This window comes from Carcharodon carcharias, chromosome 14 (assembly GCF_017639515.1).
Source record: "Carcharodon carcharias isolate sCarCar2 chromosome 14, sCarCar2.pri, whole genome shotgun sequence".
Lineage (NCBI taxonomy): Eukaryota > Metazoa > Chordata > Chondrichthyes > Lamniformes > Lamnidae > Carcharodon > Carcharodon carcharias.
This window is the reverse complement of record NC_054480.1, coordinates 43,280,727-43,352,815: the sequence shown is the minus strand read 5'-3', so window position 1 is coordinate 43,352,815 and position 72,089 is coordinate 43,280,727. Positions and strand designations below refer to the sequence as shown.

Below are 72,089 nucleotides of genomic sequence, written 5' to 3'. Positions count from 1 at the left end.
TCATCTTTAGGCTTCATAGCCAATTAAGTGTAGTCTCTGTTATTACACAGCAGCCAATTTGTGCACAGCACGATTGACAAAGAGAAATCAGATAAATGGCCACATGATCTGCTATTGGTGGTGTTAGTTGAAGGACAAACAGTTGGCAGGACACTGGCAGCACTTCCCTGCTCTTGCCAAACAGAGTCATGGGATATTTTGCATTCACTTGATTAGGTACACTGGGGTTTAGTTTATTACCACACTCCAACAGCTCATCACTGCGCTCCATTCAACACTTAAGTGTCAGCCTGGATAATGTGCTAAAATCCCTCGACTGGGGGTTGAACTCACAATCTTCTGACTCAGGAAAGAGTCCTAACACTGAGACAAGCTGTAACAGAGGAGTGAGATAACCAGCCACTGGCTCAGACTAACACATTTCAGTAGGAGGATTGGGTCCAAATGGAAGTAGGACTAGAAAAATGGCACCCGGAAATCCATTTCTGCTCTTAGCCATTTTCACAGAGGGGGAGGGAAGGGCCCTGGAACCTGCCTGCTCCTATTAAGGACACAATTAACAGCATTAATGGGCTCATTAATGTAAGTTTTTTTAATTTTCAGGGATGTGGCCAGATTTTAGCAGCAATCGGATTTTACACCAGCTGCATGGAGGCAAGACCCATGGATTGGAGATGGGAAGAGGTAAGTAACATGGCTTTGCCTCCTTTATAGTTCATCATGAAATGCTGTGGCATGAGTTGTATCTGTATTCATTAAGATGAGCTATGCCAGTACTGTGATGGGAAAATGTAACCACCCTTTAAACAATATGTTTGCCAGATTGTTACTTATGCCAACAGGCAACCTGTCAAGTAAAGATCAACATTGTAAATGTGGAAAAGTCTGCAGATGGAATAAAAAAATCATGAAATGGATAAGATGGCAGACATTCAATATACAATATTGAAAGTGCAGACTAGTATGATAACAGATGTCTAATTGTTTGGGCTATTCCCATTGCTTTTATGTATTCAGTCCTGACATCCGATCAGATAGCAGTTCTGAAGTCAATTTGTGTGCTTGGGGAGTTTTATGGGCTCTTGGCTGCAATCCAACTGCTGAATCATTTTACAAATGCTTGACTTTGTTTACACAGCTGGTTTGAAGAGTCAGTTTTTTTACTTGGAACATTCATTGGCTATTTAATGGCTTCAAACTGTAATATTGGGGTTGTGAGTACTGTTCATAAAATAGATAATGGGTGAGGGTTTGAGGGTGATGACGTTGGGTGAAAGAATGTTTAAAGTGATCAGAAGTTTTCAACTATATGTTGATGAGCCACTGATTGCATCAGACGAACCTGGCTGAGGATTTTGGGAACAGAACCTGGCCTTTTAACTTGTATTATAATACAGTAGGGGTTATTTGCCAGGCTGACCAAATCCACAAGGGAAACTTGACCATGCTATCACAACGGTTTTGAAATTTGATTTATTACAAGAAGGTTTGTGCACTGAATTAAGAAGTAATGAGTCCACTAACACCGTTGGAGATTTAAAAACATTAATTAAAATGTTTATTAACAAAAAAGGAGAATTAAACACATGCACAAGATTACAGTTACACAGTTACTTAACATTATAACAATTTCAAAAATTCCTAATTAACCTGATTCCCAACTACCCACCCCCTTTAGGGCAATAATCCAAAAATAGATTTTAAATTTATAAATAAATTCCAACAAGGTTACCACAAGCACCCACTCAACAGTGTAGTTCCAAGGGCTTTTGACACAACTTTGGTTACTGGAACAGCAGACTTCTGCAATGTGGCTAGAGGCTTTTCCCTAAGTCTGTTTCACATGGTGCACCTTTCAGATCTCACACGGCCACACACCACACAGTGTTCCATCCTACTTTAAATATATTTCTCCTTCTTTGATTTGTAAATTGCATTGTTCCCCCATGTATTTTGAATTTACTTTTCCCATAATATAAAAATCTTTTATGTTATCATTATGGTCAGCACTTTTAGGAAAAAATAAATGTAATAACCTTGCCCTATTTATATTGTCAGTTATGAAAACCTTATCAGGTCTCTTTAAAAATCCAATGACTTTTCCCCTTATCTAAAAATGCAAATTTCCCTTTGCTTAGCATTTCAAATGTCGTTTTACACGGAACTGTTTTGATCATTTAAACCTGCAGCCAATCCGTCCCTAATTCAATTAAAGCAGCCACACACACACACACACACACACACACACACACACACACACACACACACACACACACATATAGAAGCCTACTTTACAAAATTCCACAATATGATAGTTTCGTGACACCTGCCCACTCTGGACACACCCCATCTCTATTTCTGGCTCCAAGTGTCAATTTTAACCATCAGAGGTCAGTCAGTTCTTTCTGCATATAACATCAGAAATATTAACCACCATGTCTCATTATCAGACCACATGGGCAACCTCCTGCCTAGAATAGGCTGGAAGAGGGCCGAAAGCAGTTGGGAGCCTCAAAGTATAAAAAGGCGCTGGCCATCTGATGGCTCTCAAAAAACTGTGTAAAGAGGTTTCTGAGAGGGTCTCAGAGGAGGGAAGGGGTGGCTGAGAAAAACGATTCCTAAACCTTTCTTGTGGGGCCCTGAGGTTCACTCCTGCCTCTTAAAGCTCCACATAGGTGCCTGAATTTAACATGTGATGGGTGTGCCCAATCGGCGGGCCTGGGAGTGATCAGGAAACGAACCATCAACTGTGATAAGCCCCGACCGTGATTTCATGCTGGCTGGCCAATTAATGGCCAGCCAGCGTGAAACACGTGCAGAAATGTTCAGCGCTCCCAGGGTGGGGCAGAAAGAGGGCGGGTGATGACATCACTGTGAGTGTGGATGAGCGCTGCAAGAAAACTCCCTGAAGGCAGACAGCTGCCTCAGGGAACTGCAGACCTGAAAATCATCAAATAAAGGTTTTAACAGCTGAAAAAAAACGTCCATACATCATAATCAATCACCTGAAATTGTAGCTGATAAAAATGCTGCCCACTGATATTTATTTTAATTTTATTTCATAATGGAAATTTCATCCCACCCTTGGATGAGGTTTAAGGAAAATGCAAAGTCCACCTGGCTGATTTGCCTGTCTGCCAGCTGCAAGGTTGGATGGGCCATGAAGTATTTGAGACAGATGCACCATTATGGGCTTAATTGCCCTCTTGATTGTCGGTGGGTGCACTTTGGACTTTTGTGCATGCCCGCCAAGCGAAATATCGCGCAAGTGCGCGCTAGCATCAGGACGCTCGCCCGACATCTTCTTGTGTGATCAGGTCGGGCGCGTGTCAACCCACGGGACGTAAAATTCAGCCCAGGACAATAAAAAATCCCTACCTTACAGCCTTCTTAGTGACCTAATCCGATTCTGACTTGGAAGCCCAGTGAGAAAGGCTTAACGTCACCAGGTTCTAATCTGAATACTAAAGGATAGACTCCACCAGAATTAGGCAGATGCTTCGCCCATTGGTTCAGGATAGCAAGTTAAAATGAGCACTGTTGACATCCAGTTGGGAAATTGGCAGTTAAGTCACCTGTGTCATTTTAGCTTTCTAGTGGGTAGTGTTAAAATTTCCCCGTCCATCACCCCTCCCACCAACCAGGCAATTCATTCAGCACTAATATTAATTGACAGCATGAGTCCTCTCCCGAGAGGGTGGTTAGTGATTTAAATATATCAATTGGTCCATTGCAACAATGGATGGATTTTTCTGGTCTCACCTGCAGCAAGTGGGACAGAAAATTTGATGGACCAGCCAGAGGTCCATTGACTTCACATGGAAAATTCCAGTCCCATGGCAGGTGGGACCAGAAAATCTCGGCTGATATTTTAATTTGGCTCTTTCAAAGGATGTGGTTGTTGCTGGCAAGGTCAGCATTTGTTTTCCATTTCTAATTGCCCTGGAGAACGTAGTGGTGAGCTGCCTTTTTGAAATGCTTCTGTCCATGAGGTGCAGATGCACCCACAGTGCTGAAGGAGCTTCCATGATTTTGACACAGCAACAGTGAAGGAACGACAATATAGTCCCAAGCCAGGAGGGTGTGTGACTTGGAAGCCAACTTGCGACTGGTGCTGTTCCCATGCATCTGCTGCCATTGTCCTTCTAGGTTGTAGAGGTCACAAGTTAGGAAAGTGTTGTCAAAGGAGCCTTGGTGAGTTGTTGCAGTGCATCTTGTAGATGGTACACACTGCTGCCACTGTGCCTCGGTGTTGGAGGGAGTGAATGTTTAAGATGATGGATGGAATGCCAATCAAGCAGGCAGCTTTGCCTGGATGGTGTTGAGCTTCTTGCATATTGTTGGGCCTGTATTTTGTCACCCTCCTGATGTGCCTTGCAGATGGTCGGAAGATTTTGGGGAATCAGGAGGTGAGTTACCCACCAGAGAATTCTGAGCCCTTGACCTACACTTGTAGCCACAGTATGGCTGGTCCAGTTCAGTTTCTGGTTAATGGTAACTCCAGCATGTTGATAGTGGGAGATTCAGTGATGGTAATGCCCTTCAATGTCAAGGGGAGATGATTAGATTCTCTGTTATTGGAGATTGTCACTGTCTGGCACTTGTGTTGCGTAAATGTTACTTGCTGCTTATCAGCCCAAGACTGAATGTTGTCTAACTCTTGCTGTACGTGGACATGGACTGCTTCAGTATCTGAGGAGTCACAATTGGTATTGAATATTTGCAATCATCAACGAACATTCCCATTTCTGACCTTATGATGGAAGGAAGGTCGTTGACGAAGCAACTGAAGACGGTTAGGCCTACGACACTACCCTGAGGAACTCCTGCAGCGAGGTCCTGAGACTGAGATGATTGACCTCCAACAATCACAATCATCTTCCTCTGTGCTAGTTATGACTCCAACCAGTGGAGCGTTTTCCCCCTGATTCCCATTGACTGCAGTTTTGCAAGGGGTCCTTGATGCCACACTTGGTCAAATGCTGCCTTGATGTCAAGAGCACTCACTCTCACCTCATATGTTCAGCTCATTTGTCAGTGTCTGGACCAACACTGTAATAAGACTAGGAGCTGAGTGACCCTGGCAGAATCCAAGCTGACCATCAATGATGAGGTTATGGCTATTTGACAGCACTGTCGACAACACTTTCCATCATTTTACTAATGATCGAGAGTAGACTGATTGGGGTGGTAGTTGGTCAGGTTGGAGTTGTCCTGCTTTTTGTGGACAAGATGTACCTGGGCAATTTTCCACATTGTTGTGCAGATGCCAGTGTTGTAGCTGTACTGGAACAGCTTGGCTAGGAGCAGGACTAGTTCTGAAGCACAAGTCTTCCATACTACTGCTGGAATATTGTTAGGGCCCATAGCTTTGCAGCATCCAGTGCCTTCAGCCATCTTCACATGGAGTGAATCGAGTTGGCTGGACACTGGCATCTATGATACTGGGAACCTCAGGAGGAGGCTGAGATGGACCATCCACTCGGCACTTCTGCCTGAAGGTGGGTGCAAATGCTTCAACCTTGTCTTTTGCACTGATGTGCTGGGCTCACCCATCATTGAGGATGGGTATATTTGTGGAGCCTCCTCCTCTAGTTATTTGTTTAACTATTCACCACCATTTATGACCAGGAAATGGCAGGAATGCAGAGCTTAGATCTGATCCACAATCACCGCAAATGGCTGTGGAATCACTTAACTCTATCTATTGCATCTGCTTCTGCTGTTTGGCATGCAACTAATCATAGCTTCACGAGGTTGACACCTCATTTTTAAGTATGCCTGGGGCTGGCCTTGGCATGCCCTCCTGCACTTTTCATTAATCCTACATTTATATTAAAGGTACATTCATGGATTTCCTGGGCTCTCTGAAACATGCCATTATCAGCAAAGTGAGAACATACCGCAATGTGTAAACTCATTAAGAGTTAGGCACACACTGCAATAAATACTCAGTGACCTCTGCTGCTTTCTTATCTATCATGAGGAACAAACTGACCATCAGCAGCAGAAACAGTCTGCTGTGCAGAGAGCTGCAGTGATGAGCAGAGAGGGGCCCACAGTGAGGAGAGCAGCAGAAGCAGCAACTGCTTCTGTTGAGAGACCTGCAGCTGGTTAGCACAAAGTAGAGCAGCAGAAAGGTGAACAGCAGAGAAATCAAGCTTGCAGGGTGCACGACCCCTGTAACAGGGTGCACAGGCAGAGACTAGCTCCCTAAGAAGAGCAGTGTTTTAGGAGCTTGGGATCGTTGTGCAAGCTGGTGGCAGACATCTGCAGCCTCCTAGAAGAATACCTACTGCCTAGGGTGTGATCGAGTGTCCTGGGGGTTGTTCAAGCAGAGTCAGCCTTTGTATTGGTCAAGGGGGTCCCCCAAGGGGCACAGAGTGCCCGATCAGGAGCAACCACCCCACAGCCTGCAGCCAGGCTGACTGAGCATACCTAGCAGCTTTACCAAAAATGTCAATGGGAAGAAGCCCTTATGTGGCCAATAATTGGCCAATTAAAGACGTCAATTGGCCCAAGGGTGGGCAGGTGGCCCAACATCTACCCTTCCACTGGTAAAGTACCAATGAAAGGGAGTGCCAACAGGCACGATGCCCCCCCCCCCCCGCAACATCCTACCTGATTTTATGCCTTTCCTGCTACTCAGCCCACTCCCAGGGGCAGTGGGGGGTGCAGGGGGTGGGGGGAGCGTAAAATATTGGCCAAGGGGCATCTGCGAGGATACAAAGGATACTCACTATAAAATTAGTTGATGACACAAGTGAGAAACCCAAACAATGAAGCCTAAGAATGGTACAATGAAAGTCATGTGGCCACTAGATATGTACTCAAGCAAGTGAGTGACATACTCAAATGTTCTCATGGTGCCTGGACAGACCTGGAGGTACGCTTTAGTTTGTACCAGCCGGAATTTCCAGAATGATCATGGCACTCTGCCCTCTGCACAACATTGCTCAGCAGTGAGGAGGTGTAGGAGGAGCAAGGTGCTGGGCACACATGGTCTGTTCCCATCAATTCATGTCTTCCCATTCATTAACAAGCATTCATTCCCTCTCTGTAAAGTTCTGCTCTCTTTCTGGGGGAAATAATAAATCTATGTATGACAGTAATGGCTCGTGTTCAACAGATGTGTGCAGCGCATTTGGTGAGGATGATTATCAGGAGCAGGCAGCAAAGGGATTGCAGAGGGATTAAGGTGAGTAATAGTGCTGATAGGACAGATGTGGATGTGAGGAAATTCATGGAATGAGAAGAATAGATGTGTTTTCAAGGCAAGTGGGTATGAGGAGTGTTGGTATGGAGAAGGCTTGACAAGGCAGGCAGAGTGAGCAAGGTTGTTGTACACAGCAGGCTACTGGCAATTGAGCAACTGTACTCACCTTTCCTAACCTGATTAGGTCATTAAAGCACCTCCTGCACTGAATCAAGGAGTGTGACATGATGCTCCTGCTGACCATCTCTGCCACATGCAGCCATAGCTTCTCTGTGGCGGCAGCAGTTTTCTTCATCTCTTCCGCTCCTCACTGTGCCAAGAGTTAATCAAATGAGGCCTCATTAAAACAGGACACAGGTGAGAGTTACTGCCCTTGACATCAAGGCAGCATTTGATGGAGTTTGGCATCGAGGAGCCTTTGAAAAGTTGAAATCAATGGGAATCAGGGGAAACTTTTGACTTACCAGAGTCATACTTAGCACAAAGGAAGATGGTTGTGATTATTGGAGGTCCCAGGACATCTCAGTCCCAGGACATCACTGCAGGAGTTCCTCAGGGTAATGTCTAGGCCCAACCAACTTCAGCTGGTTTTCAAAGACATTCCCTCCACTATAAGTTTAAGAATACAGATGTTCACTGATGATTGCACAATGTTCAGTTCCATTCGCAACTCCTCAGATACTGAAGCAGTCCATGCCTGCTTGTGGCAAATTCTGGACAACATTCAGGCTTGGGCTGATAAGTGACAAGCAACAGTCATGCCACACAAGTGCCAGGCAATGGCCATCTCCAATAAGAGAAAGTCTAACCACACCTTGACATCCAACAACATTACCACTGCATGCAGGTGCAGCAAGCAGTTAAGAAGACAAATGGTATGTTGGCCTTCATTGCGAGAGAACTTGAGTACAGGAGCAAGGATGTCTTACTGCAGCTGTACAGGGCCTTGGTGAGACCACACCTGGAGTATTGTGTGCAATTTTGGCCTCTTTACCTAAGAAAGGATATACTTGCCATAGAGGGAGTGCAGCAAAAGTTCACCAGACTGATTCCTGAGATGGCAGGATTGTTGTATGAGGAGAGATTGGGCCGACTAGGCCTGTATACACTGGAGTTTAGGAGAATGAGAGGGGATCTCATTAAACCTATAAGATTCTGACAGAGATGGACAGACTGTGTGCAGGGATGATGTTTCTTCTGGCTGGGGGGCCTTGACCTCGCAGTGCTCTCTCTATGGCAAGGAAATCTAGAACAAGGGGCCACAGTCTCAGGATACAGGCTAGGTCATTTAGGATTGAGCTGAGCAGAAACCTCTTCACATGGAGGGTGGTGAACCTGTGGAATTCTCTACCACAGAAGGCTGTGGAGGCCAAGTCACTGAATATATTTAAGAAAATAGATAGATTTCTGCACTCTAAAAGTATCAATGGATATGTGGAGAGAGTGGGAGTATGGCGCTGAGATAGAGGATCAGCCATGATCATATTGAATGGTGGAGAAGGCTCAAAGAGCCGAATGACCTACCCCAGCTCCTATTTTCTATGTTTTCTATGAATCCCCAGCATCATCATCCTAGGGATCATCATTCACCAGAAACTGAACCGGACCAGCTACACAAATGCTGTGGCTACAAGAGCAGGTCAGAGACTGGATATTCTGTGTTGAGTAACTCAGCTCCTGACTCCCCAAAGCCTTGTCACCATCTACAAGGCATGAGGCAGGATGGAATACCTTCCACTTGCTTGGATGAATGCTGTTCCAACAACACTCAAAAAGCTCGATACCATCCAGGACAAAGTAGCCTGCTTGACTGGCACCCCAACCACCACTTTAAACATCCACTTCCTCCATCTCCAGTGCACCGTGGCTACAGTGTGTAAAATCTACAAGACACACTGCAGCAATTTACCAAGGCTTCTTCGACAGCACCTCTCAAACTCATGACCACCAGCAGAATAAGGGGAGCAAGTGCATGGAAATCTGCAACTCCACTCCAATCACACAAGGTCCTCATTTGGAAATATATACCATTCCCTCATCATCGCTGCATCCTAATCCTGGAACTCTGTCCCTAACTGCACTGTATGAATACCAACATCATGTGGATGTAGTAATTCAAGAAGGCAGTTCACCACCAACTTTTCAAGGGCAATTAGGGATGGGCAATAAATGCTGGCCCAACCAGCAATGCCCACATTCCATGAACAAATAAAAAAAAGCCTTTCAGTGTCCTCAATCTATGATGCGATTTCTTCCTCTTTTTGAATTGGTTCTTTAAATACTCCGAGTTAAGATTGAGTCATCCTGGTCCACACCATGCCACTGCTGCATAATCAATGCCAAACCCAGAAGTAAAACTGTAATAGAATGATTGTGTTAAAATACTACAAGCAGACGTTCTGAAATTCTTTTCAGGTTTTCCACACAACATCAAACTCAGCCCACTCGTCTCGCACCTCTAAGTTAATAGTGGGACCAAAACATTTCTGATTTTGATGGCATGGTTGGAGGAAAAGTAAAAATCAGACATTAAACGATTCACGCAATCACTACCAACACAGAGAAGGAATGTCAAGAGTCCCAGAATATGTAGGTTGCTTGTCTCCTTGGCTAGGGCATGATGCATAATTTCAGGGCACTTAAAGAAAGGAGAATAAATAACTTTGAAATTGTTAGGGCAGAAAGAAAGACTAGAGACTTAACTGTTTGGTCTACTTGATGTTCCACCTATTAGTAGAAGAAAGAAAGAAAATGTATCGATATGAAACAGAAGTTTCAGGAATTAGCTAAAGTTTAGCAGAGTTTATGGGGATCACCTTAAGAACTTTTTAACTTGTTCAAAACATTGTTTTAAAATAGGGAGATGAGTATACCGCACTTAGAAAAGAAACACTTTGAAATGAAGATGTATTAAAAAAATAAATTCTCAAGTGAAGTCACTATCTATAGCCTGCTGAATGTGAAGAGAAATGGAGATGCACATTTTCCAAGTCTTCAGATTTGTCAAACTCACATTGCATGTCGTTTTGTCAGTAACAACAACAATCACCAGTCATGACTCATATGATACAAATTAAGTTTCTTCCAGGCAAAAAAATAATTACCGGCAAATAATCAAGGGCAGGATTTTCCTGTTGGCGAGCGGAGGACAGGGCCTGCTCGCCAACGCATAAAATGACGTGTGGTGACGTCGGGCGGAATTCCCGATATCACTGCGCCCCATTTAAATTTTCCGGTAGACAAGGGCGCAGCAAAATCAGCTGTGCACCCGCCGACCTGCCAATGGCCAATTGAGGCCATTGACAGAGTAACTTAACTAATTAATTGACCTGCCCGTCCAACCTTAAGGTTGGCGGGCAGGCCAGGAGCCCCGGTGGGAATTGGAAAAAGCATGAAACCTCATCCACGTGCGGGATGAAGTTTCGTGTAGGTTTTAAAAATTTTTATTAATGTTTTTAAAAAATGATAGACATGTCCCAACTCGTGACAGTATCACATGAGGGGACATGTCAGGAATTTTTTTTTCTATTTTTAATATTTGTGACAGAACAGCCGATCTCCGTGAGGCAGCACTTAGCCTCAGGGAGATGAGTGTGTTCTTTCATGCGCATACACGAAACAGCGTACTCTCAGGTTTAGGGATTACCCCCCCTCCCACACAGGGAGCGCATAGCGGTTCCTTGCGGACGTCACGCTGGGTGGGCCTTAATTGGCCCACCCACGTAAAATGGCGGCGCGCCTCCAATTGGGGGGTGTCGATCGGAGGGGTGCCTGTGTGTGCCTGCAATTCAACTTCACCCCCAACGGGGGGAGATCCTGCCCCAAGTGTATTCAGACAATTCTGCAAATAATGAACCAGAACATCCCACTCTCAGTTACCTTTGTTGTGCATTTGTACTTGATTTACAGTAACCTGCCTTGTAAAGAATTAAGCATTTTGCTTTTAATCCAAATAAACCCTCCCACACGCCTCACAGCTCCATAACCACGCAATATTTCATGCTGCATGCTATCAAATTCAAGGATTTCACATTAATATTTTTGGCTGATATGTGGTCAGAATTTTAATTAGAAAGCCAGAAAATGGGTCAGTACAACATATGCCTAGTGTTGCTATTAGAAATGTTAACAGTTATCATACCTCTACCTGACGCATTTATGGGCTACTGTGCATATGGAGCTTGTCTGTGGCAAAGAACACTCCAAGGAGTGTGCTATTCTGGTAATTTATTATCAACTGGTGCATGAACTGATTCTTATCCTGATCCAAATTCTCATACAATACAAATGCACATGTGAACGCCAGCATGAAGTGCTGTAGAGATTATAATAAGCCTGAGATTCCATTGTAATATGAAGTTTGGTTAAAAAATGGATTTTAAAGTGAATCACCCTAAATTAACAAGTGAAGAAATCATTCAGCAGAACACATATCTTCAGCATGCTGTGTTAACTTGACATTATTACAATTATGCAGCACTTCCTTGAGGCTTTTTACTGCTTGGTTGATGCTCTGTAATTACAAACATGCAAAAAAAATTTTTTTTAAGAGCTCCCATCTCATTGAGGAGGCTTTAGGCCAATCCAGACCCTACAACCTGCTCTGAAAACTCTGCTCACATCTGACAGCTGTGAAAAATTACACAACAATCAGCTGAAATAATCCACAACATTTTAAGACAATCAGCACATTATTCTAAAAAATAGTAAATTCCCCTTATGCCCCAATGTTAACATATCCTTCAAAAAGTTCCAGAATCTGGACCTGGATCCGCATCTTCATCAAAATCTAATCAGTTCTTCCTTGGACCATAACGTAATGTGTACTAAGTTTAAATCCATTAGATTTTGAGATATATTGTTTAAAAACAGCCAAACGGAATAACAAACAGGGGCAAAAACACTGGGCAGAGTTGACCCAGATTTGCACTAAGTGCAGTAGCTGGTGGGTAAAATGACACTTTACCTTCCGGCTGCGATAGCGGGTTTTCACGTTGTATTGTCCCAAACATGCTGAGTTACTTATGCATTCCATGAAACCACGCCATTTCCATTTACACACCACACCATCACCTCACACCAGTTGCCTTGTTTAAAGTCCAGCCGTGCACATATATCTCAGTGCTTCCAGCTTATGCTACTGAAGGGAAGATGTCCACGAAAGGCAAAAGGACTGCAGTCCCCAGGTTTAATGATGAGTCACTGGAATGTCATTTGGATGCTGTGGAGGACTGCCATGATGTCCTCTACCCCCACTCTGGTCGCAGGATGGACAGCGGCATCACCAATCCAGCATTGCAGGCGGTGGCAGCAGTGGTCAGTGCCAATGCTGCACAGAGAGGTTGGCCATCCAATGCAGATAGAGGATGAATGATCTTATCCATGTAGCCAGGCTTAGACAAACATCTCATCACTCTAAGCTCACACACTCAAGCCCATCACTCATTCACTGGCTCTCACTCACTGCCGGCTCAAGGTATATCACCACCCATTCTCACACTCATGTCCATCTGGCCTCATCTCCTCTGGAGACTGCTTCCTCAGCTCTAACCATCTTGAGGCCACTTTCACAGATCAACATGTGCCCCACACACACCCTGGGTTACCCTCCTTCCCCAGTACAGCCCTCGTCCTGCAGCCTCTTCCCTTGCCTGAGGTCACTTCTTCCCTTCCCCAAACAAGACCTTGCCCTGCAGCCGTTGAAAGGTCACCCACATATGGCTGATCTGGTAGATAGAGACCTACTTGTGATCCCCCTTAAAAGTGATGTGGTGCTGTCTGTGAAGCCTGGTGCTGATGACTGTGAGTGCTGACCAAAGCAAGGTAGGCAAAAAAACCTTGAAATCCCAAGCGAAGTGCAGCCCACCAGGTCCAAGGCGCTTAAGTGCACTTGTGAAACACATCGACATGCTTTCCTGCTGACATGGGTGGATGATCCAGCTGGGGGGAGGATTCTGGCAGGCTGGCTTTATAATGATATGCTGAAGTATTACAATGAGGTTCCCGACATCCGATGATGGGAAATGCAGCCCGCCATCAGCAGGCTGAACAAATGATCACGCCATCGTGAAACCGATTATGCTATATTGCCTGCTCGTGCCACCAAACACACCCAATGCCAGCGAGCACAGAAAATCCCGGTTATTACCTCTGTCCACCTTCAGGGGTGGAGGTAATAATCATGCATAGTAAAATATTACTGCTGAGATGTCCAGATATTTGTTACCGATTATATAAATTCTTTTCTTTTATTTTATGATTAGCTTTGAAAATGTAAGTCATTAGCCACAAAAAGTGTTTTGCGATGTAAACTATTTCAGAAAATGATGATATTTTACCTTATGTGAGGAGAGAGACTTGTTTTCATTCTTGACTGAGATAAACATAATTCAAAATGTAATAAATGTAAGGAAATTTGAAAGAAAATATATGGAAATAGCCTTCTTATTGTCAAGCACAGATAGAAATACAATCATTAGCCCAGATGTTGTGGTCAGCGACAAAGCAACAGCGCTCACTGCAGACCTCAAAGAAATTGCCCACAAAGACCTAACAATCTCTGTGGTGCAGATTTGCCTTTTCTTGACAGAAGTTTGAACCTGGTGCCAAGTCAAGGGCACTGCCAGTTGTCCAGCAGGAGTGATGTCAGCAAGCAGCCATTCAGATTAAAGTATTCTCATAGACAGCAAATCTGGAAGTTTCAATATAAAAGCAAAATACTGCAGGTGCTGGAAATCTGAAATGAAAACAGAAAATGCTGGAAAACCTCAGCAGGTCTGGCAGAGAGTCATATGGACTCGAAGCGTTAACTCTGGTTCTCTCTCCACAAATGCTGCCAGGCATGCTGAGTTTTTCCAGCATTTTCTGTTTTTATTTCAGAAAGTTTCAATCAGTGATTGTCCTTCACTTTTTATTTGAAATTTCATGTCTCAATTCAATAATAATGATTAGACTAAGAGACGTGCTAAATCTTGTAAACAAACTTTGAAGCAAAATTATTATTTTAAAAATATGTGGATTTTTTATCATAATAATTTAAGCATAATCAGAAGATTGCAACACTTGGGAGTCAACTGGGGATCTGAAAGAAGGACCAAATTGATTACATTCATGTTGAGCAGAGATATCAAAACAGCATAAAGAATTCATGTGCTTACTTGGGTGCAGGCATAGATCATAATCTAGTTGCCATGAAAGTAAAAATTCAACTGAAAAGAATCAAGGAGGGAAATCAAAAGTCTAGGTGGAATAGAGAGAAGATGTAGGGCTCTGAGGGGGGCCAAGTTTTGTGAAGCAGTAAAAAACAATCAGACAAAAAGTTAGAGGCTAGCAATAGTTCAGAAAGAAATTGCCAAGGTCACTGGGATAGATTGAAAAGCCTCAGCTTGGAAAATGCTAAAGAAAACATTGGTATGGTTAAAGGGAAAAGAGTTAGAAAGCCATGGGTTTCAGAAGAAACGCTGAAGAAAATGCCAGAGAAGGGAGAACAAAAAGACTAATAACGATGGTAAACAAATGTTGAGAAAACCAAACAATGAGCTAAGGAGAGAGAGAAGGAGAGACCAGGCAAGAGACAGTTGGTGGAGAGCGAAGAACAGAGAATTGGAAGGACTACAAAAAAGGAAGAATGGACACATTCTATGAGAAAATAAAGGAAGGAAGGAGAGATAATCAAGAGCAAAGAGGACTTGATAGTAGAGATGGTATGTTGTTTATAGAATCTGAGGAAGTAAAGGAGAGATGGAAAGAGTACTTCGAACACCTACATGACAAAGATGGCAAGCCAACAGAGCTAGAACCAGGGAAAGAAGACATTTCCCAGGACCTGATCTTCTTGATTGTAAAATATTTAGAGATTTAATGGATCTGAATCCAGAAAAATCAGAAATGTATGATGGAATCCCTGCAGAAATGAAGGTAACAAGAGAATTGACTAACTTGCGTAAGATGTACACCATGGGAGAATGGTCAGAAGACTTTTTGAGGAGCACAATGGTCCCATTGGAGAAGAAGACAAATACCACAAAATGTGAAAAGCATTGAACCAGAACTTTGATTACACATGCATCCAAAATAATGTTAAAGATATTAACAAATCAATTGAAAGCTAAAGCAAGCCAGTACAACAGCTGCAATCAGGTTTTGGAGAAGATAGACATTAACATATCGCTGCCTAGGGAATGTGTTTTAAAAGAGACATGGCTTAGATTTGAAAATGTTGCTTCTTTTTCACACTTTTTGATTTTCATATAGCTTTATCCCTTTTCCGCCCTCTCCTGAGAGCTTTGACTGCTTGCTTGGGTACACTTATACAGGTGCTGAGCATCCTCAGAAACTTGGTCAAGTGGCTCAAACAGTGAATAATGCCATGGTATTCAGCTACAGACAGAACGGCTGCTAGGTTTAATCCTGTCCTCACCTCTTGTCTATAAATGAGCCATTTGGCTAGCAATCGGGTGTTATTAACCATAGCCAATCTGCCCTTCCCTTCTCGGGGACACTGAGATCAACAACAGTGTTCTACTGCCACACTAGCCATGATGAAATAATCCAGCATAAATCAAACATGAAACTTTTCTCTTCTGCACTACTCAGCTACTTACAACATTAACCAGCTGTGATGTTGTGGAATATTAAGGTATATGTTGCATTCAGATTTATGTACAAAAGTGCACAAAAGCAATGTAAACCTGTAACATAAAATAAAATGTAACTGGAGTCAAGATGTTTTGCATTATGTATTTCATATCTGCATATATTTATTGTAATTTATTATATTTGAAATTAGCAGAACCATAGGATTAGTTTGATTGGTTTTATCATTGCTTAGAAAGTGGAAAACATGTCCTTCCATTCATTAGTATTTGTGTCTTTCTTCCCCTCAGTTTGTTGTGGGCCACCTAGCATCTCACCATCATTTCAAGGTCATTCAGGCTCTTGCAATCCTCTGTATTCCTGACAACACTCAACTACTTTGAAGTGTTTTGATGTCCTAAAGACATGAGAAATTTGCTTGCAGGATTTAGAAACCTCTGGAAATTAAGCTACATCTATTAGGAGAACATTGTCAAGAATAAAATTATTTGTCACTTGGAGAAGCATGAGCTAATAAGGGACATCCAGCACATATTTGCTAAAGGCACATCATATCTGACTCACCTGATTCAGTTTCTTTGATGAAGTAACAGAGCAGGTTGATGAATGTAGTGCAGTTGATATATATATATGGATTTTATAAGGTATTTGATAAAGCACAACACAACAGGTTTGTTTGAAAAATAGAAGCACATAGTATTCAAGGGATGGTGGTAATTTATGTAATTGGTTAAAGGATAGGAGACAGAGAGAAATGGTGAACACATGTTTTTCTGACTGGAGATAACAAATGGACTGGATTTACAGCGCTGACAGGGATCTTGCCCATTGGCTCGCTCGCTGGGTGCCGAGTGAACTCGCTTGTCTAGCATAACTGATGAATGGAGGAGGAGGCCTGATGGAATCAAGTGCCCTTCAGGAATTTAGGTTACCACTGTCAACCCTCCCCATGATTGAGACCCCTGAGAGAGGAGGTCCCACCTGCCGAGAGTTGCTGGCCAATCAGGGGCAGGACTTGCACCTGAAGGGGGGCAATGTATGCCCTGAGACCCCAGAACAAAGGTGAATGAGTGCAGGATGGGGTTTGCGGGGTAAGGGTTGTGGGATGGAGGGGCAGAGGAGTCAGAGGCAAAGATAGGGGGTTGGCTTTCAGTGGCCCCTCCCCTTCCCGATGCCAGGTCCCTCGGTTGAGTGCCTGACAATGAGGCATCCCTAGCAGGCTGCTGGAAAACTCGACAGTTTGCTGAGCGAGCTTCCCAGGGCGTGGGAAAGTTGTGCAGCTCTTGTTAAATCCCTGAGGCATCACCCAGGGATAATGAGTCTCAACTGGCTCACTAATGGGCGTTATTGACATCCTGCCACCACCAGCTGAGAATTCTGCTTCAGTCCCTTCTGCCCTCCACCTTAACTGGGGAGGTTTTGCTACTGCCTCTGGGCCAGAAGCTCAAGTCCCACTTCAGGACATGAAGGTCAAAGAAGGTGCATTGATAACAGGGCCAAACAAGTTGAGTATCAATCTGCAAATTCTTCCAATATATGTCAGTGGCAGGTGGTAAGAGTCGGAGAGATCCCTGGTCAGCATGTGATAGAAAGACAATTGGAACCCCATCATCACTATTCATAGCTCCAGACTACAACATGCATGTAAAAGTGTATGTTGCCACAGCAACTGGGACTCCTTGGGTTGGCCAGTTGGCTCAGTTGACTGAGTGGCCAGATTGGTGCCAACAGCACACGATTCAACCTGGGATGGATTCAGGACCTGCCCCCTTGCCCTACCTGTGGTGGAGATCAGAGTGCTGTGCGACAGACTTGCCTTTTGGAAGACAACTGAGAAAGAAGCAGCTTAGATACAATGCCTAAATGTTGTCTGGTGAATCTTTAACTGATATACAATGAAACTGAATAGATTCATAGTTGTGGGAGAGCTATAGCTCTATTCCTGACTAATGATAAATTTCATCATTTTCAATGATTGTACAGCAAACAGAGGTAAGTGTCTGACTTGTTTACAGTGTCGCTGCATGAATAGCAATTGATTTCTGGCTTATGGACATAACCATAATTAAATAGTTGGAGATGTATGTCTTATCTAGTATTGTATGGTAACAGTGCTGAATGCATAACTTATCTAGGTTAGGAGGGGTAAAGAATTTAACAAGCCTAAGTAGATTATTTTTAAAGAGTTAATTAAATGTAATTATCCCACAATGTTAAATGCTCAACAAAGGAGAAACAGATCTGAGGAAAATAGCATTCCTTGCACAATAGCATGAGTGTGATTCTTCTCATGATTGGATCAGATCTAACAGTCATCTACAAACTTATTAAGTAAAAATTACTACATTTTCTGGTGAGTTATTTGCGGGGGAGGACACATGCTTGGAAGATTACACTGCAGGACTGCATCTATTTCATTAACAGACCATTGAAAAAGTTCTGCTCACCAAGACTTACATGAACTGCAGCAATTTTCATTCTTTTTGTTCTCATTCTTTTGATTGTACCTACTTTTAAAATAGTCCTCATAAGATTTCCATACCTTACACTGTTTTTTTGAAATATTCCAGGCTCAGGGTTACATCAGCTACAGAGAGCATTATTAGTTATCATCTACTATTATAAACATGACATAGGTGTGAAGCCGTTTTACCTTTGCGCCAATGCTAAATTGTGGGCCTGAGTTTTCTGTTGCTCTTCCATAGATGTAGCAGAATCATCTCCATGGACAGGCATATAAATCCACAAGAGAATGTACTATATAATTCCAAGCTCTTTTTGTGTTCTTCATGACTTCAGCCAAGATTATGCCTGCCCACTTATCCTGTGAGAACATACAAATCAGGCAGTGTGGCAGTTTGACACCAGAAGTTGGATTTTTAATAAGGGGTCAGGGTTTGGAAATAGGGGCTAGTTCCAGGTCCTGATTTTGCACATCATGCTTTAGACACACTCACCACAATCTTCAATCATCCAGCCAATTAAAGGCCAGATTGGGCTCACTGCCCAATCAGGGATGGTAGGCAAAGTCCCAATGTTGAAGTGCAACTGGGAGGCCCTCCAGTAAGCTAGATTGGTCCCTTTGGCTGAGGTGGGGCTTCTGATTGTTCTGAGATGGTCTTTCTATCTTAGACTCTAGGCGTGGTACTTGACAAGTTGACAGACTGTAGACATAGTCTGGTATCCACTTAACACTTGTTTATTACTACTACTTCTAAACAGGGTACAGATAAGACATGTTGCTCCAGGGCATGGTGTTCTAACCTCTTTCTCAAGAGTCTAACACATGACTGACTGATATCAGTGTTATCTACATCATACATTAGTATATCCCATATATTAACCTTTTATGCTACACCTCCCCGAAAGTATACTATCCCATTTTCAACAACAACATGAACTATATCTTTAACTATTTACAAAGTGACATAGCGCTGTATTTCCTGGTTGGCTGGGGGGAGGGGGTGGGGGTGCAGAGCAGGAGCAGGTGCGGACCCGATCACCACCCACGATCGGGTCCGCACCTCCATTTTACACAGGCAGGCCAGTTAATGCCCACCCAGTTTAATGCCCGATTCCCGTGGATAGTGAGAGTGGGCGGGCAACGGAGGGAGTGCATTGTCCACCGGGTCCAATGGCGACCCAGCGGCCTGTTTATCAGAAGCGCTGGCATCTTTTGCAAGGCTACTCATAATGTCAAGTGGAAGGGCTCACCAGAGGGCATCAGGTGAGCAGGCCAGTCCGGAGGGTAGGCCAACAGAGTAGGCCAGGCTAAAGGGTAGGGCAGCGGGACAAGCTGCCTACAAGGGTAGGGTGGGGGGGGGGGTGCAGTTTGCCCCTCGTTTCTCGGATGACTGCCTTGCTGCCCTCCTCGAGGAGGTGGCAGCATGGTGGGAGGTGCTGGTTCCCCAGGATGGGAGGAGGAGACCCCCCACATGACAAAATGTGCCTGGGAGGAGGTGGGGGAGGTGGTGAGCTCCTGCGATGTGGTGCGGGGAACGTGGATTCAGTGTCAAAAGCTCTTCAATGACTTGTTGCGCTCTGGCAGGGTGAGTACCATATTGGCATTGGTCATTTAACCCAGCAGGTCAGCCTACTCCACTGCTGCCCCTGCCCCCCCTCCCCACCCCCAGCCAAGTCTGAGTGTAGTGACTGCATTGAATCATTGACGGCAAAGGACGGCATTTGTCCTTTGCTGGATGGGCCAGCAGATGTTGCCCATGCTGAGGTCAGCCTGAGAAGGTGATGAAGAGATGTATTTTGCCCCCACAGCATGTGTTACACTGAGTCCCACATGGCTGGTTTGGAGGCAGACTGGAGGAGCTGCACTTAGGCGCTGTGTTTGAACTCCAGGATATGCCCAAGTCTGGGTGATGACATGTTGGGAGGGGAGGGAAGCTCCAAGGTGGTGTGACAACGAATCACCTGCTGTGCTCCACGTGCTTGCGCTTCCTTCCTATGGAAGGATATACCGTGTGGTGCCTAATGTGATGTAGGCAGCATGTGTCCAAGTGGGGAGGAGTGGGAGGTAGGGAGCAGGCCGAGCATTTTTGTGTGAGTGTTTGGCAGCAGCGGGGTGAGGAGGCACTGGGGCCCTGATATGTCCCACTCTGGTTGGGGTGGGCCGTGCATGAAGAGAGTCCATGTGCAAATTGCACTAATCAATGACCGTCTCTCATTTTCAGGAGAAGAATGCTCATAACTTGGCAGAGCGTGTGAGGATTGGCAGCGGCCAGATGCAGATCACCATTCTTGGTTGCTTCAAGCAGGAAGCCCTGGATTTGGAGAGGCACCATGCACCCAGGTCCACTGGTGTCGGTGAGGCTGGGGTGCCACTGCCAGGTATGTATGCCCAGCAGTGAGGTCAGCATTGTCCTCCCAACAACCATAGCAGTGCTGAATGTTAATTGATTTAATTTTGCAACATGGCTTGACCATTGGTTTTGGAAGAATGAGCGCATAATGATCCGGGGGACAGGGATGCACTTTGTCATTGTCTTCATGTTAACTGATCCAATGTACTTGTTCTTCCTTTCAGCATCATCGGAGCAGGGCTAGGAGGAGGAGCAGCAGAGGCCCCCTCTCACACCTGAGGGGCCTGAAGTTTCACCAACGTCACACCATTTCTGCAAGGCAGGCACCAGCGCAGATAGTAGTACATCGATGGGAATTGGAACATTGGCTAGTGTCCTGGGGCACACTGGTGAGGGCACTTCACAGTTGCAGGAGCAGCTGGCAGAGACAGAGAGGTGCCCATAGTACCAGCAGTCGGAGAACTGTAGGGGACCAGGCACATGCTCAGTTGGTGCCTGATGATGTGCCTCTGGAGTCGTCCACAATGCAGCAAATGCAGGAAGAGTGGCCGAGTGTGCGGGAGCATCTGGGGGTCCGCGGTGGCTTGGTCTCCGCGGTGGAGGAGTCCAAGCGGACTATCGCGGAAGCAATGTGCCATATGTCCAAGCACCATGCTCCCTCCATGGAGAGAGTGGCGACTCTCGTGGAGAAGGCTACTCTAGAAGACCTGTCTGGGCTTCATGGGAATGCGTTCTGACCAGCAAGCCCTCACATCGGAATTGACCTCAACTAGTCAGTGCCAGTGTGGGAGATGGTCTGGGCATCAACTTTCCCACCTCGGTGCCCATCCATCCACGGTGAGCAGGGAGGTCCGAAGCAACCTCATGTCGGTGCAGCAGCTGCCTGGCGTCTCTGCAGGCACCTCTCAGGGTGCTCTGGATGAGGGTAGCAGCTCCTCCATCCTTCTCACAGTGACTATAGCATCTGGTGAGGCTGCGACGACTGGGGAGGTGCCCACTGTGGAACTGGCAGCTCCCTCCCGGGCGGGCCCAGCACAGGCTCCACAGGCCAGAGGACGACCATCAAGGTCATCAAGGCCAACAGGACAGCAGAGTCAGCAGGCTGACTCCAGTGCCACTCCGAGCGATGGGGCAGCACCAACACGTAGCACCTGGCAACGAAAACATAAGGCACCTTAAACACACCATGGGTTTTTCACTGGTGTTGGCCCGAAATGAGGTTCTTACAATTTGTTTTGATTTGTAACACTATTGTCTTTTTTTTGGAATAAATTGGTTTGCTTGACATGTTAAATTCAGATATGTCACCATGGTTGAGGGTGCCTCTTTCCTTCTGCATGTGTATGGTTTCCAAAACTGTAATGAATGCTTTGTTGGACATTCAGCTTTATTAACAAGGCCCTTAGTGACCGTTCTTAACCTGGCAGATTTTGCACTTAGGTGTCGAGTATGGAGCCTACAGCCCAGGCTTGTCCTGGTGGTCCACAGTGGTGTGCTAGCTGAAGGTTCATTAGAATAAAGCCTCTTGGGTGTCCCTGCCTCCCTGGAGTATGCCCAGGTCAGCGTCTACTCCCTCAGCATTTCCCTATGCACGGTCATCCTTGGACTCACTGCTGGACTCAGTGTGCAGCCGCAGCCACGGTATCGATGTCTTCATCGTCCCCTGTGTCCCCTCTTTCCAGTGCAAGATTGTGGAGAGTGCAGCACTATCAGTGACGCACAATCTGAGGGGCACTGGAGTGCGCTCCCTGAGCGATCCAGGCATCGGAAGCGCATCTTGTGAAGACCGATAGTTCTCTCCACCACAGCCCTTGTGGAGGCCTGGCTCCTATTGTACCACTGCTCAGCTTCTGTTCTTGGATGGCGGACAGGCATCATGAGAAACTTTCTGAGGGAATAGCCCTTATCACCCAGCAGCCATCCATCAAGTCAGGCTGGAGAACTGAAGACCCCCGGCACCTGGGAGTGTCAGAGGATGTAGGCGTCATGGGAGCTGTCTGGGTACCTTGCACAGACTTGTAGAATCAGCATCATGTGGTCACACACTATCTGCACGTTCATGGAGTGGAAGCCCTTCCTGTTGACGAAGGCACTGGGCTCACCTGCTGGTGCCTTGATGGCCACATGTGTGCAGCCTATTGCATCCTGGACGCGGGACAAGCCAGCAATGGCCGCAAAGCCTCTGGCTCGCTGTGTCTGGCTTGCCTGGCCCCAAATGTAGTTGATGAAGGTCAATGCACACCTGAACAGAGCGTCTGTGACCTGCTTGACACAAGTGTGGACAGCTGATTGGGAGACACCACTAAGATCACCCACCGACCCCTGGAAGGAGCCAGAGGCATAGAGGTTGAGGGCAGCTGTGACCTTTAGAGCCACTGGCATGGGGTGCCCACCCACACAGTTAGCGGAGATCTCAGGGCCTATCATCTGACAGATATAGTTGACTGTCTCCCTTGAGAGACAGAGCCTCCTTCAGCACTGCACCTCAGACATATTGAGGTTCTGCTGCCTGTACACCCTGGCAGCAGGATAGTGGTGTCTTCTGTGGCCCCTTCTGCCTTGGACTACCTCTCAGCCCTGCGCCCCTTGTGCCTGCGCATGTCCTCCCAAAGTTGGCTCCCCTGGAGGCTGAATATGCACTCCTGGCCTCCTCCCCCTTCTAGCCCTCCCTTCCTCCTCAGAGGAGCTGTCTCCAGTGGACAGTTCAGCTCCCATTCCCAGGCTAAGTGAAGGCTTCCTGAAACCTGCAGGCCCAGAAAAGATTATTCACTGCAGAGTGCTGACCTGAAGGTTAAGAGTCCAGAAAAAATAGCTGGTATATGTTTTGAAGTACTGCAGGTCACACAGGCAAGTTTCAAAAACTTTCAGAAATAAATGCTTGACTGTGCACACTCGCGACCCCCTTTTATCCCGCCTGTGGATGAGGTTAACATAAATGTGCCCTACCTGCCTGCCCTACACCCCTACACCGACCCGAAGATTGCACGCACCGATAAAGTGGGGTAGATTTGTGAGTCAACGGCTTTAAGTGACTCGTTAATTAATGGCAGCGTGCATTGGGCATCATCGCATGCCCGCCCAGCGAAATATCGCGATGGCACGCAGTGTCGTTGGGATGCTCACCTGACGTCACTGTGCATCATGTTATGCGTGGATGTGCAGGGCCTGTCCCCGCACACCAACGGGAACATTCTGCCCATAGATAGGTGAAGTGAGTGGCCAAAGATCTGGCAAATGGAGCATAATGTGGGCAAATGTGAAATTGTTCATTTTGGCAGGAAGAACAAAAAAGAAGTTTATTATCTAAATGGTGGGAGATTGAGGAGCTCTGAGATTCAGAGGGATCTGGTTGTCCTAGTGCATGAATCACAAAAGATTAGTATGCAGGTACAGCAGGTAATTTGGAAAGCAAATAGAATATTATTATTTATTGTGAGAGAAATTGATTATAAAAGTAGGGAGGTTATGCTTCAGTTGTACAGTGCATTGGTGAGACCACATCTGGACTATTGTGCACAGTATCAGGCTCCTTTTTTAAAGAACGATATAAATGTGTTAGAAGCAGTTCAGAGAAGGTTTACTAGACTAATACCATGGATGGGCAGGTAGTATTTTGAGGTAAATCTGGAAAGGTTAGGCTTGTAGCCACAGGAATTTAGAAGAGTAAGAGGTGACTTAATTGAAACTTTCAAGATCCTGAGAGGTATTGACAAGGTGGATGTGGAGCAGATGTTTCCTCTTTTGGGAGAATCTAGAACTAGGGGTCACTGTTTAAAAATAAGAGGTTGCTCATTTAAGGCAGACATGAGGAGAATTTTTTTTCTCTTAGAGGGTTGCGAGTCTTTGGAACTCTTCCTCAAAATGCGGTGGAACAGAGTCTTTGAATATTTTTAAGGCAGAACTAGATAGATTAATGATTAACAGGGGGTAAAAGGTTATCAGGGTCAGGCAGGAATGTGGGGTTGAGGTTACATTCAGACCAGCCATGATCTTATTGAATGGCAGAGCCGGCTTGAGGGACCGAGCGGCCTACTCCTGCTCCTAATTCTATATGCTCATATGTTCATATCACATTTCTGTAATTCCCTTTTCACAACTACAGATTCTATGCTACTCCAACTCCTACTCTTCCACTCCCCAAGTTACAGTCCTGGAGGACTCAGTTTCCCACAGAATACATCTTTGAGGAATACATCTTGGAGGAAAACATTTTGGAAACATATGGGGTTTTTTCCACATCTGATTGGACAATATCATCTGTGGAATAGAACAGCACTTTAATAGCATTGCTGGGAAGCAAAGTGCAAATTGCAGGATGACTGAACTGCAAAGACAATGGAGCATTTTCAATGAAAGACTTACCCAAGAGAGAAGACTGGAGAGAAACAAAAACAAAAATTGCTGGAAACACTCAACAGGCCTGACAGCATCTGTGGAGAGGAAGACAGAGTTAATGTTTCGAGTCCGTATGACTCTTCATCAGAGAGAAGACTGAAGAGGATTGATCTTTGGACTTCCTGTGACTAGAAGAGAAAAACTCAGGACACTCTGAGGATTTTGTTGCTCCCTCAAAGCATACAGGGAAAAAACTTATGAAGGCGAACGATTTTCAGCTCCATGAAAGACTGTTACAGTTGTATCATCTATTGCTTTGTCGAAGACTGAAAAGGCATTGAAGATCCAAGATTTCAATGAACTTAAATGACCAAAGGAGAAAACAACCAAATTCATGCACTGTCAGGAAAATAAGAAGGGATGATTTACCAATGATATTTTGGGAGGACTGTTTACTTTTATGTAGGTAGTGGTAATACAGCCACACTTCTCTCTGTGTGAGGTTGCTCTACCCTGGGAAGAATTGTTAAAGATATAGAGACAATAACAGCTTCATCTCCTGTAATGTGACAAATTTCCTGTAGGCAGTTAACTCGAGGACAAGATTGCTGTATAGGATTCTGGCGCTTCTGAAGTGCTAAAGGTTCTGCCACAGTTTCTGTGCTGACCTCCAGCTCTGGAGGGAAGAAGACTTTCAGCTGGGACTGAAATATGCGTGACTATTGACCTCTGGAAGGTACCAGTTCTTAAGCAGCATGTGTAATCCTCTATGGACTCTAACATGGACTCAGGTAAGGCAGCCCCTTTGGAAGATTCTTCATGGACAACAAGGTAAGTGAACAACAATCTGAATGCCACTAGAAACACAACTCCTCTTCTAAAAAGACAACAGAGACTTCATAAGATGCATCCATTCAACTGGAAAAACAAATCATCCTATAGGACCTTTACCTCCACTCAGTGCTGCAAGGGTTTCTTCCTCATCACTTTCTTCTAGGAAGAGCCAAGTCAGGTCCAGCAGGTCTTCATGCAGATGGGTCTACATCTGCTTCAATGCCCTCTGTATCCGCCACCTCTGACCTTACTTTGTGAAGCACTGAGAGATTCATAACTTCAATCTCCACTGGCATCTCGTGGATGGGTCTCTGTGAAAGAAAGAAACTTACTGCTATTGTATAAACTTCCTCAGCTTCTGAGCCGTTCAAATGGTGGGCATCATCTGATTTTCCTAGGATTGCTAGAAGTATGCAGCATCACCACTCAACAAAGATGTGCATTGATTGTGAAGGACATAGAGCGAATCAATGATCTGTTGCCCCTTGTTGTGAAGGTGAGCAATAATTCTGCCTTTAATTAGCCGCACGGATTATGCCGCCTGGACTTTGTAATTTGATGTCTGAAGGATGAAGGGTCATTGGCTGAAGCCAGTTGAGATCATCTACTAAAATGTTAACAGCAACTCCAGTGTCAATTTTAAAGGTGGTATCGAAGCCTTGAACTTGCACTCCAACTGACCAATAGTCTGGACTAAGATTATCAACTTCTCTGAGGAATTCTGTTATTTCGTCTTTATCTTGATTCTCCATTTCTTGAGTAGAGTGTGTTTCATAAGTACTTTCTTCTCTTCTACTTTGATTAAAATTGTTGGATTTTTAAGAATGTTTGAAATGTCCAGTTTTACCATACTGGAAGCATTCCGTGCCCCCTGCTCGACAGTCCTGGCATCTGTGCTAGGTTTTCACGCCACAATGCAAGCATCTCAAAATGGCTGCCGGCGTGGAGTTTCTCACCCTTTCACACAGATTGGCGGGCTTTATTGTGGGTGAGGCCACTGCCTGTGGGCCTACCCAATCAACAGAGTCACGTGAAGCCTTGGAGTCACACCGAAATATAGCCTGAATCAAATTCTCTAAGCTCAGCCTGCCTCTCATATTGGACCACTTGATCCAATGTAAGATCATCCTGGGCACCCATGACTATGTGATCAAGGATGAGCTCGCCCTTCAGTGTCCTGTAGCTGCAAGAACTGGTGATATAGGCCAGTTAGAAATAATTCAATTGATTTCCCAGATCATTACAACCACTGTTTAAAACATGCTCATTCAATTTCTAAATTTTGCTTTGGCCTAAAATAAGTGATAAAGGCTTTAAGAATGGTCTCAAAAGTCCACAGTCGGCTTCTGCACCTCCTACCTTAGGAGAACGTCGTCTGTTACTGGGCCGACAGCATAAAGGAAAGAACTGACTTGAAGCTTTTGTTCCTTTTCATGAAGGCCCGATGCTGCTCAATACCAAAGAAAATGACACTTCCATAACTCTTACTACTGGCCTCTGTACGTGTTTTTTACATCGAGGTCTCCAGAGCTGCTATTATGTTCTGAGATGGCCCTTCTATCTGTGGACTTGAGGCATGGTATTTGGTTAGTAAATAGACTGTAGGTATACTCCGATATCTAAGCATCTGTTTATTAGTACCATTTCTAAACAGGTTGCAGAGTAGGCATGTTGCTCTTACGTATGATGTTCCCAAACTCTCTCTCTCTCTCTCGTCTAATACATGACTGACTAATGTCATTGGTACATCATCATCGATGACATACATTAGCACACCCTATCTGTTAACCCTTTATACTACATTGATCTGAACATGGAGACAGTGAGGGACAAGGGAAGGTGAGTAGGTTTTTACTTTTTTTTATTTGTTCATGGGATGTATGCATTGCTGGCTAGGCCAGAATTTATTGTCTATCCCTAATTGCCCTTGAGAAGGTGGAGGTGTGTTGCCTTCTTGAATCACTGCTGTCCATGCATTGTATGAACATGCATAGTGCTGTTAGAAAGGGAGTTCCAGGTTTTTGTACAGCGACAGTGAAAGAACAATGATATAGTTCCAAGTCAGAATGGGTGTGTGACTTGGAGGGGAACTTACAGATAGTGATGTTCCCACGCATCTGCTGATCTTGTCCTCCTAAGTGTTAGAGGTCACGGCTTTGGAAGGTGCTATTGAAGGAGGCTTGGTGAGATGCTGCAGTACATTTTGTAGATGGTACACACTGCTGCCACTGTGCGTGGATGGTGGGGATGGGGGGAGGTGGGAGTAAATGTTGAAGGTGGTGGATGAGGTTCCAGTCAAGTGGGCTACTTTTTCCTGGATGGAGTTGAGCTTCTTGAGTGTTCTTAGAGCTGCACTCATTCAGGCATTTGGGGAGTATTCCATCACACTCCTGACTTGTGCCTTGTAGATGGTGGAAAGACTTTGGGGAGATAGGAGGTGAGTTACTCTCCACAGAATTTCCATGCCCTTACCTGCTCTTGTAGCCACAGTATTTATATGGCTGGTCCAGTTCAGTTTCTGGTCAATGGTAACCCCCAGGATGTTGATAGTGGGGATCCCATGATGGTAATGCCATTGAATGTCAAGGAGAGAGGGTTAGGGTTTCTCCAGTTGGTGATGGTCATTGTCTGGTAATGTGTGGCACAAATGTTACTTACCATATATCAGTCCAAGCCTAAATATTGTCTAAGCCTTGCAGTTTATGAACATGGATTGCTTCAGTACCCGAGGAGTCACAAATAGTGTTGAACATTGTGCAATCATCGTGAACATCCCCACTTCTGGTCATTGATGAAACAGCTGAAGATGGTTTGGCCTAGGACACTACCCTGAAGAATTCCTGTAGTGATGTCCTGAGACTGTGATGATTGACCTCCAACAGCCATAATAACTTCTTTTGTGCCAGGTATGACTCTAACCAGAGGAGAGCTTTCCTCCTGATTCCCATTGGCTTCAGTTTTGCTAAAGTTCCTTGATGCCACACTTGGTCAAATGCTGCCTTGATGTCAAGGAAAGTCACTTTCACCTCTGTTTGGACCAAGGCTGTAATGAGATCAGGAGCTGATTGGTCCTGGCGGAACCCAAACTGAGCATCAGTGAGCAGCTTATTGCTGAGAAAGTGCCACTTGATAGCACTGTCGATGACACTTCCCATCACTTTGCTGATGATCGAGAGTAGACTGATGGGACAGTAATTGGCTTGTTTGGATTTTTTATGCTTTTTGTGGACAGAACATACCTGGTCAATTTCCCACATTGCTGGGTAAATTCCAGTGTTGTAGCTGCACTGGAACAGCTTTGCTAGAGGCATGGATAGTTCTGGAGCACAAGTCTTCTGTACTATTGCTGGAATGTTATCAGGACTATAGCCTTTGTAGTATCCAGTGGCTTCAGCCATTTCTTGATATGACATGGAGTGAATCAAATTGCCTGAAGACTGGCATATGGGTCTGGGGTGGGGAGGTCCCTCACTTGACCAATTGTGCACCTCCCTACCCTTAGTCCGCCATGTTTGCTTGGACACAGTCCAGATCAACGTGGGTGTTCGTATTGCCGGCTGAAAATTTCAGTGAGGGAACAGAGCTTTAATAGGCCCCAACTTTAACAATAATTGGCCTTAATTGGCTACCTGCTAATTCCCGGTGGACAATCGATCCATTCCCTAGCTGTCCTCATTGAATCTCAACCCCAACCCATTTAAAAATCCCAGCCCTCATGTATCAATTACCGACCTACACCCCCTCACATGTCTTTTGGATCGGCTATGAAATGATGTTCCCATTGTGCTTGTGCTCTGAATAAAGAGGCAAATGGTGTTACAGTTAACACAATCTGCAACAACAGAATGTTGGCACGCATATTGTCACAACTGTTTATGGTGAGCTTCAAATGCCTGGTGCAAAATTGCTCATCCTTGTCAGGTCATTAAATTGTTTGCAGACCTGAGCTGCTAAGGGACCCTGGAGTTCACACATTGGAGTCAGTTCACAAATGTGGAAGCAAGTGGAATTGTGCCAGTGCATCAGCCTAGGCGAAATTCTAGGTCAGAAAGTGTCTATCTTTAAAGTGAAGCAGAGTGAGACTACTTACTCATAGAGTCACGTTCCTCTTCATTCTAGTGTCAGGTTGGGCCCTGACTGTAGATCCAGATTGCATTCAGATTATAACCCCAGAATTTGTATAAAGGAAAATGCCTTCACATTGTGGCTAGTTATATTATGAATACACATTCAGAATACTGGAGATTGGAATGTAATTGACTGATGGGTCTGAGCATGATATTATTCATACATATTTTCAAAAGCTAGTCTAAATAGTGAAAAATGGCAGAAGTAGACTTACATAGTGGTGTGTGGAGGCTACATGGGACCTAGACTCCTGGTATGATAAAGTTTAAAATTCACGGAATGATGCATTGAAGGGTTTAAGGCAAAGAAGATTCATTAGGAGAAAGAAAGATGACTAGAAATAGGAAAAAAAGACCAGTGAAAGAGAAAGAGAAAGAAGCAAAATAAAGAAAAAAGATCAATTGATTAAGTGACAGTGGAACTGTATGTTTTCTGTAACCTATTTATTATTAGTCACCTGGTTTCCTTCCAATGTTCTAGTACCACACATTTCGTGTTAATATTGCTACATAGCCAGCTGGTAGGCATATTGCAGGCTTGGTCTAGATTGACTAGTGTTATGATTTCTTTGCTTCCTGTCAGTGAGTTTCTTACTGCTGGCTATGGCTTCCAATGACAGCATGGTTGAAACTGAGGACTCAACTGAGGACTCAAGAGTGGTTCAAGAACTTGGAGTGCTCATTATTATTCATGACACCTTTTTGACAGGTATTCTTCCGCCAATCACTCTGGCATGGCTGTGTATTGGAAATAAGTGTGTTACTTCAGACAAGGCTTTGTCCTGCTGCCTTTCAGTGAAAAGTGTTTCTGTCATGTCATAACATCTGAATCTGGACTTCTCCCTCATATCCTCAGGAATTTAACTCACAGTTAAGAGAATGATCCCAGTCTATTCTAACAACGATAAACCTGTTAGATCCTTAGTTTTTGTGATCCTTTCATGGCACAATAAGGCCATTGTCTCAGCAGCTCCTCTTATTTCCCATATTTCCAGATGTCTATTGCAAGTCAGTTTATGGGATCATATGAACAATTTTCATAAAATGAGGAACAAAAGAAAAATTGAATAAACTGTTTCTGGCATTCAGGAAACAAATTAGCTACTGAAAATGAATGTAAATGAAGTTGTCATATTAGACTACAATCATGGATCAATCTTTTCTAAATAAAAAATATTGTACCATCAATGTAAATCTTGTCATCAAGTAGCTGTTGTATGACTATGTATTATGTCACAAACATAAGTAAGTCATATGTTTTTTAATTTAATTTGTATTAAAAGGATTAGTTTTAACAGTTCCGAATTCACCTTTATGATCAATTTGGACCATAAGAATGCATGGAAGGTATTTTTGAGATTAAAGAAGCTCTTTCATTAGAAATTTCAATATTTTAAGCTAACATTGCATTGTTAGAGACAGCAGGCAGTTCAAATGGACCCGATTTTAACTCTGTGAGAGTGAATGGGTTTTGAGTGGGTTAAAATGAGGCTATATTGGCAACTAATCAAGTAGTACATTTTAGCCTGACCTTAGCAAGTTAATTTAGTTTGTGTTTCAAATTTGGGATAAAATTCTGAACATAACAGTACACTTAAGTATGAAATTTTACTATGAATAGTGAGTTTCAAAAGCAGATTCAGGAGCAATCATCAGGACTATACATCAGAAATTTGCTTTTCTGATTGGCAGTGAGATTTCATCTTTAGCTTTGCATAAACTGTGTTTAATACTCTTGTTCAAGTGTTCTGGGGTTGCAGGGCAACAGAGGCATAATCAATGCTGGTGTCTCTTAATCTGGCAGCACTACACCTTTCATTGAGGTGCTTATGTTCTCTCTGATAGTCAGAGTGACAATTTGATTTATCTGTAGTTTTATTCAACAATGATATGCTTGCACATTTGCAGTGGCATTATTAAATTAGGAGTAAGCCAGAGTGTCCAATGTCTGCATGGAAAGTTTCGCCGACCACACATTTTAAACTTGTCCATTGAACTTACCAGCCCCAGGTATACATAAGTAGTTCAATCTATGCCTCATAATATGTGCTTCTTGCTTGTATGAACTTAATAGCAACCCTGTCACTTCTCTATCCAAGTAATCAAATTATGCTACAACCTGGATTTAGTGAACCTTGGACCATTTCAGCAAGTCCTTGGGATCACCAGAATCTGGATAACAGCTGGGTGGCAATATTTTTGTTTATAAAGTCTTAGTAACTTCAGGAAAAAGGTACTGAGCTGAAATTGATTCTTTATTATGCATTTATATCCCAATATGTAAACCTGCATATTCTCCTCCCTGCACCCCATCATTAACAGCTATGCCTTTTGGTATTGAAGCCCCAGGCTCTAGAATTCTCTTCACAAAACTTTCCACTTCCCTTGCCTATTTCTCTCTTTAAAACCCATCAATTTGACCAAGCTTTTTGGTCATCCCTCTTAACTCTTCTACAGAGCAGTCTGCTGAACATTGTCTAATCATCGCAAATAACCTTACTTCTGACCTTATGATGGAAGAAGGTCATTGATGAAGCAGTTGAGGATGGTTGGGCCAAGGTCACTACCCTGAGGAACTCCTGCAGTAATGTCCTGGAGCTGAGTTAATTGATCTCCAACAATGACAACCTTCTTCCTTTGTGCTAGGTATGGCTCCAACCAGCAGAGAGCTTTCCCCCTGATTCCCATTGACTCCAGTTTTGCTAGGGCTCCTTGATGACACACTCGGTTAAATGCAGCCTTGATGTTAAGGACAGTCACTCTCACCCCACCTCAGGAGTTCAACTCTTTTGTCAATGTTTGAACCAAGGTTGTAATGAGGTCAGGAGCTGACTGGCCCTGGTGGAACCCAAACTGGGAGTCAATGAACAGGTTATTGTTAAGCGAGAGCCACTTGATAGCATTGTTAATGACTCCTTCCATTACTTTACTGATGATCGAGAGTAGACTGATGGGGCAGTAATTGGCTGGGTTGGATTTGTCCTGCTTTTTGTGTACAGATCATACCTGGGCAATTTTCCACAAAGCCAGGTAGATGTCAATGTTGTAGCTGTACTGGAACAGCTTGGCTAGGAGTGTAGCAAGTTCGGGAGCACAAGTCTTCAGTACTACTGCCGGAATATTGGCCTGAATTTTTCCGCATTGGGCGAGCTTGCCGAGAGCGAGCGGGGATGGCCGTGGAGCTGACTGCCGCCCGCGATTGGCTCTGCATCGCCTTTTAATGCTGGCGGGCCAATTAAGGTCCGCCCAGCGTACTATGCGAGCAGTAGAGCTCTTACCTATGCAGGTGGGGGGAGGAGGGAGAGTCAGGGCCAGTGTCCTTTTGCGCATGTGCGCGAAAGAGCACTTCAATCTCCCTGAGGTAGCTCCATGACTCAGGGAGAATGAAGCGATTGTTAAAAAAATAAATAAAACCAATGAAAATTTAATAAAACATGTGCCCTCATGTGACTGTGTCACATGAGATGGGACATGTTTTTATTTTTCAGAAAAACTTTTAATTTAAATTTTAAAAGCTTTAGGAAATCTCATCCCACTCGTGGATGAGATTTCCTAAAAAACATAAAGGCCGCTTGGCCTTTTCGCTTACCCACCAACCATAAAATTGGACGAGCAGCGTAAAGTTAAACTTAATTACTTCCTTAATGGCCTTAATAGGCCGTTTAAATATCGGCGGGCGTGCAGCTGACTCTGGCGTGCGCCCGCCAAACGAAACATCGCAATGATGTCAGGACACACACCCAATATCATCGCGCATCATTTTACATGCCAGCATGTCCCATAGTCTTTGAACTACCCAGTGCCTTCAGCTGTTTCTTGATATCATGTGGAGTGAATCTAATTGGCTGAAGACTGGCATCTGTGATGCGGGGGACCTCCAGAGGAGGCTGAGATGGATCATCCACTCACCACTTCTGGCTAAAGATTGTAGTAAATGCTTCAGCCTTATCTTTTGCACTGATGTGCTGGGCTCCTCCATCGTTGAGGATGAGGATATTTGTGGAGCCTCCTACTCCAGTCAGTTGTTTAATTGTCCACCAACATTCACTACTAATGTGGCTGGACAGCAGAGCTTCGATCTGATCTATTGGCTGTGGGATCGCTTAGCTCTGTCTACCACTTGCTGCTTGTGCTGTTTGGCACTGAAGTAATCCTGTGCTATAGCTTCACCAGGTTGACATCTCATTTTTAGGTATGCCTGATGCTGCTTCTGGTATGCCCTCCTGCACTCTTCATTGAACCAAGGTTGATCCCCAGGCTTGATGGTAATGTTAGAGTGGGGGATCTGCCGGGCCATGAGATTACAGATTGTGTTCGAGTACAATTCTGCTGCTGCTGATGGCCCACAGCACCTCATTGTCTTAAGTTGCTAGATCTGTTCGAAATCTATCCCATTTAGCGCAGTGGTAGTGTCACACAACATGATGGAGGGTATCCTTAATGTGAAGGCAGGACTTCGCCTCCACAATGACTGTGCAGTGGTTACTCCTACTGATGTCGTCCTGGACAGATCCATCTGCAACAGGCAGGTTGGTGAGGATGAGGTCAAGTATGTTTTTCCCTCTTGTTGATTCCCTCACCACCTGCCACAGACCCAGTCTAGCAGCTATGTCATTTAGGCCTCAGCCAGCTTGGTCAGTAGTGCTGCTCCCGAGCCACTCTTGGTGATGGACATTGAAGTCCCCCACCTAGAGTACATTCTGCACCCTTGCCACCCTCAGTGCTTCTTCCAAGTAATGTTCAATGTGGAGGAGTAATGATTCATCAGCTGAGGGAGGGCGCTACGTGGTAATCAGCAGGAGGTTTCCTTGCCCAAGTTTGACCTGATGCCGTGAGACTTCAGGACTCCAAGGGCAAATCCCTCCTGACTGTATACCACAGTGCCGCCACCTCTGCTGGGTGGGACAGGATGGTGATGATGGATATGATTCCATGAGGATGACTATGTCAGGCTGTTGCTTGACTAGTCTGTGAGACAGTCTCCCAATTTTGGTTCTAGCCCCCAGGTGTTCATGAGGAGGACTTTGTGGGGTTGACAGGGCTGAGTTAGCCGTTGTCGTTTCCAGTGCCTAGGTCAATGCCGGATGATTTGTCCAGTTTTATTCCTTTTTTGTGACTTTGTAGAAACATAGAAGCAAGGCCTTCGAGCCTGCTCTACCATTCATTATGTTCATGGCTGATCACCCAACTCAATAGCCTGCTCCCACTTTCTCCCCACATTCTTTGATCCCTTTTGCCCCAAGAGCTATATCTAACTCCTTCTTGAAAACATACAATGTTTCAGCCTCAATTACTTTCTGTCGTAGCAAATTCCATAGGCTCATCACTCTCTGGGTGAAGAAATTTCTCCTCATCTCAGTCCTAAATGGTCTACCCCACATCCTCTGACTGTGACCCCTGGTCCTGGACTGAGTGGCTTGCTAGGGCATTTAAGAGTCAATCACATTGCTGTGGGTCGGGAGTCACATGTGGTCAGACCAGGTGGGGATGGCAGATTTCCTTCCCTAAAGGCCAATAGTGAACTAGGTGGGTTTTTACAATTGACAATGATTCCATGGTCATCATTAGATTTTTAATTCCAGGTTTTTATTGAATTCAAATTCAACCATCTGCCGTGGTGGGATTTGAACACAGGTCCCCAGAGCATTACCCTGGGTTTCTGGATTACTTGTCCAGCAACAATGCTACTACGCTATCGCCTTCCCATTAGTTAGTTTTGATCAGCTACCCAACATGTGCCCTGCCACCCACCCATTCCACTCCGGGGAAAGTGGCCCAGGTGTGAGATGGAGCTGGGGAACTGTCACACAGGCAGGCAGGACTATTTCTAGCACCGACTCATCTCCATTCTCAGCTTCAACAGGGCCTAAAGTTCAGGCCCTTTGTTGTTGTATGGGTTACTTCAATTGGAAAGAATTCTAAGTGATGTACATTTACTGGAAAATGTTTAAAAGGTTGAAAATGCCTTTCTCATAATTGAAACTAAATGCCTGACAAACCAAATCAATAAGTACATTACCTCAGCATGCTCTGATTTATGAGGGTGTGAGCGATAGCATTGGCAAACAGTTTTTATTGCAGCTCCTGGATTATGTTGTCACGCAAAGCTTTAATTTATTGTTGCCAATTCGGTTCAGCACTGAAGGTAAGGAAATTGACCCAGAAAATTTAATCATTTTTAAAATAAAAAAGTTGTCTAATTATTATTTCAAGGAAAAGAAAAAACTCGTACACCTCTCAAAGGTACATCAGGAAAACAGCAAATATATTTATTTCATATCCTGCCATTATGAAAGTGTTAAAATGTCACAGCAGCAGAGATTTACAAAGTATAATGAATGCTTGAGGGCAGATTATTCATTTTAAACACAACAGATGCAGTATTAGTGTGTTGGTTAAAAATAAAGATAAAGGCCAAGAGTTTCTGCTTTGGGCACAATTGGAGATTTGGGTGCAAATTGCGTTCAAAATCGCATTAGATTTGAAAAGTGTTTCTTTTTCCTCATGTTGTTGCTCAAATTTAGTTGCATATTGCTGAGCATAAAATCCGCCACAAACCAGCACAATTCGGATGCAACATTTACAAATAAAAGAATTGCCTTAAAAATATTCTTTGGTTACCTGTTGCAACTTTATTAACACAGCTGAAATGGTTTTATCACAGAAAATAAGCATTTTATTCACAATGTCTAGTCCAGCACCTGTGAATAACCTGATCTTAAATAACTAAAAATAACCTTAAAAGCTGTACAGAACTATTTACTAGTTGCATTGGATACAGTTGCCAGTTAGACAACCTGCCTAGCAGTGTCCTTGTGCCTAAAAAAGGATAATTTGTTGAGCCTTCTTGAAGACCGCAAGCAAGCACAATTAGTGGAAGCTCACCATGATGATTAATTCAATCTGAGGACTTAGGACGGAATTGTCCCAGATTTGCACTATGTACAGTAGTGCACTGGAGAAAGAACATTTTACCTGCCGGCCGCAATGGCGGCTTTTCACACAGTATCATCCCAATCCTGCTTCATTAATCATGCATTCCCAAGAAACACACCATTTCGATGGTGGGCAGGCCTGCATTTGCCCACCATGCCATCACCTCGTCACTTCCTTACACCGAGTGCCAGATTTAAAGTGCAGCCGTGCACATACTTCTCAGTCTTTCCAGCCCAGAACTGCAGCACAGAAGTCATGGCCCCGAAAGGCAAGAGGACAGTAGCCCCCCGATTTAGTGATGCATTCCTGGGACATGTTCTGGATACCTTGGAGGCCCGCTGTGATGTCCTCCAACCCCGCTCTGGCTACAGGAGGTCCAACTATTTCACCACTCTGGCTTGGTAGGCGATGGCAGTGGTGATCAGTGTCAATGCTGCACAGAAGAGGTTGGCCATCCAATGCAGATAGAGGATGAATGATCTTATCCGTGCCACCAGGGTAAGGGAACCATCTCATCACTCTAAACTCACACACTCACAAGACCATCACACACCCACTGGCATCTCACTCACTGCCAGCACAAGGGACATCATCACTTACTCTTTCACACATACCCTCACATCTCCATCTGGCCTCATCTCCTCTGGAGACTGACTCCTCAGCCCTCACCATCTTGAGGCCACTTGCACAGGTCAACATGTGCCCCCACACACACCCTGGGTTACCCTCCATCCCCAGTATGGCCCTTGTCCTGCAGCCTCTTCCCTTGCCTGAGGACACTTCTTTCCCTTCCCCAAGCAAGCCCTAGCCCTGCAGCAGTTTAAAAGCTACCCCCGCCTTATGGTTGGCCTGGTAAGTAGAGACCTGCCCATAAGTCCCCCTAAAGGAGATGTGATGCTGCCTGCGAAGCCTAGTGCTGATGACAGCGAGTGCTGCCCAAAGCAATGTAGGCAAACTAACATTGAAGTCCTGAGTGAAGTGCAACTTGCCAAGTGAATGTCGCTTATGTTCAATTGTGGAACATGCTGGTGTGTAATTACACCAATATGCTCAGATGATTCAGTATGGGGGGATGATTCTGGTGAGCTGGGATTATAATGATATGCCGATGTATTACAATAAAGTTCCCGAAGTCCGACGGTGGGAAATGCAGCCCCCATTGATGGCCGAGTGGATGATCGCAAACTGGTTTCGTGACGTCATGAAACTGATTTTTGGCCTTCTTGCCATATTGTCCGCTCACGCCACCAAATACACCCACTGCCAAAGGCCATGGAAATTTCTGTCGCTTGTCTGTTTTGTTGACAGTGCCAACTTCTGGTTTTAAACTAGCACGGAGGAACTCAATATTTGCTGAATGTAATTTGTGCATAATCTTTTCTGCCAGCTTGGCTAATTTTGAGCAAAGCTGAGTTGAAAGACCAGTATAACTCAATGGAAACTCATGCCCAAAGTATTTCATAAAATAACTGAAGAAAATATTAGACCCAGAACATTTTTCCACCCAAAAATGACAGAGGTAAGGCCCCAGGAATTTGATTGCTCCTTGCCCGAATTTCAGACACTAACCAGGATCTTAACCTGCCAATACAGTGAGCAGGAAGCCTGCACTCATTTCAAGCTGGAAATGTGCCAGCTGCCATATTTTTAAAAATAGTTCATGGGATATGGACGTCACTGGCTAGGCCAGCATTTATTGCCCATCCCTAATTGCACTTGTTCAGAGGGTATTTAAGAGTCAACCACATTGCTGTGCATCTGGAGTCACATGTAGACCAGATCAAGTAAGGACAGCAGATTTCCTTCCCTAAAGGACATTAGTGAACCAGGTGGGTTTTTATGACAATCAGCAATGGTTTTGTGGTCATTATCAGACTTTTAATTCCAGGTTTTTATTGAATTCAAATTTCACCAACATGGTGGGATTTGAACCCAGGTCCCTGGAACATTACTCTGGGTCTCTAGAACACTAGTCCAGTGACAATACCACAAGTGGATCAGGCTTCTCCATAGGTGTCCAGAGCTCATGCCAGCACTATTTAAAGCAATGGCTAACCTACCTAAATGAGGGTCTTATGCTTGTTGGAGGATACTTTTTGGATTTTTGTATGCTCCAATGTCTGACTTGTCACATGCTAAGCCTGTCCAGCAGCTCATAGCATTAGCCAGCTGGAAGGCCCCTTCACCTATATAAGTTAAAGGTATTTACAGTACTTCCAAGTTTGTTGCTGGTTTGTCATTTTAGGCTGCTGGTTAACCTTGCAGCATATTTCGACTTATTACCTGACAGTGGAAAGTGACATTTGACTGTGAGAATGAAATTTCAATAATATTACATTGCTTTTGGCTACCTTATAATTGGCTAGACCATCAAAATCATCCTCTGCATCTAGTGTAGCGAGTTTATATGCAATTGTGTTTTTTGGAAAGCTGACATCTATTGTGTCCTATCTCCTGCAGACTTGTGCCCAGTTCTTCACCATGTGAAGACCCCTACTCAAGCCTAGCCTCTAAAATATACATCGTGCTTTAATATCTGAGCTGTTGCTTGCAAGGATGAGATCAAATGACAGCATAATTAGGCAAGATGACTTCCTCTTACTCGAGTGCTAGAAGTGTGTTCCCATCTGAAATGAAAAAGAGAGAATCGAGTTGGCGTTTAGTCCAAAAGGAGAGTAAAGCAAGAGAAATGTCTGGTACAAGCATCAGCAGGTTGTAATGTGAACTATTTAGGGCAACATAAAAATAATAAATGAAAATAAAGTTAAGGATAATGAAGAAATTCTGCACAACGTCATCTCCAGTTATGTTAGTTGCTCTTGTCATGACTCTCCACCTGTTCATGATAGCCAACATGTTTTCTTTGAGCTATGAGAGGGGAGTGGGTTATGAGGGCTGGTTCAGGTTCATCTGCTGCCAACTCCCTGCCTAAAGTTATGTGCAACTTTCTCCTGCAAGAGTGAAAGAAGTGTGTTAGTGACAGTCTTGTGAAATGTTTAGAGAGTGTGCTTATCATGGTTAAGTATCAGTAACAGTGCATCAGTTATGAGGTATGTTGCGTTCTTTTGTTTATCGCAAATGTACCAATCATACAAAGATTGGTAAAACAATAATCCGGGTTCTTAATTTGAAGATAAGACTATATACGATATACAATGGTAACTGGGAGGCTATGCAGACACGTGAACTGCAGGACTGCTGCTGTGTTCTGTCTTGTGGTAGATAGTGACGGACAACAGTTTAAGACATGTTCCCTTAAAGATACATATACATCACGACAAGGTGTGGGGAAGTGAGAAATGCAATAATGGTGAATATGTGAGTCTGGGGAGAAGGAAGTAGAGTGAAGTGTGGTGCAGTGCTTGTAGGACACAAGTGAAATTTGAGAGGGGAATGGTGTGAATAGTGAAGTTGGAGATAGTGAAGGTGTGACTAGGGAGTAAGAGAGTAATATTCTTACGTTAACAACTCTGGTGAGCTCGTTGAACTTCTTATGGCATTGCAGCTATGTACTTGCAGCTAAGCTCCTGGCATTGACCTCCTTAGCAATCTTGTTCTCACGCCTCAGCAATCTATTCCCAATGGTAGCAGAGTTGTTGCCTGGATGGCCTTTTTCATGGGAGAAGAGCATCATCCTCTCCAGAACACTGCCTGCACCTTGGCCCAAGGCAGCATTCAAAAACTGGTAACCATATATGCAATCTTGCAATCATTCCTCTCCTTACAAGCTTTCTCGGTTATCTGCAACCAAAGTGCACTAAAGAAGTTCTAACTGCCTTTAAGTGGCAATAGAAGTATTTGATAGCTAGCTTCCCAAACATGAATGCAGCAATGAATAGCATGGCCACAGCTGGCTGCACGTCTAGCTCATGGATATTGTCCATTTTCTGGAACAACACTGACAGGTGCAGTGCTCCAAAAGGATGCAATCGAATTTCTAGTCCAATATATTGCTGACCACAGAAAAAAATCAAATTGCACAATATTTTTCAATTATCTGAGAAAGGCATACATTTGTTTTACTGGTCAGCCATCAATTACTATTTTGGACTTTATCTCAGACATAAATCATACATTGATGGAGGAATGCTGTCATGTTTTAAAGCTGTTCCTCAATACCTGGATGGGAAAATAAAACCACTTGAAGGTTCATTTCGTTATAAGTTAAAGTTGTTTGGTGTTTTGTGCATTATACTGTAACCAGATAAGTGAAGGATAATTCTCTAATATTTTTCATAGAATTTGCATCATAAAAGTGACTATATTCGTGCTGTTTGACTACTAGATAAATTAAACAAAGAATGCTAACCAACTGTTAGAGACAGAAATTTAATGTGAAGTAAATTCACAATTTTATGAAAGATTTTAATCACTAATAGGAAGTGTATTGTTTAGCATATTGCTAATGATGCTTTGAGGATGTTCTATGATGGTTCCAATATTCCTACCTGTTAAAGCAGTAATCTAACTAAATTACATCATCCAGGAGGAAAGGATCAAATCAGGTTGTGGAGTACATGCAAAGAATCATACAATGCAAGTACCTTATTTTTTTCTATTCTATCTCTATAAATGATAAACATAGATATTATGAGCACTAGAACAGAACAGCTGTATTGGTCAAGACCGTGGTTACTTGCTTTGCATTTCTATTCTTGCTCTCAAGAACAATCATATTTTAACTACCAGCAAACTCTCCCCCACAGTCTTTCTTTCTCTCTCCTTTTTGATTCTACAAGAAGGCCACAAGATCTGATAGTGGAGTACTGTTGGAAGATGAGATTGTCAGGCCATGGAAGAAACAGAGGAATAATCATGTATTTCAGGTCATTTGTCCCCTTTCCTAGTGCCCATATAAATGGTGGATTTGGCGACAGCTTACCTGCTAAAATCCTGTTAATTAAAGAATAAGACATAACACCGGGAAAAAGGTTGAGCAAAAACTGAGAAGAAAATAACACAATTAATTTAGGGATATAAAAAACCCACAAGCACAGCAGATACTCATAATTTATTTTTGTTTTTGTAATGGAAGCAATTATAAAAGCAAAGGATTGTGAGCTATCGTTAGATATGCTCTCTACATAAATTGCATGTATGATTTACGGTCACACATTTGAAGCAAACAATGTTGACATTTTATAACAAATGGGATACCCCAACTTCTACTGCTCCTGGAAGAAAAGCATTCCTATAATTCACTGCATCAACAGCACCACTCATTAGGTCCGTGAAATGCACACTTTAAGGGCAGTTGGCAGGGTTGGTGCTGCCAGTTAATATATAGAGATATATAGATATAAAAATAACATTATCCAATTTACAAGAGACAGGCTTTGCTAGATTGTTGCACACACTTTACTAAGAACATTGTCCACAAAGTTTCTATTAAATATTTAAGTGCACACATTCAATGTATAAAGTAATTTACAGGTACTTTATATATGTATAATCCATGACTACAGATCATCAACATGAAATCAATGTCGACGCTTTCATAGTTGAAATTTTTTAACTGCACAGTATATGTAACCAGACATTTATTTGGCCAAACATGCAGCTGATTTGCATGACAAATTATGGTACACTGTCAATTCAAATCCAAATGCTGAAATTTCAACCACCATAAATGATTTTTAAATTTGTTGCAAAATTATGTGAATTGCTGTTCTCACATGTGAGCAAGTTGAAAGACTTTGAAGCGCTTCACGTACAACTAGCCTCTGAATAAATGAGTTAGAATGTAATTATCTGTCATGATTTAATAGTCAATATGTTTTTATTAATAATTGCAAATATAAAATCTAATTTATATACTGCAGTGCTGACCAAGATATGCTGCAATAATACTAATATATCTTTGATTTTAAATGCACAGATATTTATAGATTTTCTTTAAAATGGTAAAATGAATGAGGGGTACTACAAAAAGCAACTAAGCTTACTTAATTGGATATATCAGGCAATTGAATACCAGCTGATATGTTTTTGGCAACATATTTCTTCATTACCAGTGATGTTGAAATCATCAGTGTCGTCGCTGTATTAAATGTGCTATTTTGACAATGCTGATGGAGTTGCAGTTGCCTGAACAGAACCCGAAATGACTATAGTGTAATCGTCATCATACTAACTGAACAAGCAATATTTGCAGCTTTATTTTCCTTTTAAACCCTGATTGTTCCCATGTATTCCTGCCCATTCCCTTTTGTTCTTACTTGTTTCCATTCATTCCAGTGGGAAAAAGGCTGTCACTAGCCATCACTTGTAACCCCCTGCCTGGTATTTTATCCTTATTTCCTTTCTTTGGCATACCCTGGTCATGTACAATATTCAAAAAAATACGCCGAGAAGGTGACTACTCTCAGTCCTCTGCCAATTCTGCAGTAACCTTACTAAAGATGTGCAAGGACATCACAGGATAATTATCACACTTATTTCCTTGGCTTCCTTGTGGGGAAGCACCTTACTTTTATTCAATATTTACCCACAATGACCCAACCAAGATTATATTTTTCAATGGCAGAACTGGTTTCTCTTAAAGATAAAAGACCAAAAGATAAAAGGACAGGTTTCCTTTTCCTTCCTTAATTTTCAACCCTTACTTCTCTTCCTCTTCCCTTTGCTATCTTTCATATGTGGCTAAATGTCATGTGTTAAAAAGGATAAAAGGCTTGCATTTATATAGCACCTTTCATGACCACTGGACATCTCAGAGTGCTTTACAACCAACAAAATATTATTTGAATTGTAGTCATCATTAGAATGCAGTCATGGACAGTGAGCACTCATAGGCCAATCTGCCATCAGGGAGTCCTCGACAAATGCTCCCAATCTTTTCACGTGTTTGTACCGATTTGCGGTCAGCACCACTAGATATCGATGAGAAGTGGAAGCCCGAGCAAGTGTTTTCCAGTCTAATTATACTGAAGTCACTTTTAGTGACCAGTTGAAATTGGTTAATTGCTTACAAGGGGGATTGAACCTCAGACCACTCTTGCCTGCATGGTACAGTATCACACCATTGAGTGGATTCATTCATTGAATTATCAAGGAAGCCCTGACAGATTGCCTTGTGATCGGTTTTGTGATTCGCATCTGTTAAATTCTTGATGTTTTTCAGTGTTTTTTTATACATTTGTAATTTTGTAGTGAGCCCTGCTACCACCATAAGGAGAGCTGCCTAATGAAACTTGCTATGCAGACCTAGAATAACATGCTGCATATGTGTAACCAACCAAAATCACAAAACCTTGGCTTCCAAATGGTTCCAAAAACGTTGCTCCAATCTGCCTGTAAGCAAAACCTATTACCACTAGGTGGCTCAGAAAACAAGCATCAAGTAAAATAGAAACTGCTGGATACATGTTTAGAGAGAGCAAAGATAATTATTGATGTGGGTATGGACCCTTTATCACAACTGAACCCTGAAAGTAAATGAACCTCATAATGGAAGTAAACAGAACAGGAGGTACCATTCATTATGCTGAATATTATGGGGGAGGTTTGAACAGCTCACCCTTCGGAAGCAAGGTTGACGTGGGGTTGACTTGCTCCCCATCGACCCGCCCCACAGCCATAAAACACTGCTGGCGGGCTTAACAGGGCCAGCGTGGGACTTCTGTCCCTCACAGGGGAGGAAGTCCTACCCCTGGGAGGTGCCGATCAATTGGCCAGCAGCTCCATCAGTCCCAGAAACGCCAAGAGCATGTCAGTAGGCGCTGCCAGGACTGCAAGATCAGGAAGAAGATCCCCGGAGCTTGGACAGGGAGGGTCTGGGCAGGTCAGGGAGGGGGACTGGGGTTTAGGTTTAAGGCTATAGGCAGGTAGGAAGGTGGGAGGGGGTGGGGATCTATCTCAGGGGGGCTGTCCCCTGATTGGCAAAGGGCAGCCCCTGAAGATAAAACACCCCTTCCTTCCTGACCTTTGAAGAATTTATTTTAAAAATCAGGCTGTCCACTCCCACCTGACTGCCCACGCCAAACATTTTCTGGCATTGGCAGTGTAAAATCAGTAATTATTCATTTGAATATGGCAGGCAGGCTGCCGATTTCTGCGCCTGCCCACACCCCCTATTATGGGGGTAGGTTTGGGGGTGGGCAGCTGCCCTAATTTACATGCCCTCCACCTCCCTCCCCCACCCCACAGGGGTACATGAAGTGCAGCCCGTTATCTCATTTTCTCCCATTGCTGCCTCTCCATTTTATTTTGTTCAATTCCATTGAGTGTTTCACTTAGATCATATCATTAGAAATAGGAGCAGAAGCAGGCCATTCAGCCCATCAAATCTGTTCAGCCATTCAGCAAGACCTAACCTTCTAGTCTCCTTTTCTGATGAGGGGTTTAGAATGGAAATATTATGTTGAGTCATTTGCTTACAGATATGGGTAGACCTATTGGGCTGAATTTTTTGCCTGTCGGGCGGGTGGGCCCGACCCAATCTCCGGTGGGCAGGGAGCCGATCCCCGCCAGAGAAGCAGGCCTTGCCGCCATTTTAGGTGGGTGGGCCAATTAAGGCCTGCCCAATGTGACATCTGCCAGGAAGCGCTGTATGCTTCCTGTGTGGGCGGGGGGAGGGATTCCCCAAATGCGAGAGTGCGCTCTTTCACGCATACGCACGAAAAAGCGCACATCTCCCTGAGGCTAAGTGCTGCCTCAGGGAGATCGCTGAAAGGTTTTCAAACTTTAAAAATAGAAAAATAAAAAAATCATTAACATGTCCCCCTCATGTGACAATGTCACATGAGATGGGACATGTTAATAAATTGCACAAAAACTTTAATAAACTTTTTAAAAACCGACATGAAACCTCATCCCGCCGGTGGATGAGGTTTCATGCTCTTTCTAATTCCAGCCAGGGCTCCTGGCCTGCCCGCCAACCTTAAGGTTGGATGGGCAGGTCCTTTAATTGTTTTAGTTATCCTGTCAATGGCCTCAGTTGACCACTGACAGGCCGGCGGATGGACAGCTGATTTTGCTGTGCCCCCGCCTTCCTGAAGATTTAAATGGGGCGGGATGACAGTGGAGGTTCCCTCCAACATCATCCCGTGTCATTTTCACATTGGCGAGCAGGCCCTGCCCTCTGCTCGCTGATGGCAAAATTCAGCCCTATGTGTTTTTTCAATTTTTTTTGTTTTTATTTTATCTTTCTACTATTCGTAGTTTCTCTTTTCATTGCCAAGGATTTTTGGCTTGCAAGCCAGAAATTCCTGTATAGTGGCATTTCAGGATATGATAGTGGTAACACTTTCCACAGCACATTGCATTTAAGCACAAATACAGATGTGTAATAATGGCATAAAAATTTTCTTTTGAGATTTGACATTAGGGATTATTTGGAAACATCATTGTGCTGGATTTTCCATTGAACGGATGGGCTTCTTGTGACGGCAATACGTTTTGGTGACACATTGGCTGGAATTTTCCCATCCCACTCGCAGCGGGTTTTGTGGTGGGCAGAAACAGAGAATCCAATGGCAGGCAAAGTGCCGCAAACCATCCGTCGTAAAAACACGTTGTAATTCTCCCGACGGTGTTATCAAGGAGGGTTGGTTATCCCGTCGACTAGTGGCGTGAACACCGTTTGCATTCATTAGCGTGTCAAGAATGTTCATTAAATCAGCTGCTTGCCGGATCTTGCCATGCCTTCCAATCTTCCGTCACGCCAGCGGGAAACCACGTCAGCCTCAAACCCGTTTGAAGAAGGGCATGCACAAGTCAGACAAGTTCGCTGATAACTTTGAGGTGAGTGGAACATATCTACCATAGCGCTGCGCTGGCACTGTTGTGATGAATGCCGCTCTGTTGAGGCTGCAGGGTTGGATTGCTCCTTCTCTTGGCTTTCATTGTCCCGAGGTACACTACTGTGCTGTGGTACTCATGCAGGCCTCCACTTTCAGAGACTAGCATTTCAACTGGGGGTGTGCTGTGAGGCAAGGGTCAGGTTGACGAACATGATGGGGGCAATGGGGAGGGAAGGCTGTGGAATGGCAGTGAGAGCGAAGGGTGAACACAATGGGGGCAACAGGGAGGGAAGACTGTGGAATGACAGTGAGGTGGAAGGGCAAATGCTATGGGGGCAGCAGTGAGGGAAGACTGTGGGATGGCAGTGAGAGGGAAGGGCAGACACGATGGGGCCTTTCTGGGATTGCCCTCTAACCTCTTGTTGCCACAGGAGTGAGCAGGAGTCTGCTTAAAAAGAAAGGAGGAAGACCTCCTTGCGACTGAAAGCCAAAGGCTTTAGTAGCACTGTTAAAGGGCTACTCAGAACTCAGTGGCTTCACACTGCAGTCGCTGCATCTCAAGAGTAACACATGGGAATGTAGAATTTAGGAATGGAAAATTTGGAAATAGTGAAGGAGGCACAGCTGTGTCATATATGGCATTCCATCAATGAAGGCCTGTCATGTGTTCACCAGATGTGACACTCCTGATGGGCCAAAGGGCATCCACTCATTGACTATGAGCAACTGGTTGGTCATTAATATGCCATACCAGAGAATGGAGCACAGAGCTAGGTTGGGTCATTCATCTCACTTAAGCTTTATCATCCCATGCAGGGCTCAAGATATTGTACCTGCAATGCCACCTTGGTCACCTCAAGGTGTGTGTTAGTGTCTCAGGGACAAGGCGGCATCAGCCACCATGCAAGTAGGGCAGGAAAACCTATGGCCCTTACAGTCTCATCTTCTGAGCTTCACTTACTTGTCCCTTAAATCATTAATGTCTTCAATATTTCCTTGCAGAGAGAAGGCAAAAACACATATAGATCCAGGGCTCAATGCTGCCTTTGTCCGGGTCCTAATGCAATAGAGTAGGCAAAGGAGGGAGAGGCAACTCCTCGCATCTCCAGCAGGAGGAATATTGTCAAGCGGAGCCACAGCATGAACAGGAGGGTCAGAAGAAGAGACCCAGAAAAGAGGAGTGTATCACTAGACTTAGGGTTTATTGTCCAAGAGTCTCCTATTTATAAATGAGCAAGAGGCAATGCCATGCATGTATGTGCTTGTCCCGAAATCTGGTACATCACATATGCCATGATGACCTGACGCCATGTGGGGTTGGAGGGTATCCCCTACCACTGGCTTTGAAGGTGACCGCTGCACTCAATTTCTTGGCCTTTGGTTCTTTCCAAGGATCAACAGGGGACCTGTGTGGCATCTCTCAGTCCACAACACATCGATGCATTAAGGAGGTCACAGATGCCCTTTACAGGAAAGCCCATCATTATGTCAGGTTTGCTCTGGATGAAGATAGGCAGCGTGTGAGATTCACCAGCTTTGCCACCATCTCAGGCTTACCAAGAGTGCAGGGTGCAATAGACTGCACTCATATGGCTATAGGGGAATGCCCTAATGTTTATAAACTGCAAGGGCTATCATTCCATCAATATACAACTGGTATGTGATCACGGTGTGCACATACTGCACATTTGTGCATGGTACCCTGGGAGTTGCCATGAACTCTACATCCTGAGTCACTCCCAGGTGCCTGAGATTTTCGAGGGGCCATTACATCTGCGGGGATGGCTGCTTGGGAATAATAGGGACCCACTGAAATGCTGTCCACACACTCCCTTATAGAGCAGACCATAGGGCTTCTGAAGATGTGCTTCAGATACTTGGACTGCTCAGATGGCTCACTGCGTTACACTCCCAACAGGGTTTCCTGCATCATCGCAGTGTGTTGCGCCCTTCAAAATCTGGCAATGCAAAGAGGTGAACCCCTGCCCCAGGATGAACTGGAAGAGGATGAGAGCTCATCGGAGGATGAAGATCCGGAGGCCCAAGAATCTCAGGAGGCAGCTGAGGGTCAATATCAGCGTGATCGCACCATGGAGAAAGGAAGATGTGGGAGATGTGCCCGTGATACGTTAATCACTGACAGGTTCCAGGAGAAGTAAAGCCAAGTGAGGGAATATGGCCACATCTTCTGAGCTTGCATTGCTATTTACTTTCAACTCAGGGAATGTCCACCCACTTGAGTTGAGAATGAGTCCGCATTCACACTTGCGTGTTCTTCTCATGAAACACCAGGCTATGATCTTTGCTTTGGTTCGCGGTGCCCTGTGAGTTAGCTCACCCTGGGAACTGAGAGTCCACTTAGGAACAAGACCAATGCAGGAGAAGACTTGAAGCCTTTGCCGCCATCTAATAATGCAGACACAGCTGCAACTGAGATGTGGACATGCCTAGGGATCTCCCCCTCCTGTGCATGTCTTATCTTCTGCCACTCCCACTGAGGAGACACAAATGCTGCTAGAATATCAATGCTGGTGAGCTGGCCACGCTCAATGGTGTTCCTTGAGGAAGAAGGGTTAGAAACTCTTACATCACACCTTTATTTAAATATTTAAACACATCTCCCTGACATCACACAAGGGGTGCAGATGCTAGTTCAACTGAGGTTGACATCACAGGAATGTGAATTTCACAGTGGGACAATATCACTAAGTGGGAGCAAGGCCAAAACTCAAAATAAGAGGACTCCAAAGTACAAAATCACAACACCTTCAGTTGACAGGGACATTCACATAACCATCAAATGCATTAACAAAAATGCAATTCATTTACATATCCAGCACACCCATGACCCAAAAGCGACATCAATTTTTCTTAACTTTCCCAACTCTAGCTGTATGCCTATGTGCAGTCCCGACATCCATATTGGAGGTGGCTAATGTAACCCCACTATTTAAAAAGGGAGGCAAAGAGAAAACAGAGAAAATAGACAAGTCAGCCTGATGTCGGTAGTGGGGAAAATTCTAGAGTCCATTATAAAAAATTTAATAGCTGAGCATGTGGAAAACAGTGGCAGACTCGGATAGAGTCAGTGTGGATTTATGAAAGAGAAATCATGCTTGACAAATCTACTGGAATTTTTCGAGGATGTAACTAGTAGAGTTGATGAGGGGGAGCCAGTGGATGTGGTTTATTTGGACTTTCAGAAGGCTTGCAAAGTCCCACATGAGAGATTAGTGTGTAAAATTAAAGCGCATGGGATTGGGGAAAGTGTATTGAGATGGATAGAAAACTGATTGGCAGACAGGAAACAAAGAGTAGGAATAAATGGGTCTTTTTCCGAATGGCAGGCAGTGACTAGTGGGGTACTGCAGGGATCAGTGCTGGGACCCCAGTTATTCACAATATATAGTAATGATTTAGATGAGGGAATTAAATGTAATACCTCTAAATTTACAGATGACACAAAGCTGGGTGGGAGGGTGAGCTGTGAGGAGCATGCAGAGACGCTTCATTGTGATTTGGACAAGCTGAGTGAGTGGGCAAATGCATGGCAGATGCTGTATAATGTGGATAAATGTGAGTTTATCCATTTTGGTAGCAAAAACAGGAAGGCAGATAATTATCTGTATGGCTATAAAGTAAGAGAGGGGAATGTGCAACGAGACCTGGACAGAGGGGCTGTGAGCAGCTGCACACCCTTAGAGCAAACTGAGAGGAGCCCCCTGGGCTGTCCGGCTGACGCTCATCCTCCCTGTGGGTGCCCAAGAGCCCCACCCTGACTCCTGCAGGATATGGTGCACCTGGAGGCAAGTCAAGGTGCCTCCTCCCCATGTTGCCGATATCCTGATGGTGCCCACCAAGGTGTGTGGCCATGGAGTGCAGGGCCGAGCAAAATCCGGCAAGACCTGCTGGACCAAGGTCTCCATGGTGGTCGCCAGCCTTCCCATGGTGACCTCGAGGTGCTCGCATGTCGGAGCCACAACATCAGACAGAACGTGGCCAGACTCCTCCATCGTTCACTCCAGTCTGCTGAGTGATGGCCAAATCTCTGCCTGATGTTCCTCCGCCTGTCGTTGCATCTCCAGCATAGATTTGGTGGCTGCTTCCAGACGCTCATCATCTGACTCAGACCGAGTGGGTGGCTGGTCTCTAGCAGCCCTCCGAGTGCCGGAGACCTGGGTTGTCCCTGCCTCTGCTGCGGGGACATGTCAGTGAGGTTTTCCCCAGAAAGTGATCCTGAGCCTAATCCACAGCTATGCCCCATTGACGTGTGTGTCTCTGAGTTGGTGGAGGGTGTGTGTGAGCGCTGTGACGGTTCTTCCGGAGCTTCCTCCTCGGATGGAGTCTGGAGGCTCGCACTGGTGGTGCTGGACTGGTTTGGGGGCCTCGATCTGCTGGTGCCTAGAAAATAGAAAATAGAGTTTCAGTTAATGAGTATGAGCTAGATCAGAGTGCATGTGACTCACTGCAAATGTCAGGATTTGATGAGATGATGGAGCTGTGCTGGGTTGGTGGGAGAGACTGATCTCCCTTTCCCCATGGGAGCGATCCCAGACAGTTCGTCTGCAGCCACCTCGAACTCAGTGAGGGCGATGATGTTAGCCGTACCCTCCCCCAGTCTGCGATCTCTCGTGCCTGCTGTGTGCCAGCTTGGCCTGTAAGAAGAAGAAAGAAACCTATACACACCTTTGCATAATTAATGAGGCTCCAGATGCAGAGTCAGGCGCGAGTTCCCACCATTCTGGTTGGCGGGGTGGGCACTGCCTGAACCACCTGCCACTGCACTTAGATTCATTTATGGAAAATTCCACCCACTGTCATCCAGGAATGTTGGTGGCAAGGACCAAACTGCAATCCGCAAAATTTTCCACAACCAAATGGCACCAGAAAGACAGATATCACTGGAGGGAAGGAAAGTCTAACTCACTGGATTGAAGCAATTATAGAAACTTTCTCAGAACTCCTCTGTTGGACTTTAAACTCAACTGAACGTATGACTCCGAGGCAGGAGTTGTTTATAAGAAAGAGAAACCGCAATTAGTCACTGCTCAGCTACAAAATATGCATAAACAGTGAGTGAACGATTATTCAGCTGACCTACCACCAGTTAGTTCGTTGCACCCCAAATGATTTTGTTGCACCATCATAATATGTACATTAGTGGGAAAAATAAATTGTCTGATGGTCACTATTGGACATTTTTAAATTAGGTGGTCCACTTGCCGCCTGTGGGAAATCCAGCCTTTTTAAAAATGTGGTGCCAAGCCAGCGTGCCTCATTTTGCCACTGGATCTCACAAATAATTTCTATTTGCACACTAAACTTTCCTGATGACAGTAAATTTTTTAATTAAATTATTATAATTTAAGTGCTCTTTGTTTATTTGTAAAGGAGAAGATCCAATTGACACATGTAGCAGCTGTGCAAAGGCCCAAACTGTAAGTCTTGACAGGCACTTAAAGTTTGATCCCAGTACAGCCACAGTACTCCTAAATAGCTGTAGACAATAGACATCATATTTTCATTTTCAATTCTGAATTAATTTGTTTAGCAAAATATATTTACATTGTTGGTTTTTTAATCAGCTGGGAGGCTGAGAATGTTATTGATAAAAAAATGTTAAATAATGAATAATAAAAATGCTTAGATAAGGTTTAATTTCATCCTACAGTATCACAAAGATCATCTTGTGATCATCGCCAGCGTTGTGATATGACCAATAGAGGGCAATCTTGATTTGTATTTCTCTTTGTGTTCTTTCCAAACTCTTGTATTTATATTAAAATGTACATTACTTAGTACCGATTGTTCGTAGTGTCTGTGGCCATAGGATGAACATGGATTTGATATATCGTAGCTGTATTAAGTGATACCTTTAAAATAGCAACATTTTGAAGACTGCAATTCAATATTTTATGCAGTTGAAGGTTTTTCCCTATGATATTCTATCATGTGCAGAGAACTGAACCAATTACCCATTCGTACACAGGAGAGGGACGAATGATTACCCCATCAATGAGGAGGTAAAAATCTCTACTCACGTTTCAAAACATACATAATTATAAATATACATAGCAATCTTCTTTAATGCCTTTGAACATGTCATTGAGAGAGTAAAAAACAACCTATTGCTTTTGGAACTGACTGAAATGCAGTAGCCATTGCCACTGCTGATAGTTGCCAGGGATACCAGAACATGGAAACCATTCAGATTTATGTTTTTTAAAAATAAAGTTTCAAACAATCAATACTGTCTTTCCGAGGGTCTGGAAATCATTCCTGATTTGTCAGGGGTAATGATCTCAATCATAATGAAATACATTATCTTTGAATAGTTGTATTAGTTTTTTGAGTAAATGTCACACCTTGCTTTGTTGAGACAGCATTGAGAGTCTTTTTTTCCATGTTATTCCTGATTATTATGTTCATCAAACTATTTGGTTTCTAATTTTAGTTGCAAGTAGGAAACCAGACACTCATGTTAGCCTCTGCCCACTTTCAACAAAATATACAGAACATAAGTTACTTGAATGGGAGCAGCCTATTTGACTTGACCCCTGGAACACATAGATTGTTACTACAGGAGCCTCCGTAGCTGGGTGGGCAAGCTGAACATGGTTTCCCAGATTTGTATGGAGCTTCTGCAATCCAGTTTCCCCTGTGATAGAAAAATATAATAACATGCATCATTTTAATATGCTTATAGTTTATACATTATTATGAGCTATCCAGAAATCACTGCTCACTTTCATGCATCTTTCCTTCTGTCAGGACAATAGCTCAGATTTTGTGCTAGTAATGTTGGTGAAACTGTCAGCATTCACCATCATTACTCCTCTGAAACTGACAGCAACTTCTGGAGTCCACAAATGTTTAGTCAAACATGGAAATCCAAAGTTGCTGTTAGTGATTCTATGCTTCCCCATAGAATGCAATGTTGAAGTCCCTTCAGGTTGCTAGCTGTTGTAAATTTAAATCAGATCTGATATGTCCATGCTGTGCTATGTTAATGTGTCAAATTCTTAATAAGCCATGTAATTATTGAAGTAATTTTTTTGATCAGCTGCCAGTTGGAAATGATTTAACAGTTTATTTCCAATAATTGACATTACCTTTCTAACCTTACAATTTCATCTTAAAGTAGCATAAATGACAGTTCTCAGAAGATTGGTTAATGTAAAAGGGTAAAACATTACATCTATATAATTTAGTTTAGTGACCTAGATCGACTTTTACATTAGTACATTATGCGGTATTAATGTCATATTATGGCCTTAAGAAGTTAATGTTAATTTAGACATCTGCTACTAACCACAAGACTGTATGTTACCATTAAAAACACATATTTTGCATGTCACAACTATTCATTTTCTTTTAATTGTGTTTTAGACAGGGAATACATTTTAACTTACCTTGTTGTGTTATGTTTACATCTGCTGTGATGAACTATCCCTGAAAATGCTCATAATGAATGTAGTTTAAACTAAAACTAATACGTACTTTATCGAATAGTTGCACACAAGGAATGTAGTGTGAGGCCATGAAGATCCCCAGACTTTCATGTTATTGCAGGTGTGGACAGCACACCCAATTCTGTTTGATGCAGCCCAGACCATCTGAAAAGTAAAGGACAATCCTAATCTAAAGTAATATTAAAATCACTGCTCTGGACATGGTAACTGAGGTGCATCATTAACACTTTAAGCGTTGAAACCTTTTGTACAGAATATACAAATAAAAGTGATTAAAATGCATATATTTCATTAAAAGATTTAAAAAACGTTGGTGCTGAAATATAAAAGTCATTGCTTGTCACTATTGCTTGATCAAATATCTCATTAATTCTCTTTGAAAAGTTGATCCAACCAGACCAGACTTGACAGTCCTCAATGCTTACAGCACCATTTATATTTCATCACCAGAGAGCTAGAGTGGTAGATTTCAGATATTAGCAACGAACGGTCCTAGAAAAATATGAAGAGCTTTTCAGAGATCATGAAGCCTGACCCTGAAAGTGACACAACAGAATTTTATTGTAACAGGTTGATGTATTAACAGAGAACACTGGAAATACACAGCAGACATTCAGCATCTGTAAAGACAAAAGGCAGGTTAATGTTTCAGATATAGACCTCTCGTCAGAGTGAGAAACTGAAAGGTAAATTAGGTTCCTAACAGGACTGGATGATAAGAATTTGTAATATAGTCTCTCATTAGTTTATGGGCTGAAAATCCAGAAAAAATCATTTTCTAACAGCTAGAAGGAAATGAAAACTAGTAAATCTCATGCAAAGATGTAGCTGCCAAATATTTCCAGCATTTGTTGTTTATGTTTCCAGCATATTCGAGGTCACACAGTTAAATATTTATACTAATGTTGTGATTCACTGACGAATGTTCACTCAATGAATTATATCCCATTGTAACATTATATGCTATAATTTACTGAGGAATAATCAATGTCCTTTATTTAAATAAATTAGTTTTAAAGTACCTGTGTATAATGGGAGCAAACTGCTCCACTGCATTTATTGGGGCATCTTGGGTTGCATTCTCTAGGATAAGGAAAGGAGTAATAGCGTCTTTCTTCATACCAGGATCTCACAAGATCTAAAATAGACCGATAGCTGAAGAAAAAAGAAATACATTTTTTTTTTGCAAAAATAGCTGGCACAAGATTCAACAATCTCTTCATTGAGGCAATTCAGTCAGCATAGAAATATAGGAACCATTTAGCCCCACAAGCTTGTTCCACCATTCAATCAGATTATATACGAACACAAAATTTCTGAATCATAAATCAATAACAACTCACATCTATAAAGAACATACCTAGTGAGAAAGTAAAAACTTGAACAGAATGGCACGTTAATTCAACAATAATAAAATTGATCATGCTTCAAAAATACACCATTGGTGAAGGAAAATATATAATTCTTTGTTTACTTTAGCTACTGAGGTTTATTTTCAAAATCTTTTAAACTCAGTGAGTACTACATGTGCTTATAATAGCTCTTAATCTTTCTGATGATCCTAGTTACATTTGCATTCTTCTGAACTGCCCTGATGAAGTTGATCTCAATGATTTTCAATGTTACTTCTACTTTTAAAAATGGCACAGAGAAAAATATAACACACTAAACACCATGTACCTCTTTTTCATTCAGCACTTTACATGACAAAGTAAAGGCTAACATCCTTCTAGTTATCTCTGTATTATAAGTGACAATGTGTAGAGGTCACAGACAGCTCTAACTTATGTTGTATGTGGCTTATCTATAAAAGGTCCATCATGTCAGGTATGAGGGTTTTAAAATTCTGTACAAAGGTATGATTAATGTAAGCATAGACAATTCTCATTTTGACGGACTGAATGTGAGCTTACAAGAGATTAGAGGAACAAGATGGCATGACTTCTTTGGCTGTTTGCCTTACTGTGGAATCCATTGATAATTTCCATTAACAGAAAATAAATCAAGATAGTTCTCCACAGACTTTAAAAGTTAAAGTTATATCTGAAGTCAACAGCACAAACTTGAATTTAACTTGCATCTTATTACTGAACAAGTTTAGATTCAAGAAGTGGAATAAAAACATTTCATTAGCATTGGTGTACTGGTAATATGTACTGTAGATGGAACTCTGCACTATTTCTGTCGAAGGAATCCTGCACATTATTGCATCCTGGTAAATGCATCATTCACCAGGAAGGGTTAAGCCTTTAATTGGGAATATTGTAAAGTAAATCGGAATGGCACACATAAATTCTGTGCTTGATTCAATTGTTTCCATTATCCTGACTCTACTGTAATTCACACTGGGCATAAACTGAAACAGAGCATAAAATGTAGGAGCAGAAGTAGGCCACTTAGCCCATCGAGTCTGCTCTGTCATTCAAAGGGATCATGGCTGATCTGATAATCCTCAACTCCACTTCCCTGCCTTTTCCTCATAACCCTTGATTCTATTACTGATTAAAAATCTGTCTATCTCAGCCTTGAATGTACTTAATGACCCAGCCGCTACAGCCCTCTGCAGTAAAGAATTCCACAGACTCACTACCCTCTGAGAGAAGAAATTCTTCCTCATCTCTATCTTAAGCGGGTGATCCCTTACTCTGAGATTATGCCCTCTGGTCCTAGACCCTCCCACAATGGGAAACAACCTCAGCATTTACCCCGTCAAGAATCTTATATGTTTCAATAAGGCCGCCTCTCATTCTTCTAAACTCCAATGAATACAGGCCCAACTTACTCAACCCCTCCTCATAAGAAAATCTCTCCATACCCAGGATCAACCTAGTGAACCTTCTCTGGGCTGCCTCCATGCCAATATATCTTTCCTTAGATAAGGGGACCAAAACTGATCACAGATGTTCCATTTCTTCAGTGCCCTCTTCCTCCTTCACCATAACAAGCACACAGACAGGGAAGTCACAATCCAAATCAGCACTAGGTTTGGGAGAGGAACAAATTCTGGCAGTGACCAGGATTCTACTGGGCTGACAGGATCTCACTCACCAACTGGAGAACTGGTGGGGAACCCCCTGTCAGTTCCATGGAGGAGGTTCGATGGAACTGAATGCCAGCAGGCATTTAAGTGGTAACAGTGAGGTCTTCCCCATGATTTAGGTCCCCAGTGGTGGAAGTCCCAATCAGAATGGTGGCAATTGGCAGCAAAACATCCACCAAAGGTCCAGGATCATTGTGGGACCCCGAGAACAAAGGTGAGTAAAAGTGGGGTGGGGGTTGCATAAGGGGTGTAGGGGGTTGGAGGTAAGGGCAGGGACTGGCTTTCAGCTGCTCGACCCCACTGTCCATCCACCCCCCCACCCCCCACCACCCCCACCCCCCCACCCCTCTCCCACCCACCCAATGCCAGGCTCTTTGACCAGGCACAGAGTGCCTGACTATGAGGGCCCACCATGGGAGGCTGGTGAGTCAACAGCTATGTGGTCCCCATTTAATCCTTGAGCCACTGATAAATTGCTATTGGCTCAGAGATAAATGGTGCCAGTTGGTTCATTAATGAATCTAACTGACATCTTGTCATCAGCGGCTGGGATTCCCACAACAGCCTCTTCCACTCTCTGACCTAATCAGGAAGGTTCTAGCACCGCCGAGAGACTGACGTGTGGCCTCTCCCGCAATTAAGGGGGCCTGGCTGCCATGTTTCCCACCATGACAGGCTGCATAAAATTCAGTCCAGCACTACTATGCATCACTATCCAATGTTAAAAAATACACATGCATGAACATTGGGTGAAGACAGGGTTAAGCTTGACTTTGATGCTCTCATGGTGAATAACCATTTGACATTGATTGATTTTGTTCACAGATAAAGAATGGCCATTTGTGTAGTAAACTAGAGAAGCATACCAGAGTATAAAGAAATTCAGCTGAGTTAACCTAAAAAAAAGACACAGAAACATTTAATTGCACAAGACTGTTAATTGCTCACAGCATATTATGTGGAATTCTCACATTGGGAAGACTTATGGTTGTAGTCAAGACACACATTATATACTCTATCCAATGTCACTTCCCACTGAGGAAAGAAAAATCAGGCAGATCTGTAATTACTAGTTTGCTGCATGTCCCAAACCTTCCATAAGCTCATTGGGTTCTTATCCTTAATTAGGGAATAGACCTTCTTTACTTACCGGCCTGACTGAATAGACATATTTTGACCAACATATCTCAACAAGCTTGGTGGTCCATGATTCCATTTACAATGAGCTGCCCACGCTTCAGCAGATTTTGCTAGTCTGTCATCCCAGAGCTGTGAGAGAAGCAAACTGAAATGGTAAACTTCATTTAACGTACTGAATGTAGAAGTTATCCTCTCTGATTTAAAGAACCAACATATTGATGGAATATATATGCCTCCAATGTTCTGTATTGTTTTCAGGATTTTTGATTTGTAATCCTACCATTGAAAAATGTGCACCAATGTTTCCTGAATCCACCACAGCATGGTGGCTGGAGTCAATTTTATCTGAACCAAAAACATTCTAGAAACGCAAAAACAGTAAAACTTGTCAGAAACATTGGGGGCAACTATGGAAACAGTTCTCAAAGTTTATCTTATTTGAGAGATGTTCTATGGATTGTCATGAAAATACATTCACAGTTGTAGAAAAATTTCTTGTGACAGGAACTTTGTGTAGTAAATTGTTACCATGTGGTACCACTGAATTACAAGAATGTCTCAATCCAGATCATCGTGGCTTTTATTTTGCCTTTGGTTCCCCATCTCAAAGATAATAACCATCAATAACTTTTTGAAAAGATCTCACTGAAGTGGCTCATTAAGGTCACACTTCCTCACACGTGCAGACTACTCAATAAGACGTCTGCATTGGAAGTATTTCAAATTAACCTACATCCCAGTTAGTGCAAGCATCTGGAGACTTGCCACAAGAAAGGTGTGTCGTCAATGCTCAGCAATCTATAATATTCCAGAATTAACTGAAAAATACTATGCATGCTGGCTGCTGAATAGTGAATAATGCAGCCATTGTTATTGGTAAATATTGAATAGGTTTAAAATAGCTGAGTCTAACTTTCACATGTGGGCCCCTGACTTTAAATTTGGGCAAATGTTTAGTGAGCGGGCAATGTTGTATGTGAGAAACTCAGCCTTGCTCCAGAAATGTGTCCCCAGCTACACTAACTCCCAAGCCTCATTTAAAACACACCAGACTTCCTATCCATTCTGAGTGGAAGATCGGTGGGGAGTCGTGGGAATCATGTGGATCAGAGGCCACTGCTGATACTAGATAGATATCAGGATCAGCTGATGGATATGCCTCACAGTGGTTTCATTATTGAGAAGAAGGAAAGAGTCCATGGCAGGCCATTCCTAAGCTTTCCTTATGTGGCCTGAAGGAGTACTCTTGCTCCTCTTCTGGTTCAAATCCTCCTTTCTGCTGTACTGTTGAGGTAAAATTGCTGTTGGCTGCTTATGATCTTGGTGCATGATGCTGTCTCTCAGGACTCTCAGAATCTAATAGCTGCCCATAAGCAATCCAGTCCACTGATCAGATCCATGACTCAGTGAAATATTAATGGCTAGAGTCAACCTGCCTGACACTACCATCTCTCAGCATAACAGCATATGTCATCCCCACAGAATACCACATCAGTGAGAGGTGACATGAGGTTGCCTAAGGGCAAGTTGCAGAAATGCAGCCAGCAATGACTCACTGCCAGGAACAAACTGCCATTAGACTAGGGCCACCTCCATCCCATTACCCTATAGTAGTGCATGAACAGCCAACTACCCCTCATAATACTGACCCTCAGCTTGCATCCATGGAAACTGTTGGACCAGGTGAAAGAAGTTTTCTTAGGTGATATTTGCATTGAAGGAGTGAAAGTCCTTCTTGCTGAGGGACTATTCTATGGGAGCACACAAAGCAATGCGGGTGCCATTGATTGCACCATGGACCTTGGGGAAGCCAGGAACCCCATAAAACTGAATAACCATTTATTGCTGCTGCCTTGCTCTGGTGGCATTGGGAAGTATTCCCTAGCTCTCATGTAAAGTACATCAATGATCTGACAAATGCATGAGCAGACCTAGTTGGTTTTGCAGAGATGACCTGTGGCTGTTTGAAATGAGCCACTGCCATAAAGATTGAATGTGGCTCTCTGAGTTCTCATCAGCAAACAACAAATTAAATAGTCTTTAAGATGTAATCTACACCATAAGTAAGAAATTTCCCAAAATAGTGAAAAATGACAGAATAATTCATTGATTTTGGACACCTCTCCTTTGGGCATGTGTTTTTAAATGGAAACTCCTGATCTCCTTAACAGAATCTCCAGATGACTATGTAACTTTAAATAGTTAAAAATCTCAGGTGATTAGAAAGTAAGTATCATCTAACAATGAATGGTGCATAAACAAATTTTTCCAAAACATTTATTCAGAGCAGAAAACACTCACAATAATCACCACATGCAGAATCAGCAAATTAATGATATATCTTTTCAATCTTAGTACTGAAAGGAAGATATTTCATACAGTAGAATATATTGATGTCAAATCTCACAACAGATACCATGAAGAGATCAATTTATGTTTGTTGCTTCATCTTAAAGGATGATTAATGGTCCGATAATTCATATATAATATTCATGTTCACTTAAACAGGCAATAATGAAGTTTGATGAATGAAGTTTGTTTTGCATTCTGAGGCACCAACTAAACAGGTATCATTTGAATCAACATAATTCTGGTCAAATTGAAGAGATCAAAACTTTTGGCTCAAATTCTTGAATCAAGGGGAATAGCACTAGGCAGGAATGAAATTTATGCAGTATAAATGGGGATATTTAGTGTTGTAATAATTCCATATGATCTCAATATGTATCTTAGATATGGTATCTTACAGGTTATATACCTTGCAATAGTTTTGAAGACATTTTACGGATTGATTTTGATCTCAGTATAGATAGTATCCAATCAGAAACCCAAATGTCACACAACAAATATGTACAGGACAAGGAGCAAAATAATTGGGCCAGAATTTACTCTCAAAATGGTGATGAAGCTAATGGTGCTCACTGTTACTAACACACAAATCACACAGTAACATCCGACAAGGTCAAATCTGTGGTTAAACATGAAAATCTGGAATTTTCTGCTTGAAATACTCCATTGTGCCATTAACTTCATGAAAATGGCATCTCGCTGTTGGTCTCACCATTCAAATATATTGAATGGCATGAAGTTTCTGTACTTGTACGAGAAACTAAACACCATAGAAAGTTGGGGCTTGTCCATTTCAGTCTAAGTTGCTTCTTCAAAATTATAATAAAGCTTAATTACTGCCATACAACCTCTCTGACACTGGAAATTAACTTTTATAAGTGTAAAGCCTTGTTCCTTCAACTTTTAATTGTTGTTGGAGATTTAAATCAATTAACATTTTTAATGTTTCTTTATATTTTCTCTTAATTCAATCTTTCTTTCCCTTTATTTTCTTTTCCGTGTGGATTTGATGTGGGATACACCATTTCTACCTTACACTTCCTCCTTCAAGCCTTGTGCTGCTCAATAATAGTTCTTCAGTCTGATTGATTAAGGAGGTACAGTTGCTTGCTTTGGTTCACACAGGTTCCAGATGCCCTGGAGGCGGTGCTATGCCATTTCAATCCCCCACATACAGCAAATTGCAATGTAAAAAGCTCATGAAAATTAAATGGAGAAAGGCAAATTCAACTGTTCGCTGCAGGCTACAATAAATTCTGGCCCATAGTGTCAACTGGATACTGCAGTGGGTGGAATAATAAATAAGCAGCACAGAGCGGCATGATCTGCTGTCTGCCCCTGTGTCATAGTCTGCCTAGCGCCTCTCGAAGTGCTGCTGCACGAATGAATTTCTCTCCCTTCCCCCCCACCCACCCCAACTCCTGTGGTATTCGACAGTAAACCAACAGGGTACTGACGCTTAAGAGACAAGAACCAGTCAACTGCTTTTCAAGTGGTACCACAAGGATGTCCAGAGAATGATGCCAAATTAACGAAGAATTCCAGCCAGATTTACTCTCCTTGTATCTCGCCTGGTACTCCCTTTCAATTATTCATTTTTAAACACTTAGGAGGCGGAAAAACCCTGCTCTCTAAACATTTAAATTAAGCTTAAGGCCGGGTTTACAAACTTTGTAAAGCAGGTTTGACCCTGCAGTGGATTTAAAATTCATGCCGTGTCAAACTGAAGTGGAGGCAGACGACCTTCCCTCAAGGGCTCACATTCCCTTTTCCAGAGAGGCAGGTTGATCGCTGAATCCGGATTACGGATTTACATTTCTAGTTGATGGCTGGTGCAATGCACAAAAACAGGGCCATGAATGCACTTGACCCTGCTAACCTGTCTTACTCTTAATGGGTACAAACCTTGTTCTATATTTTGCAATGCTGTCACAGGACAGGTGCTGCTTTGACCCCAGCACCCACTCAGAGGAGCACAGGTTAGCAGAGCCAAGTGCATTCAAACAAAGCGGAAAGGCTTGATCCCATTTAGTCTTATTTCCTTTCATGATGTCATTTTTAAAAAATTGAAACAAGTAATAGATTGAATCAGATTAATTCCACTCACCATATACTCCATATTGGCCGCAGGTGGGAAAACCTGCGAGCGAACCCTGTTGTGGTAATCCAGAATCTCGTTTCGGTCTCTTGGGGAGATCTGTCGCTTGCGTCTACTGCGGGGAGTACCGCTGACATAAGGGAACTTCCTTAAATCAGGGCCGGTCTCCGCAGATGGGTTCACTGTCAGTGCGGTTACATTAGAGAGCACAAATGCACCAGACTTCTGAGTGATCCATAATAGCAAGGTTGTCAAACACAGGTGGGAGTGCAAAACAGTCATCGTGACACCGTCTGAGCACTGAATATGTGCTTCCAAATTAATATCTAAGTCAAATATATAAAAAAAGGAAAGAGCTATAAGGTTAATTTAAGTATTTGTAATTCAAAACTGTCACATATTGCTTGGCTTTTTGCAATATAAAGAACGCAGGATTAACTCTGCATCTTAAATAAATCCAATCGACGTGTAAACTCTGCCACATACCTGAGTCCGTTAGCCAAGAACAGCAAAGAGTCAAACTGGAGCCTGGCGTTTACAACCACTTCAACATGTGGTCAGGAAATGAATCTAGTCAGTTTCAGCACACTTACTGCTGCGATCTCACAGATGGATCTGTATAAAGTTCTCTAGGGGAACGTCAACTTGTTTGAAGACCTGTGATAGGCTATGGAGGTATTTAGAGCTTCCTGTGCAGAGCACATCACCAGCTCATTGCAATCCCTCTGAACATTTAGGTATTCAGTACTCACACTGCATAACATAAAGGACATTAAAAGTTTAAAAAAACCAAGCAACATGCAATCGCATGTATACTAAGTTAATGCCTCCCGTGTTGAGATTAGGTTTAACACAGTTATTTTCATTGAGACATTGTGCCTGAGCTCGAAACTGGATTTACGTGTTTGGGAGGAATCGTCCCAGATTTGCAGAAAGTGCGGTAGCGGGCAGGAAAAAAGTTGTTTTGCCTGCCGGCCACAATGGCAGGTTTTCATGCCGTATGGTCCCATTCCCGTCTCATTAATTATCCAGCCACAAAAAACATGCCGACTCACTGGCAGGCGGCCTCCAATTTGCCCGCCATGCTGTTACCTCACTGCTTCCTCACGCCAGGTGCCATATTTAAACTATAGCTACTCACACAATGCTTGCACCCCGGGCGGACACCAGTGATGACATGGTCCCAAAAGACAAGAAGAGTGCAGATTCAGTGACACACCCCTGGAATGCCGTGGAGGCCCAGCACAATGTCTTTCACCCCTGCATTGGCTGTAGGAGGCCCATCAGTCTCACCACTCCGGCTCGAGAGGCAGTGGCAGAGGTGGTCAGTTCTAATGCTGAACACAAAAGGTTGGCCATCCAGTGCAGGAAATGGATGAATGATCTCATCTGTGCCACCAGGGTAAGGCAGCTATCATCACTCTAAACTCACACCTTCACAAGGTCATCACACATTCACTGGCATCTCACTCACTGCCAGCTCAAGGGACATCACCACTCACTCTCTCACACACACCCTCACATCTTCGTTTGGCCTCATCTCCTCTGGAGACTGCCTCCCGATCCCTCGCCATTTTGAAGCCACTTGCACAGATCAACATGTGCCCCATACACACCCTGGGACTCCCACCTTCCCCAGTACAGCCCTTGCCCCGCAGCCTTTCCCTTGCCTGACGTCATTTCTCCCCCTTCCCCAAGCAAGACCTAGCTCTGCAGCTGAAAAGCCTTACGGTTGATCTGGTAGGTAGACACTTGCCCATAAGCCCCTTAAAGGTGATGTGGTGCTGCCTATGAAGCTGGCACTGATGATGAGTGCTGCCCGAAGCAAGGTAGGCAAACAAACCTCAAAGTCCTGAGCAAAGTGCAGCTTGCCAAGTGTACATCGTTCATGTATAGTTGTGAAATGCCAACGTGCCTGGATGATCAAGCATGTGGGGATGATTCCAGTGAGCAATTCTTATAATTAGATGCAGATGTATTACAATGAAGTTCCTGATGTGCAGCGGCGGGAAAGGCTGCCCATCAATAACGGGTGGAGATGATGATCACAAACTGGTTTCACGATGTCGTGAAACTGATTTTTGGCCTTCCTGCCATATTGCCTGCTCATGTCCGCCATGACGCCAACGCCAGCGAGGACAGAAAATGCTGCCCTTTAAGTATGTCACTATTTTTAAAGATAAAGTAAGCCGAACATAAAGTAATACTCATTGTGCTCGGTTTGAAGTTATTAGAGGTTATAACACGAGGGTATATACCAGTGCGTCTTGATTCAGCCATTTACCTTCTACCATATTCCCTGAATTATCTGCTTGACTTTTACGTTATCTAACAGAAACCTTGATATAAAGAGGGCAGTGTTCATTTAGCACTACAATTCATTGGCAGGTGTAAATACTCGAAGTGTATATGCTCCTAGTCCTATACATTGGAGAACTGTATTGCCTGATTGCAGGAAAATAAAATGCAAGCTCGACCGTGTGCATTTACTCCTCCCCACCTGAATTTCCTGTATTTGATGTTTTGGTGAACCAGTATGTTCCAGTGTAGCACCAGGAAAATGGAAACTTGAGCACTGGGGCAAATTGATTAAATGTGGTGAGGTTGCTGCGCTTTAGTTTACATGCAGCCTTAGTTCAGAGGCATATGTTTCCAGGACTGTCACTGACCTCATCTCCTCTGGGGATCTTCCTCCCACAGCTTCCAACCTGATAGTCGCCCAACCTCGGACGGTCAGCTTCTACCTCCTACCCAAAATCCACAAACAGCACTGTCCCGCTAGACTGATCGTGTCAGCTTGCTCCTGCCCCATGGAACTCATTTCTCATTATCTTGACTCCCTTCTCTCTCCCCTTGTCCAGTCCCTTCCCACCTACATCCGTGATTCCTCTGACACCTTATGTCACATCAACAATTTCCAGTTCCCTGGCCCCAACCACTTTCTCTTCACCATGGACATCCAATCCCTCTATACCTTCATTCCCCCACCAGGATGGTCTGAGGGCCCTTAGCTTCTTCCTCGAACAGAGGCCCGAACAATCCCCATCCACCACTACTCTCCTCCGTCTGGCTGAACTTGTTCTCACACTGAACAATTTCTCCTTCAACTCCTCTCACTTCCTCCAAATAAAAGGTGTGGCTATAGGTACCCACATGGGCCCCAGCTATGCCTTTCTCTTTATGGGGTATGTGGAACATTCCTTGTTCCAGTCCTACTCTGGCCCCCTTCCACAACTCTTTCTCCGGTACATCGATGATTACTTCGGTGCTGCTTCATGCTCTCGTCGGGACTTGGAAAAATTTATTAATTTTGCTTCCAATCTCCACCCCTCCATCATTTTCACGTGGTCCATCTCTGACACTTCCCTTCCCTTCCTTGACCTCTCTGTCTCAATATCTGGTGTCCACCAATATCCATTACAAGCCTACCGACTCGCACAGCTACCTCGACTACAGCTCCTCACACCCCGCTTCCTGTAAGGACTCCATCCCATTCTCTCAGTTCCTTCACCTCCGTCACATCTGTTCTGATGATGCTACCTTCAAAAACAGTTCCTCTGACATGTCCTCCTTCTTCCTTAACCGAGGTTTTCCACCCACGGTCGTTGACAGGGCCCTCAACTGTGTACGGCCCATCTCCCGCGCATCAGCCCTCACGCCTTCTCCTCCCTCCCAGAAACATGATAGGGTCCCCCTTGTCCTCACTTATCACCCCACCAGCCTCCGCATTCAAAGGATCATCCTCCGCCATTTCCGCCAACTCCAGCATGATGCCACCACCAAACACATCTTCCCTTCACCCCCCCTGTTGACATTCCATAGGGATCGTTCCCTCCGGGACACCATGGTCCGCTCCTCCATCAGCCCGTACTCCTCAACCCCCACCTATGGCACCTCCCCATGCCCACGCAAAAGATGTAACACCTGCCCCTTCACTTCCTCTCTCCTCACTGTCCAAGGGCCCAAACACTCCTTTCAAGTGAAGCAGCATTTCACTTGCATTTCCCCCAACTTAGTCTACTGTATTCGTTGCTCCCAATGCGGTCTCCTCTACATTGGTGAGACCAAACGTAAACTAGGCGACCGCTTTGCAGAACACCTGCGGTCTGTCTGCAAGAATGACCCAAACCTCCATATCGCTTGCCATTTTAACACTCCACCCTGCTCTCTTGCCCACATGTCTGTCCTTGGCTTGCTGCATTGTTCCAGTGAAGCCCAACGCAAACTGGAGGAACAACACCTCATCTTCCGACTAGGCACTTTACAGCCTTCCGGACTGAAAATTGAATTCAACAACTTTAGGTCTTGAACTCCCTCCTCCATCCCCACCCCCTTTCTGTTTCTTCCCCCTTCTTCTGTTTTTTCCAATAATTTATATAGATTTTTCTTTGCCCACCTATTTCCATTATTTTTAAATCTTTTATGCCCCCCCACCCCCACTAGAGCTATACCTTGAGTGCCCTACCATCCATTCTTAATTAGCACATTCGTTTAGATAATATCATCAACTTCAACACCTCTGTGTTCTTTTGTTCTTTTGTCTGTGACATCTTTTGATTATCTGCTCCTATCACTGCTTGCTTGTCCCTACAACCACACCCCCCCTCCACTTCTCTCCCCCCACCCAACCAGCCCCCGCCCCCCACCCCCACCTTAAACCAGCTTATATTTCACCCCTCTCCTTGGATTTACCTAGTTCTGTTGAAGGGTCATGAGGACTCGAAACGTCAACTCTTTTCTTCTCCGCCGATGCTGCCAGACCTGCTGAGCTTTTCCAGCTAATTCTGTTTTTGTTTCAGAGACATAAGGTTGACTTAACCCCAGTAAGTGCAATAAGAGTGACTAGAGGAGGAACTTTCTTGCAGAGTCCAGTCAGTACTTAACCCCCTATTTATATTACATTGCCCTGAAATTAGTCAAGGACTCCCCGGATGATCTGCCATATCTTTGGTGGCAGTTGTGGGTCCCACCATTCTCCTATCACAGTGAGAGTGACATGGGGAACGATCACGTCACACTTTGTTCATGCAAAGTGGATATTGCCTTTCGCCATCAGTAATCTTCTATCATCAGATTTTATGAGTGTGCTCTTTGCCATGGATTTTCACTAGTCAGGAGTGTGTTTGGTGAGCTCACATGGACACTGCTCACCTGTCCAATGATTTTAATATCACAGGCATAATTCCCTGTTAAGTGTTCCTGGGGCCAGGTAAAATTTACCTTGTAGTCTAACGGCACTGTAAGATGTTTGGTAGAGTTTCTGCTCTGGGTACAATCAGCAATCGAGCACATTTTTTGCCCAAAATTGCACTCATTTTCAAAAGTGTTTTTTTTACCTTCGAGTTTGCACTCAAACCCACTTGCAATCACTGATCCCAAAATTAGCCATGAGCCAATGGAATTGGGAAGCATTTTAAAATGTGGCTAAAAAAATAATCCCTCGGAATGGTAATCTGGTCAACTTTGATTAATGAAGCTGAAAATTAGTTTAATCACAAAAGCATTTTAAACAGTGTTGATCTACAACCTTTAAGTTACTTAATTTTAAATGACTGAAAATGACTTCTAAATACATACTATTTGTTCGCTATACTGGGATAGAGTAGACAGGTTCTAGTAAATTTAAAAAGAGTTATTTAATTCAAAAGCTTTTGAAATGTGCATATTTGTGTCCTTGTGCTCAAAAGGACCCAGCATAATTTTTGGTGCCTTCTCAAAGGCCCGCAAACGAGCACAATTAGCAGAAATTCCCAATAATGATTAATTCATCCAGGGGGCGTAGCCAGCTTTGTGTGATGATTTGACTTCTAGAGCAAAGTATTTTGGACTAGTGCAAAAGATTGCAGAAACTGGATTTGTGCTGGAGTAATTTGCGCTTAAAACTTCTTTGGGCCAGACTTCCGAGGAATAGAAATTGCCATCAGATTGCCACTCTGCTCCTTTGTATTTACCTTAGTCAGGAGCTGCACGTTTCTTGCCCGATCTTTTGACTCAGGCATAGCGGCTTGGGACTCTTCAGTGCAGGCCAGCAGCGTCTAAGTAAAGCCATGCCCCCTTTTTATGGCACTAGCTGCTGTAAAGCAAGTTTAAAGGTCCCAGCCACTTTGAGAAGCCAGGGAGAAGGTAAGTGTGTAAGGTAAGTGGGCAGGATGTGGGCGGTTGTGGCAGAGGGGTATGATGGGTCAATGGGGAGATAGAATGGTTCAGGAGGGTATGATGGGTCAGGAGGTCAGTTGGTCAATCAGGGGTTGGGGGGTAGTTGCGGGGGAGCATTGAGGGTGGGGGGATAGTTGGGCAGTGGGAGTATAGTTGGGCAAGTGGGTGGCAGTCAGGGGTTGGGGATAGTCAGGGGGTCGGGTAGGTGAACGGGGTGGGGTGTGTAGCCCTGGGGGGATAGGGGGCTAGTTGAGAGTGGGGGTTAGTTGGGGGGTTTGGAAGGTAGTCAGGTGATGGGAGTATAGTTGTGGGGGTGGTCGGGGTGTAGTTGGGGGGTCCAGTAGGAGGTCGCTGAGGTCAATACTATAGTTACCCAAGATTTAGCAGTGTTTTTAATCCTTCTAACTTTTCCTGGATAGCTATTCTGGTAAAAGAATCGGAACAATCCGAAGTTGCCAATTTAAATTGGAGTATCAGATGGGTTCCCAGTGCAGGGTAATTGTCCATCGGAAGTTTAAACTTTCAGGCAATTCCATGCGGTCCTTGCCTGGGGACATCAGGGGTGTCCCCCAGCACATCTTTTGGGGTACCTCCGGGGTACAACCCCTGGGGAATACAAGGTCTGGGCCAAGCATGACTTTCGCCAACTTCGGGCAAATTAGGCCAAAAAGCCCAGTGCAATTGAACAACAATCTATCCTATGATGCATAGGTGTCCTGGGTTTTAAAATGAAATATCCAATAACTGTCTGTGATTCATTTGTTGACATCACCAAATATAAAAGATATAAATGGAAGAGATGAGATATATCAGGAAGTAGCAATTAGAGGATAGCAAATTTGGATAAGAATTAAAATAATCCCTTAAATGTAGTTGAGGTTAAGAAATTTCCCAACAGTATAGAACCTGTTGAAATCCATTTCTTTCTCAACAGCTAATTCAAGATAGACTGAGGATCAAGCTTGTGACCCTCCTGATCTGTATTATCCCCACTCATTGGATCACCCTTAAAGCAGACTAAGCACTTTTTGAAGTTTGATGTGATCGATGAGATAGTTGAATCCTTCTTTAGGGTTGCTCTGGTTGCTGTTTGATAGAATATATTGTTGTTGCAGTTTATGTTATCCATTTAAATTAATTTAAGCATCACTGTGATTTTATGCCAAATAATGCAAGAAATGTTTTCTGTGAAATGGAATTGATACATCATGCTGGATACAGCAATCCATTGTACAAACCTACAGGGTACCTTGTCAAAATTTTATTTTTATAAATATACCTATACAACATTGAACTGATATTGGGCACCTAAAGGCAAGGTGAAAATATCAAAACAGGAATGGGCATGAGTAACAGATAACAAACTTTCTTAGTATACTGTCAGTAGTGAAATCCATGTAAATTATCATGTGTACTTACCCCCTCGCCTGCTGAATAAATTAAAACTTAATTTAGGATATCTAATACTTGACAAATGTTGTAAGCATTCAAATACGTTCCACACCACGTCAGTAAATGTACACCATTTCTAAATTCAACTGTAGTAACTATAAATTACCATCCAAAATACTGCTTTAGAAATAGATTAAAGTTTAATAGATTAAACATTTACATTAGCAGTAAGTGTACACAATAAATCAATCCTTAATGAGCACCCTTTGGATTAACTTCAATCAGCTCTTTTAGATAGCTGACCTGCTTTCTTAGCTTATGTTGGAACTGAGCTCAGTTTGCCAACTTTGGCAGGTGGTCCTTAACCTCAAGGGTGTTATGGATGAGATAACTCTATTGCAATATCCACTGCATAGAAATGTTATGTGACTCCTGATTTAATTCCAAAAAAGGGTCTGCAGATTTGTCTGCTTGGACCAATGGTGTGATTGTATTCTGAGCTTTGTGCAGCTGAAAATCACTGTAAGAATTGGTGGCCAGCCAATCAAAATCCATTTGAAGAAATGGGTTTTTGCTTCTATATGGGCAGCTGGAGTACAGAGAAACAGGCAAACATGTTTAAAATTAAAAAGATAATTATTAAAAAAGCACAAACATGGCAATATTGAACAATAATTAAAAGCAAATAAAATTAACCTTATCTTCAAAATTGAAAGAGAAAGGCTAGGAAGACAGGAACAGGAAATAAAGGCATGGGGGAGAACTTTCCCCATGTCAGGTGGCTGAGAGGGAGCAGACGTGGACCCGATCGCCACCCGTGATCAGGTCCTCACCGCCATTTTACACAGGCGGGCCAATTAAAGCTCACCCAGTATAATGCGAGGATAGCGGAAGTGGGCGGGCAATGGCGGAGTGCAATGTCCGCCAGTCCAATGGTAACCCGGTGGCCTGTTTAAATAAAGCCCTGGCAGCCTTTGCATGGCTGCTCACAGTGGCCGGCGGAAGGGCTCACCAGAGGGCTTCTGGAAAGCAGGCAAGTCCGGAGGGTAGGCCTGTGGAGCGGGCCATGCCGGAGGGTAGGGCAGCAGGGCAGGGCAGGGCAGGCCAGGCCGGAGGGTAGGGCAGCGGGGCAGTGTGCCTTCAGTTTTTGGATGAGTGCCTAGCTGCCCTCCTGGAGGAGGTGGCAGCACAGTGGGAGGTCCTGCATCAAAGAACAGGAGGCAGAGGCCTCCCCACCTGACCAAACGTGCATAGGAAGAGGTAGCTGAGAGTGTGAGCGCCCATGATGTGATGCGACACACGTGGGTCCAGTGCCGAAAAAGATTCAACGACCTCCTGCGCTCAGGAAGGGTGAGTACCATGTTGGCTGAGGTCATTTAATGCAGATATCACTCCCAAAGCACCCCCCTCCCCTCACCAGCAACTCTAAGTGCAGTTACAGCATTGAATCCTTCACAGCATGTATCCCTCGCTGGGTGGGCCAGCAAATATTGCCCATGCCTAGTTCACCCTAAGAGGGTTGTGCTGAGATGGGTTCTGCACCTGCAGCATGTGTGACACCGACACCAAGAATATAGAATCGGGGGTGGTGGGGGTGGGGGAGGGGAACTCAAGGACCTGCATTTAGGCATAGTGCTGGAACTGCGAAACATGTCAAAGTCAGGGTGCTAATATGTTGGGAGGGGAACTTCCAGGTGGTGGGGCACTAATCCATCTGCTGGTCTTTGCGTTCTACGTGGTTGTGCCTCCTTGTTTTGCAAGTTACACCTTGTGCTGTCAAATGTGATGGAGGCAGCATTTGGGCAACTGGGGGGAGGTCAGCCCTGGCTTCCCTGTGTGAGT

General features: G+C 43.8%; 1 protein-coding gene across 1 annotated transcript; it reads right to left on the bottom strand.

Annotated features, from left to right (window-relative positions):
- Nucleotides 1–52,697: 52,697 nt before the first annotated feature.
- On the bottom strand, nt 52,698–63,263 carry r3hdml (R3H domain containing-like). Its single transcript, XM_041205022.1, has 6 exons — nt 63,186–63,263; nt 62,709–63,025; nt 58,263–58,381; nt 55,095–55,227; nt 54,101–54,216; nt 52,698–53,258 (listed from the first exon to the last, which is right to left on the bottom strand). Exons 2-6 carry the CDS (start codon nt 62,979–62,981, stop codon nt 53,123–53,125), a joined length of 777 nt encoding a protein of 258 aa, XP_041060956.1. The 5' UTR covers nt 62,982–63,025; nt 63,186–63,263; the 3' UTR covers nt 52,698–53,122.
- Between the last annotated feature and the right edge of the window lie 8,826 nt (nt 63,264–72,089).

Coding starts and splice junctions, on each gene's coding strand:
- r3hdml (XM_041205022.1), bottom strand. CDS start 62,981: ATGACTGTTTTGCACTCCCACCTGTGTTTGACAACCTTGCTATTATGG. Junction 58,382..62,708: donor CGGCCAATATGGAGTATATG/GTGAGTGGAATT, acceptor CTTCTCTCACAG/CTCTGGGATGACAGACTAGC. Junction 55,228..58,262: donor ATGTCTATTCAGTCAGGCCG/GTAAGTAAAGAA, acceptor TTTTTTCTTCAG/CTATCGGTCTATTTTAGATC.